Source organism: Orbicella faveolata, unplaced genomic scaffold (assembly GCF_042242905.1).
Source record: "Orbicella faveolata isolate gen_17 unplaced genomic scaffold, um_ofav_v1 contig_12, whole genome shotgun sequence".
NCBI classification, from domain to species: Eukaryota; Metazoa; Cnidaria; class Anthozoa; order Scleractinia; family Merulinidae; genus Orbicella; species Orbicella faveolata.
Window position 1 is genome coordinate 4,826,993 of NW_028301539.1, and position 55,508 is coordinate 4,882,500.

The 55,508-nt window shown below is 40.0% G+C and overlaps 4 protein-coding genes and 2 pseudogenes across 5 annotated transcripts; 5 read left to right on the plus strand and 1 right to left on the minus strand.

Annotated features, from left to right (window-relative positions):
• The first annotated feature begins 7,753 nt into the window (after positions 1–7,753).
• On the plus strand, positions 7,754–9,161 carry LOC149116241 (melanocyte-stimulating hormone receptor-like). Its single transcript, XM_089278649.1, has one exon. The coding sequence runs from the start codon at positions 7,827–7,829 to the stop codon at positions 8,754–8,756; it is 930 nt and encodes a 309-aa protein (XP_089134775.1). The 5' UTR covers positions 7,754–7,826; the 3' UTR covers positions 8,757–9,161.
• A 13,526-nt stretch (positions 9,162–22,687) lies between these two features.
• LOC149116242 (melanocyte-stimulating hormone receptor-like) lies at positions 22,688–24,080 on the plus strand. The gene has a single exon (XM_089278655.1). The coding sequence runs from the start codon at positions 22,692–22,694 to the stop codon at positions 23,628–23,630; it is 939 nt and encodes a 312-aa protein (XP_089134781.1). The 5' UTR covers positions 22,688–22,691; the 3' UTR covers positions 23,631–24,080.
• A 2,667-nt stretch (positions 24,081–26,747) lies between these two features.
• On the minus strand, positions 26,748–30,958 carry LOC149116243 (uncharacterized; annotated as a pseudogene). Its single transcript, XR_016205355.1, has 3 exons — positions 29,839–30,958; positions 28,205–29,198; positions 26,748–27,936 (listed from the first exon to the last, which is right to left on the minus strand). The product of XR_016205355.1 is annotated as an uncharacterized LOC149116243 (transcript).
• Positions 30,959–39,321: 8,363 nt separating this feature from the next.
• Positions 39,322–40,893, plus strand: LOC149116244 (melanocyte-stimulating hormone receptor-like; annotated as a pseudogene).
• Positions 40,894–45,947: 5,054 nt separating this feature from the next.
• On the plus strand, positions 45,948–48,212 carry LOC149116245 (melanocyte-stimulating hormone receptor-like). Its single transcript, XM_089282175.1, has one exon. The coding sequence runs from the start codon at positions 46,377–46,379 to the stop codon at positions 47,418–47,420; it is 1,044 nt and encodes a 347-aa protein (XP_089138301.1). The 5' UTR covers positions 45,948–46,376; the 3' UTR covers positions 47,421–48,212.
• A 4,864-nt stretch (positions 48,213–53,076) lies between these two features.
• LOC149116246 (melanocyte-stimulating hormone receptor-like) lies at positions 53,077–54,880 on the plus strand. The gene has a single exon (XM_089278663.1). It carries the CDS (start codon positions 53,230–53,232, stop codon positions 54,157–54,159), a length of 930 nt encoding a protein of 309 aa, XP_089134789.1. The 5' UTR covers positions 53,077–53,229; the 3' UTR covers positions 54,160–54,880.
• The last annotated feature ends 628 nt before the right edge of the window (positions 54,881–55,508 follow it).

The following is a 55,508-nucleotide window of genomic DNA, read 5'->3' on the forward strand; positions in this document are numbered from 1 at the left end:
TTATTGACTACGATACAGAATAATAAAAGCTTGAAATCTTCACTTGTGACTGCGGATAGTAGTTAAACATGTTTAGAATATATGCGATCGAGAACTTAATTTGAGTTAGACATCACATGCATACTTGGTTAAACTTCTAAAGTCGAGCTATCAAAGGCAAAGGTACCTGGTGCAAACATCGTTTGTTTTTCAAGAACCGGCTCGCCGGCTTTCCACTGAAATGTACTGAAAGTAAAACAAAGAAAAGTTGTTAAATACCCGGGACAGACAACTAATAACTAATACAGTTGACGCCGGAAGATGGCGAGTCAGATGCCTTTTCCAGTTTTTTAATTTAATTTTAAAAAAAAAAAATCAGCCAAGTGAGCAGCACGTAGCAACAGATCTTGTCAACTTGCTCTATTTTCTTTGACCGTTTTCGTCTGATCACACAGACTTCGTCAGGGATTTTGAACAAGACGGCTAAAAGGAACTTATGTTACACCTTATCTATAGAATATTCTTTCGACCTACAGGGTGTGAACAGTAAAAACTCCTAGAGAGCACTACGTGCAGGATATGACTAAATCCTTCGTAAAAGTGCAATGCTTCATTTTGGAGCTCACGGATTTAACCCAAAATTAAACACATTTACCTCATATTACCTCATTTAGCTTCTGACCAGAATACCCCCACCACCCCCCACCCCCCCCCCCCCAAAACAAAGGGGTGAAAAACGAGAAGTAGGAGTAGCGATAAAATCAATTTTGCATCAAGAAATAATTTACCTTTTGTAGACATCGTTAGCTTGCGCGAAATAAAAGGGGGAGAATCGCAGCGCTTCTTGCTCCTCGCACCAAGCCTCTCTCTCCTCTTTTTTGCTCGGCCGTCTTTTAACGCGGCACCCCAACTAACTGAGCGCCTAGCAATAAAAACTTCTTAAGCTTAGAAACCTGTTTGGAAGACTCCAACATGATAAGCAGCCATTTGTTCGCAGAAAGGAAACAAATTTGGAAGTTGCAGTCCGAATTCGCGAGTCAGCCGTGTTAAATTGGTCTGTACACGTGAGTCAGGGGCGTAAGGACGTGCAAGGTTACAGGTGTGATGATCTAGATCAGCCAATCAGCATTAAGTTCGACCACGTGCTCGAGTTGTTGTTCGTTTTACAACATGGCAGTGTAGCATTGCTTCGTTCTCAGAATAAAGTTCTGTTGAGTATACTATTTATCGAGTTTATCGAGCCTGATTTATACAACAGGTATGCCACCCTCTTCCCACCCCCCTCCAACTGTAGGTGTCAAAGTTTTTAACAGCTGTGTACAGACATTTAGTGATCCTCAAAGAAAAGACTCAACTATATATTATGAAATATGAGCAGAATTTCAAATTTTCCAAGAAATTAAGGATAACCAACTATGCACAAACTAAAACAACAGCAACATCAAAATTGAGCACCATTCCTTACCAAAATAGACAAACTTTTAGTTAGAAAAAAAGATAATTTAAACAGAAAATTAGGTGAATTCGCCCAGAATAACTTAAAAGCCAATGGAGCTGTTGCTAATCGTCGCAATTATTAAAATTTTCATAAGATGTTTAAATTAAGGCAGATGTTCACTCATGTGTTTCCTTTCTCTAATTTTTAGTGTATAGACAGCAAATACTGAATTGCAGAGTAAATAAAGTTAAGATCTGTTTGTCAACTTCCATAAAAGCGAAGTGAATTAAAGTGTCATTCTTTTCCAAACAAAGAAACAGAAATGTTGAAAAAGGATTTTTTTTTTCATTCCAATAAAAACAGACAGCATTTTGTACTCAGTGCTTTGGCAGAGGCGGGAAAGGAATTTAAACCCCGGGCGAGCAGGCTACTCCAAGAAAAATTGGGTGGGGTTGCGCGGCCCGCATTCCAAAACTCTTACCCTATTTATGACCAAAATCTACGACTTAAGAACTGAGTTTCTTTTTGAAATTTTAGGGCGCCAAACAAAAGTGGCACAAAGGTTAAAACACGCCATTCCTTGTCACGCATTTAGAAGTGAAAAATCAACAATGTGCTTGTGGAAAAGACAATGGGCCGGTTTTTTGCAACTAATTGAAGAAGAAGCCCTTTTAATTTTTCGCTGGATTAACTTGATGTAACCCCATGCCATGTACCAAAGTGCTATTTTGAACAGAAACCTTGAACGTGTTTTTCACAAAAACAACTACAACGCTGACTTTATTAGACGAAACATTTACCGACCTACTGAAGCTGACGCTACGAACAGGAACCCTACGCCTGTTACTACAGTGACTATACCTTACATTAAGGGCACCTCTGAGACCATCTCGCGGATCCTACAGCCCTACAACATTCGTGTAGCCCACAAACCTACAACTATGTTACGACACTTACTGACCAACGTGAAAGACAGAGACGAACCTAACGACAGACAGGGAGCAGTTTACAAGATCAAATGCTCCGACTGCCAGGCTTCCTACATTGGTGAGACTGGCAGAAGCCTTAACACGAGACTGACTGAACACAAACGAGCCACGAGAAATGGTGATGCCAACAATCACATTGCTGTACATCATCAACTGACAAACCACAACATTGACTGGGACTCTGCTCAGTGCTTAACCTACAGTACAAACTATTTTCAACGACTGACTCTGGAAAGCTGGTACACTAACCTAGAACAAACGCCTCTTAACAGATGTCAACAACTACCGGCGCCTTACAAACGACTTATCCACGACAGAAACGAAACCGACAAACGGACTTCTAACAGACCGACTCAACAATACACGGACCAAAACCGACCTACTTGACTAACAATAGACGGATCGAAACCCACCAATGACTGATGACAAACTTTACACGAGTCTTTCAGCCAATACCATCATGGCTATACTGACCAATCACGTTCAACGGACCAGACTTATAAGATCATCGACTGACAAACACTATTCACTTGACTCTGAAGATGACTTCCGCTCAGGTTGTCGAAACGTCAGCCACCAACAACAGTTCTTTTCAGAACTACACTCACCCGGACGATCACACTATACGAACTACACATAGCTACCATTGCAAAATCCGATACTATTGCGTGCCGAAGAGGACTGCTCTCAAAGGCGAAGGTTTTGCGGAAGTCATTATGTAACTGATGTTAGATTAGGGGCCTGTTTTCTTGAAGAAAACGTAAGGTCAAAGTGAAGGGACCGAATTTACTCTCGGGCGCCCCGTCCACACTACGCCGGAGGGAAGTTGGAAACGGAGGTATCACTGTGAAAACGCGTCAAATGTTTTCCGTCCACACTTCGCCGGAGGAATTTGAAAACGCAACAATCACCGGTCATTTTGGATTTGTGTTTGAGGAAAACTCGTTGAGCGAAATCACAAGATTATCGTGCTGCCATCGTGTTTTCAAAATGTTTTTCGTCCACACGAAAACGAAAAGCCAGCGTTTTCACTGAATTCCCCCGGTTTGAAGAGCTTTTCCGAAAAGTTCCGTTTTCGTTCAGTATGGACGGTGGGTCTAACCGTAGAAATAAGTTCCTCCGGCGTAGTGCGGACGCAGCTTAAATTGTATTTCTTCTTTATTTTGAATATTATACGCAGTATAAATAAATTACGTTATAACGAACCACAAACAAAACGTTTCATCTATAAGTTAAAAATAAACTCAGTCAATTTGATGGCATATGGGTTAAAATTGAGGAATGCTCAACATGCTGGTCCAAAATACGTCACATTGTATTAATGTTTAATTTCAATGGATCGATATATAGCTTCCTTCTTTTCTGGTATAAACGCTTTTCGGAGAATTTTTACTTTGGACAATACATCAATTATTTTGGAGATAGTTAAAAAAGATCTCATTTGAATGTGTTCTAATAATTTTCGTATTCGTGATAATTCTTCTCGAGTTCTACGCAACAAATTATCAATTAATAAATTTTGCAGCTTTACAATGAGAGTGCTTTTAAGCCAATCAGATAATTTCATGTATTTCACCGCAGATTGCAAATGAAAACAACAAATTTGTGAGAAATAGGCTCCGAGTTTCCTATCTCCTTTTTCGACTGCACATAACTTGCTAGCACTAAGGCATGATCTTTGAATAAGAAGTGCATTTCTTTACGTCTTCAAGTATTTTCGACGTAATTAACGAGTTCGAAGATTTACGTAAAAGCTTAAAACTTGAATATATAAATGTGTTTGTGTTCAAATTTGCGGTCACAGGATATTTGCTCTCACAGCTCATAAAACTTGTTTTGTCTGGCCGTCTAAAGGAATAATTCACCTCCACTTAAACAAGCTCAGCAACGACTTCTTTGAAGGATAAGCTGGAACCAGCCGTCGACTCGTGCGGCCTTCGCGCGACTCCTTTTACTTGAACCTGCTGTTCTAACAACCCAGCGTTTCTGTAGAAACCATTATAACGAATATGAATTAAACACTTGCGAATAAATCTTTTTCGACTTGAGTGCAAGGGACTGCCAATGCTTTATATACTGGTCAGTAGATGTAGAAAAAGTTAACAGGAATCGAAGCAAGCGAGCAAGCAAGCAAGCAAGCAAGCAAGGAAGGAAGGAAGGAAGGAAGGAAGGAAGGAAGGAAGGAAGGAAGGAAGGAAGGAAGGAAGGAAGGCAGGAAGGGAGGGAGAGAGGGAAGGAGGGAGGGAGGGAGGGAGTGAGGGAGAGAAGAGTGCCGTGTTTCATCCACACCTACATCAAGGATTAATGACTACGTCATTATTCGCGTTAAACAAGGTGAACTGTGGGTTAAATGGTTGGAACGTCACAAATAGAGTGAATATTTCTTATCAAAAAGAGGATGCATATTTCTTCAGCTGCCACAGTAATATGTCCTTGACAGGCGGAATTTGCCTTTTAGAGCAGAGTTTCAAATACTTTCAATTTCTACCGCTGCCTTTTTCAGTTATTACTCGGGTTCATGTTTTATTGACTACGATACAGAATAATAAAAACTTGAAATCTTCATTTGCGACTGCGGATAGTAGTTAAACATGTTTAGAATATATGCGATCGAGAAGTTAATTTGAGTTAGGCATCACATGCATACTTGGTTAAACTTCTAAAGTCGAGCTTTCAAAGGCAAAGGTACCTGGTGCAAACATCGTTTGTTTTTCAAGAACCGGCTCACCGGCTTTCCACTGAAATGTACTGAAATTAAAAGCAAAGAAGAGTTGTTAAATACCCGGGACAGACAACTAATAACTAATACCGTTGACGCTGGAAGATGGCGAGTCAGATGCCTTTTCCAGTTTTTTATTTAATTTTATAAAAAAAAAACATCAGCCAAGTGAGCAGCACATAGCAACAGATCTTGTCAACTTGCTCTATTTTCTTTGACCGTTTTCGTCTGATCACACAGACTTCGTCAGGGATTTTGAACAAGACGGCTAAAAGGAATTTATGTTACACCTAATCTATAGAATATACTTTCGACCTACAGGGTGTGAACAGTAAAAACTCCTAGCTAGAGAGCACTACGTGCAGACTATGACTAAAATCCTTCGTAAAAGTGCAATGCTTAATTTTGGAGCTCACGGATTTAACCCAAAATTAAACACATTTGCCTCATATTACCTCATCTAGCTTATGACCAGAATACCCCCCACCACCCCCCCCCCCAAAAAAAAAGGGGTGAAAAACGAGAAGTATGAGTAGCGATAAAATCAATTTTGCATCAAGAAAGAATTTACCTCTTGTAGATATTGTTAGCTTGCGCGAAATAAAAGGGGGAGAATCGCAGCGCTTCTTGCTCCTCGCACCAAGCCTCTCTCCCCTCTTTTTTGTTCCGCCGTCTTTTTATGCGGCGCCCTAACTAACTGAGCGCCTATCAATAAAGACTTCCTAAGCTTAGAAACCTGTTTGGAAGACTCCAACATGACAAGCGGCCATTTTTTTGCAGAATGAAAACAAATTTGCCTGTTGCAGTCCGAATTCGCGAGTCAGCCGTGTTGAATTGGTCTGTACGCGTGAGGAGGCGTAAGGACGCGAAAGATTACAGGTGTGACGATATGCACATTGTCTAGATCAGCCAATCAGCATTAAGTTCAACCATGTGCTCGAGTTGTTGTTCGTTTTACAACATGGCAGTGTAGCATTGCTTCGTTCTCAGAATAAGGTTCTGTTGAGTTTACTATTTATCGAGTTTTTCGAGCCTGATTTATACAACAGGTATACTACCCTCTTCCCACCCCCCTCCAACTGGATGTGTCGAAGTTGTTAACAGCTGTGCGCAAACATTTAGTGATCCTCAAAGAAAAAGATTCAACAATATATTATGCAATATGAGTAGAATTTCAAATTTTCCAAGAAATTAAGGATAACCAACTATGCACAAACTAAAACAACTAAAGCGACATCAAAATTGAACACCATTCCTTACCAAAATAGACAAACTTTTAGTTAGAAAAAAAGATAACTGAAACAGAAAATGAGGTAAATTCACCCAGAATAACTTAAAAGCCAATGGAGCTGTTGCTAATCGTCGCAATTATTAAAATTTTCATAAGATGTTTAAATTAAGGCAGATGTTCACTCATGTGTTTCCTTTCTCTAATTTTTAGTGTATAGACAGCAAATACTGAATTGCAGATAAATAAAGCGAAGACCTGTTTGTCAACTTGCATAAAAACGAAGTGAATTAAAGTGTCAATCTTTTCCAAACAAAGAAACAGAAATGTTGAAAAAGTTTTTTTTAACTCCGATAAAAACAAACAGCAGTTTGTACTCAGTGCTTTGGAAGAGGCGGGAAAGGAATTTAAACCCCTGGGCGAGCAGGCTACTCCAAGAAAAATTGGGTGGGGTTGCGCGGCCCGCATTCCAAAACTCTTACCCTATTTATGACAAAAATCTGCGAGTTAAGAACCGGGTTTCTTTTTGAAATTTTAGGGCGCCAAACAAAAGTGGCACAAAGGTTAAAACACGCCATTCCTTGTCACGCATTTAGAAGTGAAAAATCAACAATGCGCTCGTGGAAAAGACAATGGGCCGTTTTTTGCAATTAATTGAAGAAGAAGCCCTTTTAATTTTTCGCTGGATTAACTTGATGTAACCCCATACCATGTACCAAAGTGCAATTTTACCCTCTCAATTCTGCCATTTTTTTATCCGCCGACATAAGTGAAATATTGAAGAAAACCAAAAATCGCCCAAAAATTCAGTTTGCGATGGAATCGGAGAAATAACATTTCACACTGCTTGTAAATATGTGTTCTTTTCAGTAAGATATTCAATTATCAGATTTACCTCTGTTTATCTTTAAGCAAAGTTCAAATAATGCGTTGTGTGGAGCTCGTGAAACTGTTCGCGCAAAATAAGAATCTACTCGAACTTAAAGTATTTTTTTCTAAAAATAGTTAATCCAGAGCTATAATCTGGCAAAGTTTAGGGATTTTAATTTTTTTCATTTTGCACATCTCGATTGCTCTGAAGTGTTTGAAAGCCTGACAGGTTTACCTTGGGATGAAGAATAAATTTCTTATCATGGGCCAGAACGTTTCCAGAATGTAAGAATTTCTGAAATTGAAAATACAAGCTTCAAGCCCAGTAGTTGGATTATAAATTTACATTTTGGTTCTTATATCGACATTTTTATTATCAAAGAAATAGGTGCTTCTACTCCTCTCTTGTAGAAAAAAAGTTATGCAGACTTTGGTAGAAAAACCATCTGCTCGGCTGGTTAAATTGTTAATTTTCTAAATTGGTAACTCATGGATGACAAGTTTGGCAAATTTAAAAGCTTGGATAATTTTGAACAATGCATTCCCCAGCCAGCTTTCAAAAACACCAACAACGCAATCGCACCCTATTGCAGCGCTGCCGTAATGGCTGCAGAAAACGTTTCTGGAGACGAAAAGCAGAACACTTTTATGATTTTACTATACTGCTCGTCAGATATAACTGCTGGAATACACGGCCAGTTGACATTTATCTCAGCTTTAAACGCTTTTCTGTCCATTACGGCATTTCTTGGAAATGCTTTGATACTAGTTGCTCTTCGCAAGGAGTCTTCACTTCATCCGCCTTCCAAACTTTTGCTTCGTTGCCTTGCATCAACAGATCTCTGTGTTGGTCTTATTTTGGAGTCTCTGTACGTGACTTTTTTGGTGATTGTAGTGAATGAACATTGGGATATTTGTTGCCGCGTAGCAGTCGCACTTTCTATTATAGGCCGTAGCTTGTGTGCAGTGTCTCTATTGACACTGACTGCGATAAGCGTGGACAGACTTCTCGCCCTGTTGATGGGACTGAGATACAGACAAGTTGTAACTTTGAAGCGCGTCTACGTGATCACTATCACCTTTTACGTGGTGTCCGCTGCCTTTTCAACAATGGGGAGCTTTTGGAATTCCCTCTTAGGGTCAGGGTATGCCACGATAGTTATCGTACTGTGTCTGGTAACCTCGCTCTTCTGTTACACGAGGATTTTCTTAGCTCTCCGTCATCATCAACATCAACTGCAAGACCATGTTCAACAACTGAACCAAATAAATCAACTGAACATAGCGCGATACAGAAAGGCAGTCTCCAGTGCACTGTGGCTGCAGTTCATGTTAGTCGTCTGCTATCTACCATTATTTTTGGTAATTCTGGTCCTTCATTCAAGGCCATCTTCATCTGTTTCTCTCATCTGGAGTTATACATTAACTTTAGTTTCCTTAAACTCGTCATTAAACCCGATTCTTTACTGTTGGAAGATCGACGAAGTGAGACAAACAGTGAAGGACACAATCAGACAAGTACTTTGCTGTTGATCGAGTAAGCTATTGTTTCTTGTTTTATTTTTACCATTTATAAACATAAAAAAAACACATCACTGTATTTTATAGGTATGTAAGGAAGCCCGGAGAAGCCAATAAGGCTTATGCAAAGGATTACATTGAGTAATTAAGTCTTTACGAGAGAATAAAAATGCTGTCATCGGCACGCACTAAATGACCATCTTTTAGGATGAAAGGTTAAGAACTAAACGCGCGGATGTGCGAAAGCAAAGGATGGGGGACAAAAGCGAGACGGAGAAGCAGACACAAGCACACTAAGAGAAGTAAAATATACTAATACCAAGAAAAATGACGAACTTTTAGAGGTGAACACAGCAAAACTAAGAGGCATTTTGAATTTCAGTGCTGAGAGAATAAAATAATTTGGGGCCTCGAAAACGGAGAGCGAATGTTTTTACATTTTTCCTACAGTAGGGCAAACGGAAAGAATTCTTAGCTCTAGTATTGTATTTATGTTCGTCGCAGTTAAGTAAAAACATCTGAGTGAAACTTTCCGGAAGAAGGCGATTTTGTAAAGGTACTTAACTTTATCTATTTGAAGTTTAATAATGTTTTCAAATTTTAGGATTATTAACCCCCGGAGGTACAACCTAACTCATACTCCCACCGAGGTACAAGAGGGACAAGGGGGCAGGGGGTTGGTGGAATCCCCCTCTAGATTTTCGATCTGTTAGGCACAGCAAAATAAATTTACACTCATTAGATAGCCCTGAGCTTGCTCTACAAGATGATACCATTTTTGTTGGTTATGACGTCATTTGATCCGCTATCTTGTATTTCACTCTTTTCTTAAAAGTCAAGAAATAACAGAATTAATGCATAATCAAGCCAAATGCTTAGGAAATGCAAAACTTCGCACAAATTTTCCTTTCCCGACTTAATAAATAAACATAGCTTTCTTTTTTTGTCTTTCTTTGTCTCTCGACCGCGATTTTACTAATCGCGATCGCGACTTATAACTTTCGATCGCAACTAATAGCTCTCGATCGCGACTTATAACTCGCGATCGCAACTTTGTAACTCTCGATCGCGAGTTATAACTGGCGATCGCGACTTATACCTCTCGATTGCAACTTATAACTCTCGATCCCCACTTATAACTCTCAATCGCAACTTATAGCTCTCGATCGCAACTTATAACTCGCGATCGCGACTCCTAACTCCCCATCGCGACTTATAACTCGCAATCGCGACTTATAACTCTCGATCGCAACTTATAACTCGCGATCGCAACTTATAACTCTCGATCGCAACTTATAGGTCTCGATCGCAACTTATAACTCGCGATCGCAACTTATCACTCGCAATCTTAACTTATAACTCTCAATCGCGACGTATAACCCGCGATCGCGACTTATAACTCTCGATTGCAACTTATAATTCTCGATCGCAACTTATAACTCTCAATCGCAACTTATAGCTCTCGATTGTAACTTATAACTCGCGATGGCAACTTATAACTCGAGATCGCAACTTATAACTCGCGATCGCGACTTATAACTCGCAATCGCGACTTATAACTCTCGATCACAACTTAACTCTCGATCGCAACTTATAGCTCTCGATCGCAACTTATAGCTCTCGATCGCAACTTATAGCTCGCGATCGCAACTTATAACTCGCAATCGCAACTTATAACTCTCAATCGCGACTTATAACTCGTGATCGCGACTTATAACTCTCTATCGCAACTTATAACTCTAGATCGCAACTTATAGCTCTCGATTGCAACTTATAACTCACGATCGAGACTTATAACTTTCGATCGCAACTTATAACTCGCAATCGCAACTTATAACTCGCAATCGCAACTTATAACTCTCAATCGCGACTTATAACTCGCGATCGCGACTTATAACTCTCTATCGCAACTTATAACTCTCGATCGCAACTTATAGCTCTCGATAGCAACTTATAACTCGCGATCGCAACTTATAACTCGCGATCGCAACTTATAACTCGCGATCGCAACTTATAACTCGCGATTGCAACTTATAACTCGCGATCGCGACTTATAACTCGCAATCCCGACCTATAACTCTCGATCGCAACTTAAAACTCTCGATCGCAACTTATAACTCGCGATCGCAACTTATAACTCGCGATCGACACTTATAACTCGCGATCGCGACTTATAACTCACAATCGGGACTTATAACTCTCGATCTCAACTTATAACTCTCAATCGCAACTTATAGCTCTCGATTGCAACTTATAACTCGCGATCGCAACTTATAACTCACAATCGCAACTTATAACTCGCGATCGCGACTCCTAACTCCCCATCGCGAGTTATAACTCGCAATCGCGACTTATAACTCTCGATCGCAACTTATAACTCTTGATCGCAACTACTAACTCTCGATCGCGAGTTATAACTCTCGATCGCAACTTATAACTCGCGATCGCGACTTATAACTCTCGATCGCAACTTGTAACTCTCAATCGCAACTTATAGCTCTCGATCGCGACTTATAACCCGTGATCGCAACTTATAACTCGCAATCGCAACTTATAACTCTCAGTCGCAACTTATAGCTCCCGATTGCAACTTATAACTCGCGATCGCAACTTATAACTAGCGATCGCAACTTACAACTCGCATAGCGACTCATAACTTCCCATCGCGACTTAAAACTCGCAATCGCGACATATAACTCTCGACCGCAACTTATAACTCGCGATCGCAACTACTAACTCTCGATCGCGAGTTGTAACTCTTGATCGCAACTTATAACTCGCGATCGCGACTTATAACTCTCGATCGCAACTTATAACTTTCGATCGCAACTAATACCTCTCGACCGCGACTTATAACTCGCGATCGCAACTTATAACTCTCGATCCCAACTTATAACTCTCAATCGCAACTTATAGCTTTCGATCGCAACTTATAACTCGCGATCGCAAATTATAACTCTTGATCGTGACTTATAACTCTCGATCGCGACTTATAACTCGCGATCGCAACTTATAACTCTCGATCGTGACTTATAACTCGCGATCGCAACTTATAACTCTCGATCGTGACTTATAACTCTCGATCGCGACTTATAACTCGCGATCGCAACTTATAACTCGCGATCGCAACTTATAACTCTCGATCGCAACCTTTAACTCGCGATTGCGACTTATAGCTTGCGATCGCAACTATAACTCTCGATTGCAACTTATAGCTCTCGATCGAAACATATAACTCGTGATCGCAACTTATAACTCTCGATCGCGAGTTGTAACTCTCGATCGCGACTTATAACTCTCGATCGCGACTTATAACTCTCGATCGCAACTTATAACTTTCGATCGCAACTAATACCTCTCGACCGCGACTTATAACTCGCGATCGCAACTTATAACTCTCGATCCCAACTTATAACTCTCAATCGCAACTTATAGCTTTCGATCGCAACTTATAACTCGCGATCGCAAATTATAACTCTCGATCGTGACTTATAACTCTCGATCGCGACTTATAACTCGCGATCGCAACTTATAACTCTCGATCGTGACTTATAACTCGCGATCGCAACTTATAACTCTCGATCGTGACTTATAACTCTCGATCGCGACTTATAACTCGCGATCGCAACTTATAACTCGCGATCGCAACTTATAACTCTCGATCGCAACCTTTAACTCGCGATTGCGACTTATAGCTTGCGATCGCAACTATAACTCTCGATTGCAACTTATAGCTCTCGATCGAAACATATAACTCGTGATCGCAACTTATAACTCTCGATCGCGAGTTGTAACTCTCGATCGCGATTTATAACTCGCGATCGCGACTTATAACTAGCGATCGCAAGTTATAACTCGATGGCGACTTACAACTCTCGATCGCGACTTATAACTCTCGATGGCAACTTATAGCTCGCGATTTCAACTTATAACTCGCGATCGATATAGTCGATTGCGACTTATAGCTCTCGATCGCGACTTAAAACTTTTCATCGCAACTTAATATATAGATTTAGGCCACCAGCCTAAAAGCGTAGCCCCCGGGCCGGGTTTTTCAGCCAGCTTGAGTTATAAGTCGCGATCGAGAGTTATAGGTCACGATCGCGAGTTATAACATGCGATCGAAAGTTTTAAGTCGCGATTGCGAGTTTTAAGTCGCGATCGAGAGTTATAAGTTGCGATCGAGAGATATGAGTCACAATCGCGAATTATGAGTTGCGATCAAGAGTTATAAGTCGCGATCGAGAGTTGTAAGTCACGATCGAAAGTTTCAAGTTGCGATCGAGAGTTATAAGTTGCGATCGAGATTTATCAGTTGCGATCGAGGGTTATAAGTTGCGATCGAGAGTTATAAGTTGCGATCGCGGGTTATAAGTCGCGATCGCGAGTTCAAAGTTGCGATCAGGACTTATAACTCTCGATCGCAACTTATAAGTCGACTGATTATCTGAACTGATCAAGTAAGCATTTAACAAGCACTTTTCCTAATACTTAAACTTCTAAAAAAAAAGCTAAAAATCACGAGGTGAGTATATATTTTTCGACAAACGCGTTCATAAAATAATTATGTAATAGAAGGTTTTGCACGAGGAAGTCCCATTTTGAAACAGAGGCACAACTTAACTCGGAAATTTCCTATTGATTCATATGGGAGGTTTGGAGTGGACAAAATAAGGGTGATAGTTTTTGAGCCATTTCTGCAACTTTTCTAACGTTTTGTAAAACTCATGAAATCCAAGTTGGCGGTTATTTGGAAATAACGACGTCATTCAGTTTCTATACTATGTGATGTCAACATACCACGTTGAGGACTTGAGTGGAAATATTTTCTAAATTTTCTAAGCTTCATTGTAAGGGCCTCGGTAATGTTCGAAAATCGTCGGAACGTCTACGAAAATGTTTGTCATTGCTCGGAAATAATGAGTTGACAGGTATGATGCTGAAAATTTATTTTCAAGCAAATTATATTACGGCCATTGGTTAAAGATTTTCTCTTCTTTCGTGTGAAAAGAATGTAACTAGTATTTAACAAATAAAAAACATGTACCGTGCTTCTATCGAGTTATAGAAACCCGAGTGGAAGTTTGGGAGAACGAGAGATGCTGTGGGTACACAAGCCGCGATCGAGTGTTTCCACAAATTTTTCGAGTTCTCCCAAACTTTCACAAGTGTTTCTATGACTCGATAGAAACACGGAGAACGTGTTTTCTATTTCTTTTAGAAAACACCGCGCGACGAAAAAAAGAAAACAACTTGTTAACTTTGATCATCAAAATGTAAATTCTCTTTGCTCGCGCCATCATTACGTCAACAGCTCGTGTTAGTTCTATGTTTCTATAGAGTTATAGAAACACGATTTTTAACCAATCAGCGCGCGTATTTTCTTAGGACTGTTTTCTAAATAACTTTTAGACTTTGCAACACATAGAGCTACCATTCCGAAATCCGATACTATTGCGTGCGGAAGAGGACTGCTCTCAAAGGCGAAAGTTTTTTGCCGAAGTCATTATGTAACTGATGTTCGATTAGGGGGCTGTTTTCTTGGAGAAAAGTTAAGGTGAAAGTGAAGGGACCGAATTTACTCTCAGGCGCCCCGTGCACACTACGCCGGAGGAAGTTGAAAACGGAGGTATCACTCTGAAAACCCATCAAATGTTTTCCGTCCACACTTCGCCGGAGGAATTTAAAAACGCAACAATCACCGGTAATTTTGGACTTGTGATTGAGGAAAACTCGTTCAGGGAAATCACATGATTGTCGTGCTGCCATCGCGTTTTCAAAATGTTTTTCGTCCACACGAAAATTAAAAGCCAGCGTTTTCACTTAATTCCCCCGGTTTGAAGAGCTTTTCCGAAAAGTTCCGTTTTCGTTCAGTATGGACGTTGGGTCTAACCGTAGAAATAAGTTCCTCCGGCGCAGTGCGGACGCCGCTTAAATTGTATTTCTTCTTTATTTTGAATATTATACGCAGTATAAATAAATTACGTTATAACGAACCACAAGCAAAATGTTTCATCTATAAGTTAAAAACAAACTCAGTAAATTTGATGGCATATGTGTTAAAATTGTGGAATGCTCAACATCCTGGTCCAAAATACGTCACATTGTATTAATGTTTAATTTCAATGGATCAATATATAGCTTCCTTCTTTTCGGTATAAACGCTTTTCGGAGAATTTTTACTATGGACAATACATCAATTATTTTGGAGATAGTTAATAAAGATCTCATTTGAATGTGTTCTAATAGTTTTCGTATTCGTATTAATTCTTCTTTCTTATCAATTAATAAAATTTTCCAGCTTTACAATGAGAGTGCTTTTAAGCCAATCAGATACTTTCATGTATTTCACCGCAGATTGCAAATGAAAACAACAAATTTTTGAGAAATAGACCGGCTCAATTTTGAACCGAGTTTCCTATCTCCTTTTTCGACTGCGCATAACTTGCTAGCACTGAGGCATGATCTTTGAGTAAGAAGTGCATTTCTTTACGTCTTCAAGTATTTTCGACGTAATTAACGAGTTCGAAGATTTACGTAAAAGCTTAAAACTTGAATATATAAATGTATTTGTGTTCAAATTTGCGGTCACAGGATATTTGCTCTCACAGCTCATAAAACTTGTTTTGTCTGGCCGTCTAAAGGAATAATTCACCTCCACTTAAACAAGCTCAGCAACGACTTCTTTGAAGGATAAGCTGGATCCAGCCGTCGACTCGTGCGGCCTTCGCGCGACTCCTTTTACTTGAGCCTGCTGTTCTAACAACCCAGCGTTTCTGTAGAAACCAATAATATATAGATTTAAGCCAGCCTAAAAGCGTAGCTCCTGGGCCGGGTTCTTCAGAGCCAAATTAAGCAAACTCAGGAAAGGGTAGAATTTTGATTTGAGCAGTTTTGTAACTTTGCTTTGAGGTTTTCTGTATATTGTTTGGCCTTCTGTTTTGAGTTTTAATATCACTATATACACAAAACAAAGCGGCAAAAAACATTTGTATGGAAGAAAAAGTTACAATTCGGTTAACTTTTAATCCTGGGTTAGCGTTAACCGGCTTCCGAACAATACTGCCCTGTTTTCAACAAGTTAACCTGAGATGAGCCCGCGATCCAATCGAAAAACCAGCACCTGGTCAGCGGTCAACTTCAAAAAAACACGTGACCTCGATGAGCTGTAAACTTGAGCCCGCGATATCGTCACGTGATACTGGTCAACGGATACCTTGTTTTGACAGGTGTCAATTGATCATAACATGGATGTCCAATATCAAAGAAGGACATGGTAAACCAAGGCTGCATGTCTCTGTCAACCTATTATTTGGAGTATGGCCGCCATGTTGCGCGACTCCGTCGTCGTCGTCGCCGTCGTGCGTACGCGCCCACGAGCAATACCGCTAGCCATGATAACCATGAGAAAATCAACTCATGGGTTTCCTTTTGTTTGCTATATGAGTATGGGGCTCCGCTTGGCGGCCCTTGGGGCCGCCGGAGCTCCGCTATAACGAATATGAATTAAATCACTCTCGAATAAATCTTTTTCGACTTGAGCGCAAGGGACTGCCAAGGCTTTATATACTGGTCAGTAGATGTAGAAAAAGTTAACAGGAAACGAAGGAAGGAAGCAGGCAAGCAAGCAAGCGAGCAAGGAAGGAAGGAAGGAAGGAAGGAAGAAACAAAGGAAGGAAGGAAGAAAGGAAGGAAGGAAGGAAGGAAGAAAGGAAGGAAGGAAGGAAGGAAGGAAGGAAGAAAGGAAGGAAGGAAGGAAGGAAGAAAGGAAGGAAGGAAGAAACGAAGGAAGGGAGGAAGGAAGGAAGAAACGAAGGAAGGAAGGAAGGAAGGAAGAAATGAATGGAGGGAGGGAGGAAGGAAGGAAGAAAGAAAGGAAGGATGGAAGGAACGAAGGGAGGGAGGGAGGGAGGAAGGAAGGAAGGAAGAAAGGAAGGAAGGAAGGAATTAAGGAAGGAAGGAAAAAGGAAGGAAGGGAGGGAGGGAGGGAGGGAGGAAGGAAGGAAGAAAGGGAGGGAGGAAGGAAGGAAGGAGGGAAGAAAGGAAGGAAGGAAGGAATTAAGGAAGGAAGGAAGGAAGAAAGGAAGAAAGGAAGGAAGAAAGGAAGGAAGGAAGGGAGGGAGGAAGAAAGGGAGGAAGGAAGGAAGGAAGGAAGGAAGGAATTAAGGAAGGAAGGACGGAAGGAAGGAAGGAAGGAAGGAAGGAAGGAAGGAAGGAAGGAAGAAAGGAAGGAAGGACGGGAGGCAGTAAGGAAGGAAGGGAGGGAGGGAGGGAGGAGTGCCGTGTTTCATCCACACCTACATCAAGGATTAATGACTACGTCTTTATTCGAGTTAAACAAGGAGAACTGTGGGTTAAATGGTTGGAACGTCACAAATAGCGTGAATATTTCTTGTCAAAAAGAGGATGCATATTTCTTCAGCTGCCACAGTAATATGCCCTTGACAGGCGGAATTTGCCTTTTAGAGCAGAGTTTCAAATACTTTCAATTTCTACCGCTGCCTTTTTCAGTTATTACTCGGGTTCATGTTTTATTGACTACGATACAGAATAATAAAAGCTTGAAATCTTCACTTGTGACTGCGAATAGTAGTTAAACATGTTTAGAATATATGCGATCGAGAAGTTAATTTGAGTTAGGCATCACATGCATACTTGGTTAAACTTCTAAAGTCGGGAGCTTTCAAAGGCAAAGGTACCTGGTGCAAACATCGTTTGTTTTTCAAGAACCGGCTCGCCGGCTTTCCACTGAAATGTACTGAAATTAAAACAAAGAAGAGTCGTTATATACCCGGGACAGACAACTAGTAACTACTACCGTTGACGCTGGAAGATGGCGAGTCAGATGCCTTTTCCAGTTTTTTTATTTACTTTTTCAAAAAAAAAAATCAGCCAAGTGAGCAGCACATAGCAACAGATCTTGTCAACTTGCTCTATTTTTTTTTTTTTTTTTTTTTTGACCGTTTTCGTCTGATCACTCAGACTTCGTCAGGGATTTTGAACAAGACGGGTAAAAGGAACTTATGTTACACCTAATCTATAGAATATACTTTCGACCTACAGGGTGTGAACAGTAAAAACTCCTAGCTAGAGCGCACCACGTGCAGGTTATGACTAAAATCCTTCGTAAAAGTGCAATGCTTAATTTTGAGGCTCACGGATTTAACCCAAAATTAAACACATTTACCTCATATTACCTCATTTAGCTTCTGACCAGAATACCCCCCCCCCCACCCCCACCCCAAAATAAAAGGGTGAAAAACGAGCAGTATGAGTAGCGATAAAATCAATTTTGCATCAAGAAAGAATTTACCTCTTGTAGACATTGTTAGCTTGCGCGAAATAAACAGGGGAGAATCGCCGCGCTTCTTGCTCCTCGCACCAAGCCTCACTCTCCTCTTTTTTGCTCCGCCGTCTTTTTAAGCGGCGCCCCAACTAACTGGGCGTCTAGCAATAAAAACTTCTTAAGCTTAGAAACCTGTTTGGAAGACTCCAACATGACAAGCAGCCATTTGTTCGCGGAATGGAAACAAATTTGCCTGTTGCAGTCCGAATTCGCGAGTCAGCCGTGTTGAATTGGTCTGTACGCGTGAGTAGGTGTAAGGACGCGAAAGGTTACAGGTGTGACGATATGCCAGTTGTCTAGATCAGCCAATCAGCATTAAGTTCGACCAAATGCTCGAGCTGTTGTTCGTTTTACAACATGGCAGTGTAGCATTACTTCGTTCTCAGAATAAAGCTCTGTTGAGTTTACTATTTATCGAGTTTATCGAGGCTGATTTATACAACAGGTATACTACCCTCTAAAGTAAATTGTGTAGCTGAACATCTTTGCCATGTTGCGATCTTAATCCCTTTTCAAGAGTCATATCTCCTTTGGAGAGCGAATAATCCCTTTCGAAAAAGCCAAAACGAATCATGATAAACTCCTTCGCGAAAACAACGGTCCTGTGACTAGACTCAAATTGCATTCCACACAATTTGCATAAACTTTCAAGATGTGTATTTTGCGGATAACTTCCAAGAATTTGCGACCCTTCACGCAGTTTATGAAGAATTATTAAATTCTCAGCCTCGGATAATGCAATTCTAGCTTTCTGATTGGTTCACTGGATCTCGGTTACCAGCCATTATACCTGCGTTTGACCTTATATGGAAATGAAAGCGGCAAATGTCGCTCGGCATGAGCTTTTTCGCGTGAAGCAAAGTTTCGTCGACAAAAAAAATGGATGAAAAAAAGCACATTCGGTGAGCTATCTACACAGCAAATACAGGAAATTATGGACAATGCCGACCCAGTAACAACAAAAAAGCCACAAAGCTCGAGATAAGATTATTTAACGGTACGTATACGTTAAGTTTCCCTTAAAGTTGCAAAATTAAAATATGACCGGCGAGATTTTACGCATTCATGAAGATTATGTAACAAAAACAAATTTTACCTGAACAGAATGGCTTGCTAGTCCTGGTGGCACCAAATTTTCGAAACCGATATAAGAAATGTCAAAAGAAGAACTGAATGTTCAGTTGAAGTGTTTTTACTCGTCTGCGAGGAAGAAAGATGACACCTATTGCAAAAGTTCATTGATTAAATCCATTAAAGTCGCCAGTTGATCATTTCCTTCGCACGCCGCCGCACAACAAACCGTTTTCCATTATCTCTGACCAGGCAAATAAATTATTAGAGCATATGCATTTGTAAAAGGCCGCAGGAAAACAGGCATTATTGCCGGCGTAGTCCATAAGAAACCAGTTTCCAATGAGTAGATGAGGAAACTGTTCGACTAAGCAAGCTCGGATCGGCCGAGAGCAAGAATCCTGCACAGCTACAGAGGACAACCTAGTTTTATCTCAGTCTCTTGTTTGGCCGACGACGACGAGAGAATCAACGACAGCTAGCGCCAACAATTCTGTCCTTGCGAAAAACACCTCAAGGAGTTGAGTGTTTTGAGCTGAACCGAAGTAAGCCCGGTTCTTTACCAGCCACGAAAAACCACCAGGGTGGCCTCGGAGATTCTGAAGATGAATCTGACGCTAAGATAGTTTCTGTCCTTGACTCTAAAACTGACCAACAATGAGCTCCACACGTACAGCTCGAAATGCCAAGGCTTTCAAAGCAAGGGAATCCTGAGAGAGATCTTGTCGAAAATAATTTTGGCACAACGTCTGTGTCACATGGCGATCAAAGTTTTCCGCAGCATTGTTACGATGGCAATGTGCAAGTGCACAATTATTTGGCTCTTCTCCATGACTCGAACTCGAACGCTTTTCAAACTTTCTGGCCAAGGTTATATCTCCTTCATTTGATAGACGTTTCTTGAATTCTACTTGATTGCAATTTCATTCAGCAAATTCGTTTGCTTCGCTCTCAAATTTTTCATTCAACTAATTTTACAAACGGCGCGCATGTCATGTGATTTCCCACTTGTTGTTGTTTTTGTCACATCGACTTCCGGTCGTTTTGTAAAATTAAAACCCAATAAAATTAAGCTATATTTCCAAGAATACAAACGCACCGAATTTAATAAAACAATTATTCCATTCGCGCTTGTTGGATATGAGATTGGTTATAGCCAACTCGGCCCTACGGGCCTCGTTGGCTATTTACCATCTCATATCCAACGCGCGCTCATGGAATAATTGTTAAATATTCAAGCTACATATTTTTATTGAATCAAGGCAGGGGTATATTTAGAATGGACTCTCATTTATAAGGGAAGATGCGGCATTCTCTTTTACTATTTATTTTGGTTTTATGCTCGTCTAGTTCATGTCATGCAACATGATTTTCTTTTGCAGTCAGACACAGTTTTCTAAAAGAAATGGCGATTGCTAAGACTGCTGAATATATTTAAACTACTAGTGAAATAACTGGCTAAACTATCATCAATGCAGATTTTAATTAAGACTTGGCAAGAACATTGGTTCGTCAATAATCCCGTACAATTCCCCGCACAATCGAAGGTTTAATTCTCCCGCACAATGTGCCTCCAAATTCACACGTTATTTTCTTTTTTCCTGCACCTTACTGGAAAGCCAACTAACTTGGAGCTAAGATATTTAATTCAGGTTACCGAAAGTCCTATCTTTACAGCTTTGGAGATTGACATATTTTGCGCGGTGCAAGAAACAAGTCGCATGTTTTTAATGAGCTACAAGTCCAAAAACGCTTTCGTATTTAGCTCGTTTTATTGCAATATGATTTGTTTTACTGCAATGTTCTAAATAATAACAGCAGTAGCCACATACTGTCATTGACTGCCTATTTTTTGCCAGTGTTTTCGTAGATTGAATTCATACCGCAATCGGCCAGTTGTTATCTCACGAGAACGTTTCGAGCGTGGACTTTGCTTACCTCGCTGGCTTTCAGGCAATATAATTCGCGGACGGACCCTTTCTGAAAACGATCGACATCTTAAAGGCGCGATTCTTGCCAAAACTTTCTCCGCAAAACACCGCATTTTGTCAGGAAGAGCGAGCAATGTCGCGTTTCTCGTCCCCAGTTTCCATGGTCTACGCATGGAAGGCCTGGGACCATGACCCCCCTTTTGGTGACCAAAACGCTTGCATTTTATGACTCGGGCTTTCCTACGGAGTAAATAGACAAACTCTTAGTTAGAAGAAAAGATAATTTAAACAGAAAATTAGGTGAATTCGCCCAGAATAACTTAAAAGCCAATGGAGCTGTTGCTAATCGTCGCAATTATTAAAGTTTTCATAAGATGTTGAAATTAAGGCAGATGTTCACTCATGTGTTTCCTTTCTCTAATTTTTAGTGTATAGACAGCAAGTACTGAGTTGCAGAGTAAATTAAACGAAGACCTGTTTGTCAACTTGCATAAAAGCAAATTGAGTTAAAGTGTCATTCTTTTACAAACAAAGAAACAGAAATGGTGAAAAAGTTTTTTTAACTCCGATAAAAACAAACAGCAGCTTGTACTCAGTGCTTTGGAAGAGGCGGGAAAGGAATTTAAACCCCTGGGCGAGCGAGCTACCCCAAGAAAAATTGGGTGGGGTTGCGCGGCTCGCATTCCAAAACTCTTACCCTATTTATGACAAAAATCTGCGAGTTAGGAACTGGGTTTCTTCCTGAAATTTTAGGGCGCCAAACAAAAGTGGCACAAAGGTTAAAACACGCCATTCCTTGTCACGCTTTTAAATGTGAAAAATCAACAATACGCTCATGGAAAAGACAATAGGCCGGTTTTTTGCGTTAATTGAAGACTAAGCCCTGTTTTTTCGCTGGATTTTTGATGTAACCCCATGCCATGTACCAAAGTACTATTTTACCCCCTCAATTCTGCCATTTTTTTGTCCGCCGACAGAAGTGAAATATTGAAGAAAACCAAAAATCGCCCAAAAATTCAGTTTGCGATGGAATCGGAGAAATAACATTTAACACTGTTTGTAAATATGTGTTCTTTTCAGTAAGATATTCAATTGTCAGATTTACCGCTTTGTTTAATCCAGAGCTATAATCTGGCAAAGTTTAGGGATTTTCAGTTTTTTCATTTTACACATCTCCAGGCGAAATTTTGGGACGATTGCTCTGAAGTGCTTGAAAGACTGACAGGTTTACCTCGGGATGAAGAATAAATTTCTTATCATGGGTCCGAACGTTTCCAGAATGTAAGAATTTCTGAAATTGAAAATACAAGCTTTAAACCCAGTAGTTGGATTATAAATTTATATTTTGGTTCTTATATCGACATTTTTATTATCAAAGAAATAGGTGCTTCTACTCCTCTCTTGTAGAAAAAAAGTTATGCAGACTTTGGTAGAAAAACCATCTGCTCGGCTGGTTAAATTGTTAATTTTCCACATTGGTAACTCAGGGATGACAAGTTTGGCAAATTAAAAAGCTTGAATAATTTTGAACAGTGCATTCCCCAGCCAGCTTTCAAAAACACCAGCAACGCAATCGCACCCTATTGCAGCGCTGCCGTAATGGCTACAGAAAACGTTTCTGGAGACGAAAGGCAGACCACTTTTATGATTGAACGACTATACTGCTCGTCAGATATGACTGCTGGTATACACGGCCAGCTGACATTTATCTCAGCTTTAAACGCTTTTCTGTCCATTACGGCATTTCTTGGAAATGCTTTGATCCTAGTTGCTCTTCGCAAGGAGTCTTCACTTCATCCGCCTTCCAAACTTTTGCTTCGTTGCCTTGCATCAACAGATCTCTGTGTTGGTCTTATTGTGGAGCCTCTGTACGTGACTTTGTTGGTGATTGTAGTGAATGAACATTGGGATATTTGTCGTCGCGTAGCAGTCGCAGTTTCTATTACAGGTCGTAGCTTGTGTGCAGTGTCTCTGTTGACACTGACTGCAATAAGCGTGGACAGACTTCTCGCCCTGTTGTTGGGGCTGAGATACAGACAAGTTGTAACTTTGAAGCGAGTCTACGTGATCACTACTACCTTTTACGTGGCGTCCGCTGCCTTTTCGACAATGGAGATCTTTTGGAATTCCCTTATAGGGTCAGCGTATTCTTATGTTATGATAGTTATTGTACTGTGTCTGGTAACCTCGGTCTTCTGTTACACGAAGATTTTCTTCACTCTCCGTCATCATCAACATCAACTGCAAGACCATGTTCAACAACCGAACCAAACAAATCAACTGAACATAGCGCAATACAGAAAGGCAGTTTTTACCGCACTGTGGCTGCAATTCATGTTAGTCGTCTGCTATCTACCAGTATTTTTGGTGGGTTTGGTCTTTCATTCGAAGCCATCTTCATCTGGTTATCTCATCTGGAGTTATACATTAACTTTGGTTTCCTTAAACTCGTCATTAAACCCGATTCTTTACTGTTGGAAGATCGACGAAGTGAGGCAAACACTGAAGGACACAATCAGACAAGTACTTTGCTGTTGATCGAGTAAGCTGCTGTTTCTTGTTTTATTTTTGCCAGTTATAAATATAAAAAAACACATCAATGTATTTTACAGGCACGCAAGGAAGCCCGGAGAAGCCAATAAGGCTTATGCAAAGGATTACCTTGAGTAATTAATTCTTAACAAGAGAATAAAAATGCTGCCATCGGCACGCAAAATAATCAAGAAAAGCACACTCAAGCACACTAAGAGAAGTAAAATTTACTAATACCTAGAAAGGTGACGAACGTTTAGAGGTGAATACAGCAAAACTAAGAGGCATTTTGAATTTCAGTGCTGAGAGAATAAAATAATTTGGGGCCTTGAAAACGGAAAGAGAATGTTTGTACATTTTTCTTACAGTAGGGCAAACGGAAAGAATTCTTAGCCCTAGAATTGTATTTATGTTCGTCGCAGTTAAGTAAAACCATCTCAGTAAAACTTTCCGGAAGAAGGCGATTTTTGTTAAGGTACATAAATTTACCTATTTGAAGTTTAATAATGTTTTCAAATTTATGGATTATTAACCCTTGGACGTACAAGCTAACTCATGCCCCCACCGAGGTACAAGGGGAGCGGGGAGGGGGTTGATGGAACCCCCCTCTGGATTTTCGATCTGTTAGGCACACCAAAATAAATTTACACTCATTAGATAGCCCTGCGTTCGCTCTACGAGATGATACCATTTTTGTTGCTTATGACGTCATTTGATCCGCCATCTTGTATTTCACTCTTTCTTAAAAGTCAAGAAATAACAGAATTAATGCATAATCAAGCCAAATGCTTATGAAATGCACAAATTCGCGAATTTCGAGTTTGATGAAGAAAACTGGATAAAGGTACAGAATGATGTCAAAAAAGTTGATTTTTGGCCAAACCTACATAAAATTCGTGGTTGCCATGGCAGCGTCAAAAATGATGGACACACAACTGACGTATCAAAATTTTGGCAGAGGATGAATGAACAGCTACTGAATGTTTCAGCCCCTTAGAGTAAATCGTCTTTTCAAAAGTTTGAAAACACCCTATGGGTGGGTGGCATTTATCCCCACGCCCCCCCCCCCCCCCCCTTGTACGTCCGGCCGGGGCTAACCTCACAAAAATAGGATCAGTATCTCTCGAAATTATCCTAATGATTCGTCGCTGAAGTTTATTTAAACGTTTGAGATTTGATTCATAAGTCGAACGTGAGGCACTTGCACAGTAGTGTAAATAGGGATAAACTAAACACTAAACATACGGCTGGAACACGAAATTGGAATTGCTAATTGGTATGAGCGAAATGGCATGATTGTAAATCCAGACAAGCACCAGGCAATGGTGCTTGGCGCGAACAGTAATTACGAATTCGCTTTTCCCGTTAAGAATTCAATTGATTTATTGGGTGTAACTATTGACAAGGATTTTGAGCTTTAATCGTCACATCTCACAGATATGTGAGAAGGTTAACAAACAACTCAGTGTTCTCAAGAGATTTAAAAATATCATTACCAGAAATGTCATGCTACGTTTATACAAGGCTTTTATCCTACCACACCTTCAATATTGCTCTCTTAGGCCCGGCTCGCACTAGAGCCAATTTTGTTTGTATAAGTAATAAATCTGTCAACAAGTAGCGTAAAATAAGTTCGACCCCCAGTTTCAAAAACTTGCCAAATTTTTGCGGATTGCCAAAATTTCGCCAATCTCCAAAGAGGCCGAACTGCTGCCTCGGAAGCTTCCAAATTTTGGCAAAGCAAACAATTTTGTTATTTTAACCATTTAACTGTCATATTTTTTTAAAACATACCTGGATAAAATTACGGCGAGAAAATAACTTTGACGGCTAGTCCAGTTTGACGCTTGCGATGGCGGGACAAAATCATTTTTTGCCCGGTCCATCTGACGCTTTTTTCAGTTATTTCAATGCAAACGAGGAATATGAGCGGCGTTTTCATTCAAATTCTTATGACTCGTACCCTGGATCTGGTTACTGGCAGCAATTTGAAGAGATGGCTTCAGCGAGACAATCTTCTTCGATCGCAAGTGGCGCAAGCAACAACACAAACGCAAGCCGAGCAAAACTGCTCGTCCAATTACAGGCCGGAATTCACGAGTTGCTGTATAGCGGAGAGTCAAGAACACACAGCGTGGATAAAAATCTGCGAAGAGTTAAACTCTCGCATGATTACTTGTTACGTATATTTTAATCAGTAACGTTTTGGTTCCAGCATGTTGGCCTAATGCGACCACTGCCAAAATTTGGAACTTGCGAAATGTTTGCGAATTTTTTTCCTCGCCAAAAATTGGAAATGTTTTAAATAAACAAAATTGGCTTTAGTGCGACGCGGGCCTTTGGGATTTTTCTGGAACTAGAAATTGTGACAAACTGGAGTCTTTGAACAAAGGTATTTTACGATTTATTTTTAATGATTCATTGTTTAGTTATGATGAACTCTTAAGAGCAATCGTCCCAAAATTTCGCCTAGAGGTGTGCAAAATGAAAAAATCGAAAATCCCCAAACTTTGCCAGGATATAGGTCTGGATGAACTATTTCTAGAAAAAATACTGTAAGTTCGATTAGATTTTTATTTTACGCGAACGGCGACAAAATCGGTTTGGCGGCTCTCACATCAGTTTCACGAGCTCCAAACAACGCATTATTTGAGCTTCGCTTAAAAATAAACAAAACGGTAAATCTGGCCATTGAATATCTTAATGGAAAGAACACATGTTTACGAACAGTCTGAAATATTATTTTTCCGATTCCATCGCAAACTGAATTTTTGGGCGATTTTTGCTTTTCTTCAATATTTCACTCATTTTGGCGAACAAAAAAAAGGCGAAATTGACAGGGTAAAATAGCACCTTGGTACATGGCATGGAGTTACATCAAGTTAATCCAGCGAAAGAACAGGGTTTCTTCTTCAAATAACCGCAATAAAATTTTTGGGCTACTAGAAATGCGAGATTTTAGGGCGCCAGACAAAAGTGGCACAAAGGACAAAACACGCCATTCCTTGTCACGCAATTAGGGGTGAAAAATCAACAATGCACTCGTGGAAAAGACAATAGGCCAGTTTTTTGGCGTAAAATCGTTACTATTCCTTTATTTTTAGTACAATTTTGTTGCGAACCTCAATATTGGAATAGTTTTTTCCTATTTTTGTTTAATAATTATTTCACAAGATACGTCTACACCTACTCCACCGTGCTGGGCCTGTTAATCATGAACATCCTGACAGATTTGGTGGCTATAGGCTATTAGCATGAAACTCGAAGTTATTTTGTGGCCAAACTAGTGTGAAAAACTAAAACTAAACGACGGAGGCATGGGTGATGGGTCTGTCGACCCTAATTGATGTATGTAACATCTGAATGTACACAAAAATTTAAGACAGTTATGCACACGAGCACGATCTCACGAGCTCTTCAATTAATTGAACATACGGCTTTTTTAGCCGTAGTGGAAGATTGTCAATTTCCATTTCAAAGTGGCTGCATATTATGCGCAAAATAGGGACGCTGAGCTTGGTTAGCTTATTTCTTGCATACAGTTCACAGAGATTGTATGTATCGTAAGTGATCGGGTGGGTCAGCCGACACTCTTCAAGAATGTGCGCACGGGCGGAGGAATACGCGTCTTGCTCTGCAACAGCTTGACCGTCCCACTCGTCTGCAACATCGTGACTTCCTTGCCTGAATTTTGCCGCCATTCTTGAAAAATAAGATTTTATTTGCTGTGGCGCTAGGAATTCATCTACAGTGAATCTGCGGCTCCCGTCTTCATGTTTTGCATGTCTCATATCTTGAGCCACCTGTGCGGGGTCTGCTTTGAATCCTGTCTGTTCTCCTATTTTAAATTTCTCGTCTAGGTAGGCCTTCTGCTTAGCATTGAAACGGGCAGCCTTCTTCGTAGATCGCAATGCCCAGCCCCGCGGTAACGCTTGGACACTTTGCTCCGAAAGCTCAGAACCGGCAATAAATGGCTGTGCGCTTGATCCTTCCTGTTGTTTTTCAGCGTAAAGAATCTTTGCTTTGTCGAGAAGGGAGTGTCTTTCCTCTACAAATTTGCACTTGCCATAATGCATATGCCGCTCCAGGTTACAATGGCGCTGAAAAGTACTCACGCATCCTTCAACTGGACAGGAAAAAAGACCAGCGTGCTCGTTGTCAGCGGGTGCAGTGTTTTGCTCTCCTTGAACGGTGTTTTCTGGATTGTCTTCAACAGGTTACCGCGTGTTGTCAGACAAAGAGACGTTTTGGAAGTCTCCAGGAGAAAAGGAACTCTCGGGGAATACTGGATCCTTCACTGAACCCATTTGGACTAATGAAAAGAGAACATAAAAAATACCTAAACAAGACAAGACACGAGATTTTGTTGCATTTTGTGGCAATGGCATTTGAAACAAAAGCGCCTTCAGTAATAAGGGTATAAACCGAACCTAAGATTCTTCAAGTAATTACATTAGCGGTAACCCTGATATATTACGAGCAGCCCTTACTTAGTCCTTCGAGCGTGACGCGAAAAAAAAGCGCGCGAGAAAATAAAAATTTGGTAAAAGTGAGCAAGAAATATATATATATATTTTTACCTTGCAACTGAGACCATGGTATGGTCTTTCCTTCTCCCACATCAAATGCCTTCCACACAGTCAGACATTCCTCTCCATAATGGAAATTATTTAAGTTGCTCACTCCTTCCAGTTTCCCCTGCAACGAGATTGGATGGTGCTTTGTGGAATCAATCAAGGTAACTCGGACGCCTCTGACACCACCATGAGATAGAATAGCTCGTTTCAGATCATCCGCAGAGATTACATCATGGCCTTCATTGATGTAGCGAAGAACATGTGCTTTGATCGTTGCTGCTCTTCTGTCGCATGGACCCTTACCGCCTTGTGGGTCGCTGAAGTCCACTCTCTCAACTTTGATATCAGTCGCTTCTTTCATAAGTCGGCAAGCAGCTATCATGGTGAAGCTGTGATAGCATCCGGCGTTGTCTTGTCGGAGAAAGGCAGTCTTAATCTCCGGATGTTCTTTCTTGAGTTGTTGGAGTGTGTGTCGTATGATGCTGACCACCACGTTGCTGTCTTGACTGCAATTCTCGACTATGTGAACAAACGCTTGGTGCTGCAGCTTGTCGGCAATCTTACGGACAACAACACTAATGTGCCAAGAAATCCCTCTTTTGCCAAACCAATCAGCTTGCGTTTCCCTGTACTTTTGTGGCAGGAACTTCATGGCCCAGTCCTGTGTGATGAGAACTGAAGACGTTTCCAGGTTTTCTAGAAGACTCGTTCTTGCCTTGTCCTGCTGAATTGATCTCAACTGATGAGCTTTCCATGATTCAATTGCCTGATAGGCTTGTTGAAGTGTGTACATCAAGTCATCCCGGTCTTCGTCTCTCAACTCGGAGGATCTTAATGAAGACTCAATTTCCATCATAATGGATTTCAGCTGGTCACAAGAAGGACAGCACTTGTCGTGGGAATGGTCACACGCCACATGGAGACAGTCCTCTTTAGGGTCACTTAGAGCGTACGTGCTGCAATGATCTGGAACGTGTGAGGCTGCTGTAATATGGACCTTAACCATTTAAGAAAAATGTGACAGAAGATCAGTATAAAAAATGATATGTTGTACAGTGTATATACAAACCATGAAAACGGAACAACAGAATACTTTACACGCGTTTCCCCTTTTTTGAGTTCCCCTTCATGAAGAGCGAAGGAGTGCTCCGCCGTAAGCTATGAGCTATATTAGAATTTTCCATCCAAAGATTGAGGATTTTTAGCTGCTTTACTATGTACTAGAGTCAAAATATTAGCCATTTTGTTTGAAATGTCTTGAAGGGGTAAAAGCTTCTAAAAGAGCCACGAGAACGTCTGTATTGATCTCGTTTTGACTTATTTAAAAAATAACAATGTCCGGTATTATGATTGATTTACTTTATAATAATAGACCCATCTTCCAGTGCTGCCCGCTGTCCCGACTTCAGTTTAGGGTTGTAACTGATTTGTTTTGGTCGCTTGGAGTAAATCTAAATCTATTTAGAGCTGATTCCATACGTTCACGGATGTATAGTTCGCGCGTTTCGGAGGCAAGGTAACACCTTATAAGAAGTATCTCGTTCCGAGCGAGTACCCTGTCTCCAATAAATAAGTAAACTCATTTCCCTACTGGAGTGACTTACAAAGAAAAATGAAGCATCCATGGCAATACTTACTTTGTAGTCTGTTTTGAAGTACTGTTTTCCCTCCTTCAGTGCCTGCTGGCATCTAAGGACCCACTGTCTCTCACCCAGTTTTTCAACAATTGCCACCAGGTCGTCGAAAGCTTTCGCTCCCTCAGCCGCAAAGTAGTCCAGTCCATGAAGTGACTTTCTCACTGTGGCGGCACATGATGACAATATACGCAACATTGTCGAGGTGCTGAAAGGTGTGAAGTTGGTCTCCAAGCAAAACTGACGATACTGGTCAGTTATTCGCTGAGGAATCATAGATCTAATGGTATTCGGTGTTTCGAGGATCTTGCCGTTTGTTAGGTACAAGTAGCGTTGGCCAAATGGTAAATCTTGTACAACGTGTGCACTAGTTATGAAACACAGGAAGTGATCTAATTGTGATTCGTCCACACGCATTCTTGGGCTTTTAGAGGCAGGTAAAGGAACACCGCGCCCGTGGTGGATTGTGTGCTGCGTGCAGTTTTGATTCGATACTCAGTGATGCCTGGTATGAACTGCTGGATTACTGAATATGGAATCAGATCAGCTATTACTGACAATATCTGTCGGCGTGTGTCCCAACTATTGGCGTTCTGATATGTCTCTGCTAAGGCTTCCAGATACTTCTGATCGGCTGAAGTTTGGGGTGTTATGCACAGGGATGCTTCCACTGACTGTGAACTCTTCAGTGCTTGCCACAACGACGCAGGGTTTCCAGGAGAGATGACCTCCAATGACGCCACGACAGCATCTTTTGCTTTCGAGATGCGAGCATTCTTGGTGCGTAGGCTTAACTGATCCCAGCTCTTTTTGGGTTGATTTATAGTTCCTTTACCGCTGACCCTAAGGAACTCGTTTAACTTCAAGCGACAAAGGGTCTGGTTTTCATAGTTGCTGGAGGAATCACTGGCGCTGCTAGTACCAGTACTTTCTGTTGTGTATGGGCCGTCATCTGATGTCACAATTGATAGGTTTTTCATAGCCTGAGACAGTCCAGTGGCGCTTTCGTTTTCCTAAAACAAAATGAAGTTGAAGTTGAAAATGTATACCTAGGATAAAAAACACACACACACAAGAAAACGCAATATCCCAAACCAAACTTGTGGCCTGCACATGCGAGCAAGGTCTCTCGGCAGCTTGCCGGGCAGAGTGTTAGAAGTGTGGCCTTGTCAGCACAAGGCGCAGTCGCGAGGAGAATGGGAACGAGATCCGCCTTCCCGCGCCAAAAACATTTCCTTCCCGCGAGCAATAAAGCCACTTACGCAGACCAGGAGCAGGTAGTAACATAAATGATCTGCTTGTAGGCTCGGCCATTACACTTACTGGGTCACTTTCTGCTGACTCCAAGGGCGATGAAATACCCTCTGTTTCTTGCTCACCCGCTTGTGGGATCGCGGCGATCTCCTTAGTTGAGACAGTTGACATGGATGGCGCTTCAAACTGAGTGGATTTTGACTCTTTAGTTAGAAACAGCCGACAGCGCTTACAAATTGCTGGAAACAACAAAATTAGAGCAATAAATAGACAAAAACATGCTAGGTATAAAACAAAAATTCAGGTCAATGCACTGAAAAAAAATTGACTTACGCGAAGCAACTGGAACAAGCACAGAAGTGAGTCTATAAAGTAGCTGAGATTGTTGGATTGTGACTCCTCGGTCTCCTTTTAATTCTTTCTTCTTATGGACACTCCAGTCTGGCGGGACTGAACATAACTTTTTTTGACAACGCCATCTAATTCCATATGCATCTCGGTGCCGTGGACAAATCGACATTTTCAAATGATGCTCTTTTATCTCGAAAATCCCTGAAAATTTATAGATAATTTACATGCGTTTATCATTCAACAAGATGTCATTCGCGACTCAATTCATCATCAGTGATGTTTACCCAAATGTCTGGAAGTCATTTCGTTTTAAAGTTTCACCCACCTGTATACCTTATATCTGCGCTGAGGGTTTCATAACTGATACGCGAAAATCTGTACATCTGACTGGTAATACTTTCACGAAAAAACAGTTCCTTTTCGCTTTTACTAACGAGGTAAATATAATGCACTTGTCACTGGAAACCCCCAACCCCCAACCCGGGAAAACATGGGGCATGGGTGGGGCTTTGTGGGGGCTTTGACTCTCTGCCCCTCTCAAGGGAGTGGAGGATAATGCATTTTTTTTTCCCTTTGCATTCCCAGGGAGGCGGGGAATTAGTACATTTTGGCCTTTGCTTTGCCTGATGGGGTTGGGGATTAGAATATTTTAGTCTGTTGCCGTGTCCAAGCTGGGAGGAGTAACAGAAAGGTCACTTAACAACCCGGTACGAAAGAGGTCTGAGACGACGGCCTAGTAACGTGGTTCAGTCATCTTCACCTTGTGATGGTGAGTTTATTTGCATGCAATTAAACAATGATCCTCATGTTGCGACCTCTTATTTTGCTAGCTAGTATTAGTAGTGTCCAGTGACAGGTGCGTGCATAACTCGGGGAAAAGCCGAAGCAAAACTACAAGGCATTGCCTTACTTCAATAACCATCTCGACTTATTTCATTGTTTATACCTTGCATAACTTCTACACAATTTATGAGAAATATTGACATGTTACCTGCTCTTGCCAGAAGAAGATCTGCCTCCGTTTGTAAAGTTGAATTAAAGCAGTCGAAAAACTTCAAATGACTCTTGATGTTTCTTCCGCATCTTTCTATCGTTTCACACACAGCATTTGCCGGGTTGGAACTACTGCATCCACACGGCCCTCCAACAAGTTCAGAGTAGCCACAGGTTGCCATTTCTTAACGTGTATCATGCAACTGTACAAACGCGGCACAGATTATCGACTCTGAAGTAATCTGATTATGTGTTGGTGGGCGGTTTCGACGTTTTTTCGTGGATATCGAAAACGAAATTAAAGTGTTCGTATCAGTCATTGCGTGCTAAGTACTTGATGATTCCCAGACGCACACGATTATACCAACGTGTAATTTTTCTTCCTATCTATTAAAATGTGGGCAGCTTACAGCTTTAAAAGCAGAATTACTTTACATGTACGAGTAAAAGCACAAAATTTACAACAACAACAAAAAAAGACATTAAATGTTCTGCACTAATCAAGATGTCAAGAAGTTGCAGACAACTGATCAGATAAGCTTTGAAAGCTTATCTGATGAAGCGTCAAAACATGTCTCAACAGATTAGTCATGATTAGTAAATGAAATAGAGGAGGAAGAGAATAAAGGGAAAAAAAACCTCTTAAAAGAGAATTCAAGGATAATTTGAGGTCCCCGAACAAAATTGCCATGAATTTAAAGGACGAGTATATGTGTTACCTGCCCCTGCAAACTTTAGTGTTTCAACATTTTGCGAGCAGCGGGGGGCAGTTAACGGCAACAACTTGTGAAGCCAATACACATGCAGTCCGTGCTTGACGCTGATAGATGGTATGTACAGATTAACTACAATAGTGTAAGTATAAACACGCAAACATATTAATTTTACGGTTTGTTACAATTTATAAATTGTATCCATCCTCGGCCATTCAAAACATAAGGATTTTGTATTTTGATTCGAAAAATAATCGCTAAAAGTTTAAATTTCAGGCAACCTGAGCAGTAGACAGGACAAATATTGATAGAAAGTAGCTTTTTATTCGGAATAGTAACGATTTTACGCCAAAAAACTGGCCTATTGTCTTTTCCACGAGTGCATTGTTGATTTTTCACCCCTAATTGCGTGACAAGGAATGGCGTGTTTTGTCCTTTGTGCCACTTTTGTCTGGCGCCCTAAAATCTCGCATTTCTAGTAGCCCAAAAATTTTATTGCGGTTATTTGAAGAAGAAACCCTGTTCTTTCGCTGGATTAACTTGATGTAACTCCATGCCATGTACCAAGGTGCTATTTTACCCTGTCAATTTCGCCTTTTTTTTGTTCGCCAAAATGAGTGAAATATTGAAGAAAAGCAAAAATCGCCCAAAAATTCAGTTTGCGATGGAATCGGAAAAATAATATTTCAGACTGTTCGTAAACATGTGTTCTTTCCATTAAGATATTCAATGGCCAGATTTACCGTTTTGTTTATTTTTAAGCGAAGCTCAAATAATGCGTTGTTTGGAGCTCGTGAAACTGATGTGAGAGCCGCCAAACCGATTTTGTCGCCGTTCGCGTAAAATAAAAATCTAATCGAACTTACAGTATTTTTTCTAGAAATAGTTCATCCAGACCTATATCCTGGCAAAGTTTGGGGATTTTCGATTTTTTCATTTTGCACACCTCTAGGCGAAATTTTGGGACGATTGCTCTTAAAGAAAGCAAAGATAGCATCCTTATACACTGGAAGACTTCACAAAATTCTTACGGTAGTTTTCAAGAGATTATTTGTTGCTACGTATCCTGGATATCTAAAATAACTATTCGTTTTTCGTAACTCCAGTTATTTATTAAGAGGAAAGAATATTCTGACCTTACGTATACCAAGAACAACAAGTTATGGACTTGAGTGCATCCGATATCAAGCTGCAAAAATTTGGAATTCGCTCCCAGACAGTATGAGAACAATAACATCATTTAAAGATTTTAAGACAGTCATAAAGAAAATGAACTTTTACTAGTAGTTATACTTATTGTATTAATAGTAGTTTTAATTATTGTATTTTAATAATTTAATTGATTTATGTATTCTTATTTTATTTTATTTTTTCTCGAAGATATTAGCTCAATAGAGCTACTCTGGTAATTCGAGTTGAAACAAAGTGTATGTATATATGTATGTATGTAGGCTATCTGCTCCTACGACTAATGTTGTATCGATACCCAAACGAACAACACACTTATCAAAGATCAATCACAGTGAGCTGGAGGAGTTAGAGACATGGCGAAAAGACGATGCTGCGCGAGTAAGTTCTTCAATATGGTGGAATTTGTGACGTTATCGAATGTAGTTACAGTGTAACCTGGAGTGTAACAAGGATATCAAAAGCCACTTAAAGTCCTTCAGATTTTTTTCGAGAAACCAAGAAAATTCTTGGAAATGACAATCTGATTAGTTAGTTATGTAGGTAGGTAGGTAGGTAGGTAGGTAGGTAGGTAGGTAGGTAGGTAGGTAGGTAGGTAGGTAGGTAGGTAGGTAGGTAGGTAGGTAGGTGTTCTTTATTTATCAGCGGTATCAATTTTTGTCATCCATCAAATATTTTCGCTCGCGCGCGATTGGTCTAAACGCGTCACGTGACCGAATATTCCCCAGCTGAAACTGGGGAATATCCGAGAATATTGCCCAATTTTCAAAACTGCGCGCGAAGCTCGCAGTTTTCCTCGAGCTACGCTCTCGGAAAACTCTTCGCTTCTCGGAACAGATAATGTCCGCGGACAAATATCCGAGCATATTTTCGCGCCAAATGGGGGCTATTGTTTATATATAACACGCTCTTCCATCGAGCCTTGCTTACGTAACTAATTAAATTATCTAATGTAACTAAATTAATTTTCCGCACAGAATTATACTAAAAACTATTCAAAACTATCCTATATAATTATTAGCTATCGTGATATAATCTTGATTATAGAAAAGAGTGGGCTGTATCTTAGCACATAAAGACAAGCTGTTCCAGAGAACAGAACCGCGATATTGAAAACTTCTTTTGCCTGCTTCAGTATTCGGTCTAGGAACGAAAAGGTTGTATTTTGAATTTCTTAGATTATGTGAGCGAACACTGGATGTGGACTTAAACTCCATTCAAACTAGTCGGAGAAGGATTATGGAGAGCATTAAACAGGATAATTCCTAGTTGCTTAGAACGCCCTCGCTCCAAAGAATCCCAGCCGAGGTCACCGAGTAAAGTGAAAGTTCTTATATTGAAGTCAGAAAAAGTAATTAAACGCGCAGCCCTATTGTGTAGTTTTTGAAGTCTCTCAGAATGACACAAACCTATGTTGCCCCATATAGGGCTACAATTAGTTGGAAGAGAGCTTCATAGATCATAATAAGAGTCTCACGGGGAACCAAGTCCCTGACGCGTTTGATAGCCCCGAGACCGGCAGATGCTTTTTTGACAATATTGCCAATGTGGGAGTCCCACGATAAGCTCTCATTCAAATCAATGCCAAGATACATGTAGGTTTTAGCTCTCTCTAGGGCTGGGGAATGTTCAGCGATTTAATTTTTACATCAAACTGGTGGTTTAAGTTAACCAATTTGTTATGGCTACCAGTACTTGATTGGGTCAGGAGCCCATGACCCGCTCCTGATTAGGTACAGGTCTGGAAGTTGTTTCATGCCACTTAAGGATCTGTGGAGATTATCCACGCGGCAAATGGGAATAAATTCATTCAAGTCCATGAATTTACTAGAAGATTCAGAACAGTTCTTCCCTGTCAGTGCTCAAGCCAGTGACGAAGTTCTTGATGAACAGAGAGCCGGAAACTCTCCCCAATGACAACAGGCCGTATTCTATGACTTATATGTACACTTGTAGGCTTCAGTGTTCTTTGAAATCAGTCTGACCAGATATAAAGCAACACACCAGTCCTTGTGTTAAGAGTTTTCATCAATGAAAAATGTCGAGGTGAGCAAACACTTTAGGAATAATAAATAAATAATTTTCGTAGTGTTAACGGGCACACCCTCGATGACTAGCCAGAAGCAAGGAAGTCCAGTTCTGGCTGCGAATCGTGCGTTTTAACCGTCCCGGATATCCTCAGGCTCAGTTCGCTAGGAAAACACAAGAAAAGAACTTTGAAAATAATTACTCTATCTTGATTAGAGAAGAATCAATGTACATATTTCAAGTTGAGAACGTTTCACAGCGATGTAAACGTCTGTGTAGCAAGAAGCTGAAAAGTGTAAAATTTCGGATTATCGCGAAGTGAAATCTGAGCTTTCGTTAAAATGACCGTTTTTTGTGAATTTCTGCCGTTATATTGGATATTTCAAAAAAAAAAAAACTTGATTTCCCTCAGTTGCTTACCTGGGCTTTCAAACTGGCAAAATAAAATCGATTTTTCAACCGTGTCCTCGATTTCGTTGATTTATTTCTTTTGAAACAAGAGATGGAAAATACTTCACTTTGAAATGATATGAAGCGACATATTTCCCTATACATTCCACATATAGAAGTGGTTTCAAGAAGTAATAACAATCGCGAGAATTAGCACGTTTCTTCAGACTCTATACACTAGATCCATTCATTACAGACGAACCATCAAGGGCCCTTTCATGACAACATGACATTCGATATTTCACTCTCTGCCAACGTGTAAGAAAGTGTTGTGATCAGCCGGCGTTTTCCTCAGAAATTAAAGGAATTCGGCAATATCCTTTAAGATACGTGAAAACAGAAAAACATCAGCACTTTAACTCGTTTTCCCTGACGCATTCCTTCAATAAAAGACTTCACGGTTACAAATAAAAATTCAAACAATGGGTTTCCACTTTTAGCTGTTGACGAGTAATTTGAGAATTCAAAGAATATCTGAATTCATGGAGTCAAAAAGGAGAACATCGAAGAGAAATTTTTAATTTGGCACTCAAGAAGTATTTTACTAAGCAAGAATTTCTGACTGCTCGCAGATGTTCGCTCGTGATTTTCGTTTTCATTAATTTTGAGTATACAGACAGCAAATACTGAATTACTGAGTAAATTAAACGGAGGCCTGTTTGTCAGCTTAGAAATAAAAGAATGGAAAGTTTTCAGTCATTGTGAACAAGACTTTGGATATGAAAAGCAGCATCGTGTACTCAGTGTTTTGAAAGACGCGGAAAATGAAATAAAAACCAGCTCTGGCAAAGGAGTTGTTATTTTTACAGAAAAAGCAAGAAGTTGTTCATTTGAATTAGTTGTTGTGTATTTATGTCGACTTAACAGAAACTCTCCCTTACGTAAAAGGGCCCGTGAAACAAATTAATAGAGAGGATTGATCTTCAGTTTCCCTGAAGAGGAGCTTTATTCCAAACGAGGAAGTTATTTCCCCATATGCCTTTTTCTCGAAGACATCAGGGTATTGAAAACGATGTTTTGTACACGCGATATCATGACATGATATCAGTCGTTATTCGGTACTATTTGTTCACTTAAACGTCGTCTTTCAAAAAATGACGGTTTTTCTTTGAGTTGAGTGATAAGAGTGATAGTAAGTTTAGTTTCTTGGTTTTTGTATTATAGTTTTAGTCTTCTAAACATTGAAGCAGCGCATTCTTTCACATTTTCTATTATGTGCATGGTTTTGTGGTTGGAATGAAAAATGATCGTCTAGCCGCCAAGAAAAACAACGACAAAACTTAAAATAAAATAAGAATGATAATTACTAACAGATGAGATTCTTTTAAAGCTGATGCTGAGTTTAGTTTATTGTATATTGACGGTGGTGCACGTGTTTGCCGGTAGGAGTAACAACGAAAAAAAAATCATTGTTGTAGATTCAATTTTCTAGCGGAAATTTGCAGTGAAGATTTGTTTGTAATTGTGGATAAAGAGATCAAAAAAGACAGGATAATTTTCATGTTTTCTTGTCGGAGTGCATTATTCAAACGCAATTGGAATACGATAGGCTAATACTAAGTACAATAAGAGGGCTGCGTTACGGTTTTTGGATGGCGATCGTATTATAAATTGCTGATACAGACGGAGGAACTTTATAATTCCAAATAATGAAGTTTTTTCCTGAGATTCCTTTTTTGCGAAGATCATCGGGGCTATGGATGACGTTGTGAACATTGGCCCTCAAGGGTTTTGAACGTCTCCTTTTTCCTACGTGCAAGAAAAAGAGCTCGGAGCGATCAAATTAAAATCGTAAAATACAAACTTTCTTCAAACTGTTCTGGTTTTGTAATGTTTATGATATCAGTCGCCATAACTATTTGTTCACATCATTGTCGTCTTACAAAATATGCACAGTTTTAAGCCACGGCCAAACAAGCGCAACATATCAACACAACATGTCGCAACATTATTGGCCCAGCATTTGCAAGCTCCAGCCAAACGATCCCAACATTTCAGCACAACATATCGCAACATTGTTAGGCGCAACATGTTGCACGCGTTTGGCCACTCTGTTGCGACGTGTTGCGACATGTTGGGTATTGAAAATCGAACTAGTGCGCATGCCCGGGTGCAACATTGTTGCACGAACCTGGCCGAACGACTACAACATCATGCAACATCCACAAACGTTGCATGAAAAATTTGACCAGTTTCAAATTTAAGCCAACAACACCCAACATGTCGCAACATGTCGCAACACATCGCAACAGGGTGGCCAAACGCACGCAACATGTTGCGCCCAACAATGTTGCGATATGTTGGGTTGAAATGTTGCGATCGTTTGGCCGGGGCTTTACTCTCTAAATTTGGTAAAACCATCTGCCTGGCTAGTTAGGCTTAATTTAACCTAATTAAGAATTCATGGATGGCATGTTTGGCAAAATTCAAAAAGCATGAATTTTGATCAAGGCATTCCAGGCAGCAGTTAAATTCACGCCAGTACATATAGTCATATTGCTGCAGAAAAATGGTGCCAGCAAACGTTTCTGACGACGAAAAGCATAGCACTTTCACTATGGTCAAACAATTATACTGCTCACAAGATACATCTGGTGAAACACACGGCCAGTTGACATTTATCTCAGCTTTAAACGTTTTTCTGTCGGTTACTGCATTTCTTGAAAATGCGCTGATCCTAGCCCCTCTCCGTAAGGAGTCTTCGCTTCATCCGCCATCCAAACTCTTGCTAAGCAACCTTGCAACAACAGATCTCTGTCTTGGTCTTATTGTAGAGCCTCTGTACATTACCCTGTTGGTGACTGTAGTAAATGAACATTGGAATATTTGTCGCCACGTAGCTGTCGCATTTTCTGCAACAGGCTATATTTTGTCTGGAGTGTCTCTGTGGACACTGACTGCAAAAAGCATGGACAGACTTCTCGCCTTGTTATTGGGACTGAGATACAAACAAGTTGTAACTTTCAAGCGAGCCTATTTGATCATTATCACCTTTTGGGTTGTTACCACTGTTGCTTCAACAGTCAGCCTCTTTTGGAATTCGCCCATAATTTCATGGTATGACATTTTACTTGTTTCACTGTGTCTGGTAATCTCGACCTTCTCATATACAAAGATTTTCTTCACCCTCCGTCATCATCAACATCAAGTAGAAAACCTTGTTCAACAACCGAACCAAACAAATCAACTGAACATAGCGCGATAAAGAAAGGCAGTGTCCACTGCAATGTGGTTGCAATTCGTGTTAGTCGCTTGCTATCTACCATTGGTAATATCGCTAAATGTCCTCTTTCATGCCGGGCCATCTTCATCAGTTTCTATCGCTTTCAGTTATGCAGTTACCTTAGTTTTCTTAAACTCGTCATTAAACCCGATTCTTTACTGTTGGAAGATAGAGGAAGTGAGACAGGTAGTGAAAGACGAAATCAGACAAGTTCTTTGCTGTTGATCGAGTAACCTCTTGAGGAATAATATTATCTCTTAGCTTACCAAGAAATAAAAACAGAACCTAACATCGACCGCTAACGGTTGAGATTTTCTAAAACCTAAGAGTGATAGTCAGTTTAGTTTATCGGGGGTACATATGTGATATATTTATTGTCTTCTAAACATCGCAGAAGCGTGTTGTTTTGTACAACAATGACACAAAACGCAGATGCTCACTCCTTTTTTTTTTTTTTTTTTTTTTTGCATTAATTTTGGTGTATACAGAACAAATACTGAATTGCGGATTGAATTAAGCGAAGACCTGTTTGCCAACTCAGAAAAAAAAAGATGGAAAGTTGTCAGTCATCATGAACAAGGCCCTTCTGAAGCTCTCGTGGATTTAATAAACAGCAGCTTGTACTCCGTGCTCTGGAAGGGCCCAAGAGGAATTTAAAACCAGCTCTTGCTAAGTAGTTGTCATGTTCAGATAAAAAAGCAGCAATTAAATCCAAGGAATTTTTCACGTGAATTTTAGTTCTTGTGACTTAGCGTCGATTTAAAACGAAGGCTCCCTTCAGTAAAAAGCTAAAACATATTGATCGAGAGGGTTGATCTTCAATTTCCTTGCTTAGGAACTTTATTCCAAAAAAGGAAATTATTTCTCCATATGCCTTTTTCTCGAAGACATCGGGGGTTAATAACGATGGCCCTAAGAACACTCGACTTCAAGGGTTCTGCAACTCACCCTTCTTTCATCTAGGAAAAAGAGCTCGGAAATATCAAGTTAAGATATCCTAACGTAAAATACTGCTCTTTTTTAAAATGTTCATGATATCAGTCGCCATTACTAGATGTTCACTTAAACTTCATCTTTGAAAACAGCTTAATTTGGTGTTGAGAAAGAAATTACTTGTAATGGTAACCGGAAATTTCTAGCACTTCTAGAATTTAAGAAGTATTTCCTGGAATTGAAATAAAAGTTTTGAGCCCAGTTGTTGGATTATAAATTTCTATTTTTGTCGTTGTATCGATGTTTATTATAAAGGAAAAGCTAATGCTCCTAAATGTAAAAAACAAAAAAATTAAGTACTTGGCAAATTCTGAATAAAGAGATGAAAACAGAAATAGATTCCAATTCCACGCCGATGGAATGCGTTATCAGACACGATGTTACTAGAAGCAGTATACAAGCAAAAATCCGTTTGAGGAAAGTTTTACAATGTTACGTTAATATTAACGTTTTGAGTTCGGTTTAGTTTGGCCGTTCGTCTACGATTTGTCCTAAGCACAATTTCAAACTTGACCCCTTCCTTTACTTACGATATCATTAAAAAACATTGAAAGAATTAAATTTAAATCAGTTGGATATGAACTCGGTTCACACTCAGGAAGCAGTTTCAATAGAATTTGAAATGTTGATTTTCGCAGTGGTTCGTTATTGTGTCTATGATCAGTGCTTAGAGCATAATAAGAAAAGGGATGCTCGTCATTTTACAATTCCTTAGTTGAAATCAAAGTGGCTGTGAGCCACTGAACTCGGGTAATGATTTATGAAAGGCTGAGAATGGAGTTTTTGTATTAATTAAATAACGCGCTATTTCCTGGAATTGAAATAAAAGTTTTGAGCCCAGATAGCGCCCTACCGCTATCTGGATTTGTTCTCGGTAGCCCCGGGTTCAACTCCTTGGCCACGTTGTGTAAATAGCCAACTGGTCAGCCTCCCACCAGTTGGGATTCTTAAAAGTTTATGTTATATTTGAAATATTTGTTTATTTATTTACAGTGTCTCCAATTAGCACATTAGTGCTAAATACATCGACACTTAAATAAAGTGATTATTATTATTATTATTATTATTATTATTATTATTATTGTTATTCATAGCTTATTTTCAAACGTCGTTCGACATCTGTACCTGTACATCGAGCTGTATGTCTCCCACTACTCCAGCTCCATTGATTTCGTGACAAATGACGCCATTGTCAAACATCTAAACAAATCCACGAATGCACGGAAGAGAAACCTTTCCAGAAAAACAATAATTCACCTCCACTTAAACAAGCTCAGCAACGACTTCTTTGAAGGATAAGCTGGAACCAGCCATCGACTCGTGCGGCCTTCGGGCGACTCCTTTTACTTGAGCCTGCTGTTCTAACAGCCCAGCGTTTCTGTAGAAACCAATATAACGAATATGAATTAAATCGTGTACTTGCGAATAAATCTTTTCCGACTTGAGCACAAGGGACTGCCAAGGCTTTATATACTGGTCAGTAGATGTAGAAAAAGTTAAGAGGAAACGAAGGAAGGAAGCAGGCAAGCAAGCAAGCAGGGAAGGAAGGAAGGAAGGAAGGAAGAAAGGAAGAAAGGAAGGAAGGATGGAAGAAAGGAAGGAAGGAAGGATGGAAGGATGGAAGGAACGAAGAAAGGAAGAAAAAAAGAAAGCAAGGAAGGAAGCAAGGAAGGAAGGAAGGAAGAAAGGAAGGAAGGAAGGAAGAAAGAAAGGAGGGAAGGAAAAAAAGAAGAAAGGAAGGAAGGAAGGAAGGAAGAAAGAAAGGAAGAAAGGAAGGAAGGGAAAAAGGAAGGAAGAAAGAAAGAAGGAAAGGGAGGAAGGAAGAAAGGAAGGAAGGAAGGAAGAAAGGAAGAAAAAAAGAAAGGAAGCAAGGAAGCAAGGAAGCAAGGAAGCAAGGAAGGAAGGAAGAAAGGAAGGAAGAAAGAAAGGAGGGAAGGAAGAAAGGAAGGAAGGAAGGAAGGAAGAAAGAAAGGAAGATAGGAAGGAAGAAAGGAAGGAAAAAAGGAAGGAAGAAAGAAAGAAGGAAAGAAAGGAAGGAAGGAAGGAAGAAAGGAAGGAAGGAAGGAAGGAAGGAAGGAAAAAAGGAAGAAAGGAAGGAAGAAAGGAAGGAAAGAAGAAAGGAAGAAAGGAAGGAAGGAAGGGAGAAAGGGAGAAAGAAAGGAAGGAAGGATGGAAGGAAGGACGAAAGGAAGGAAGGAAGGATGGATGGATGAAGGAAGGAAGAAGGGAAGAAAGGAAGGAAGAAAGGAAGAAAGGAAGGAAGAAAGGAAGAAAGGAAGGAAGGAAGGAAGAAAGGAAGAAAGGAAGAAAGGAAGGAAGGAAGGAAGAAAGGAAGGAAGGAAGGAAGGAAGGGAGGGAGGGAGAGAGGGAGGAAGGAAGGAAGGAAGGGAGGGAGGGAGGGAGGAAGGAAGGAGTGCCGTGTTTCATCCACACCTACATCAACGATTAATGAATACGTCATTATTCGAGTTAAACGAGGTGAACTCTGGATTAAATGTTTGGAACGTCACAAATAGAGTGAATATTTCTCATCAAAAAGAGGATGCATATTTCTTCAGCTGCCACAGTAATATGTCCTTGACAGGCGGAATTTGCCTTTTAGAGCAGAGTTTAGAATACTTTCAATTTCTACCGCTGCCTTTTTCAGTAATTACTCGGGCTCATGTTTTATTGACTACGATACAGAATAATAAAGCTTGAAATCTTTACTTTTGACTACGGATAGTAGTTAAACATATTTAGATTACATGCGATCGAGAAGTTAATTTGAGTTAGACATTACATGCATACTTGGTTAAACTTCCAAAGTTAAAACAAAGAAGAGTCGTTATATATCCAGGACAGACAACTAATAACTAATACCGTTGACGCTGGAAGATGGCGAGTCAGATGCCTTTTCCAGTTTTTTTTTTTTTTTTTTTTTTTTTTTAACTTACTTTTTTTTTTTAATAAATCAGCCAAGTGAGCAGCACATAGCAACAGATCTTGTCAACTTGCTCTATTTTCTTTGACCGTTTTTGTCGGATTACACAGACTTCGACAGGGATTTTCAACAAGACGGCTAAAAGCAACTTATGTTACACCTAATCTATAGAATATACTTTCGACCTACAGGGTGTGAACAGTAAAAACTCCTAGAGAGCACTACGTGCAGGCTATGACTAAATCCTTCGTAAAAGTGCAATGCTTAATTTTGGAGCTCACGGATTAAACCCAAAATTAAACACATTTACCTCATATTACCTCATTTAGCTTCTGACCAGATTACCCCCACCAACCCTCCCCCCCCCCCCTCCCAAAAAAAAGGGGTGAAAAACGAGAAATATGAGTAGCGATAAAATCAATTTTGCATCAAGAAAGAATTTACCTCTTGTAGATATTGTTAGCGTGCGCGAAATAAACAGGGGAGAATCGCAGCCCTTCTTGCTCCTCGCACCAAGCCTCTCTCTCCTCTCTCTCTCTCCTGAGCGCCTAGCAATAAAAGCTTCTTAAGCTTAGAAACCTGTTTGGAAGACTCCAACATGACAAGCAGCCATTTGTTCGCGGAATGGAAACAAATTTGCCTGTTTCAGTCCGAATTCGCGAGTCAACCGTGTTGAATTGGTCTGTACGCGTGAGTAGATGTAAGGACGCCAAAGGTTACAGGTGTGACGATATGCCAGTTGTCTAGATCAGCCAATCAGCATTAAGTTCGACCATGTGCTTGTTCGTTTTACGACATGGCAGTGTAGAATTACTTCGTTCTCAGAATAAAGTTCTGTTGAGTTTACTATTTATCGAGTTTATCGAACCTGATTTGTACAACAGGTATACCACCCTCTTCCCACTCCCCACCCCCACCCCCGTCCAACTGTACGTGTCAAAGTTGTTAACAGCTGTGTACAGACATTTAGTGATCCTCAAAGAAAAGATTCAACTATATATTATGAAATATGAGCAGAATTTCAGATTTTCTAAGAAATTAAGGATAACCAACTATGCACAAACTAAAACAACAACAGCAACATCAAAATTGAACACCATTCCTTACCAAAATAGACAAACTCTTATAGTTAGAAAAAAAGATAATTGAAACAGAAAATGAGGTAAATTCGCCCAGAATAACTTAAAAGCCAATGGAGCTGTTGCTAATCGTCGCAATTATTAAAATTTTCATAAGATGTTTAAATTAAGGCAGATGTTCACTCGCGTGTTTCCTTTCTCTAATTTTTTGTGTATAGACAGCAAGTACTGAGTTGCAGAGTAAATAAAGTTAAGACCTGTTTGTCAACTTGCATAAAAGCGAAGTGAATTAAAGTGTCATTCTTTTCCAAACAAAGAAACAGAAATGTTGAAAAAGGATTTTTTTTTTCACTCCAATAAAAACAAACAGCAGTTTGTACTCAGTGCTTTGGCAGAGGCGGGAAAGGAATTTAAACCCCTGGGCGAGCAGACTACTCCAAGAAAAATTGGGTGGGGTTGCGCGGCTCGCATTCCAAAACTCTTACCCTATTTATGACAAAAATCTGCGACTTAAGAACTGAGTTTCTTTTTGAAATTTTAGGGCGCCAAACAAAAGTGGCACAAAGGTTAAAACACGCCATTCCTTGTCACGCATTTAGAAGTGAAAAATCAACAATGCGCTCGTGAAAAAGACAATGGCCCGGTTTTTTGCAATTAATTGAAGAGGAAGCCCTTTTTACGCTGGATTAACTTGATGCAGCCCCAACCTCTCAATTCTGCCATTTTTTTTTCCGCCGACATAAGTGAAATATTGAAGAAAACCAGAAATCGCCCAAAAATTCAGTTTGCGATGGAATCGGAGAAATAACATTTCACTCTGTTTGAAAATATGTGTTCTTTTCATTAAGATATTCAATTGTCAGATTTTTTGTTTATTTTTAAGCAAAGTTCAAATAATGCGCTATGTGGAGCTCGTGAAACTGTTCGGGCAAAATAAGAATCTACTCGAACTTAAAGTATTTTTTCTAAAAATAGTTAATCCAGAGCTATGATCTGGCAAAGTTTAGGGATTTTCAGTTTTTTCATTTTGCACATCTCCAGGCGAAATTTTCGGACGATTGCTCTGAAGTGTTTGAAAGCCTGACAGGTTTACCATGGGATGAATAATAAATTTCTTATCATCGGCCCGAACGTCTCCAGAATGTAAGAATTTCTGAAATTGAAAATACAAGCTTCAAGCCCAGTAGTTGGATTATAAATTTACATTTTGGTTCTTATATCGATATTTTTATTATCAAAGAAATAGGTGCTTCTACTCCTCTCTTGTAGAAAAAAGTTATGCAGACTTTGGTAGAAAAACCATCTGCTCGGCTGGTTAAATTGTTAATTTGCCACATTGGTAACTCATGGATGACAAGTTTGGCAAATTAAAAAGCTTAGATAATTTTGAACAATGCATTCCCCAGCCAGCTTTCAAAAACACCAACAACTCAATCGCACCCTATTGCAGCGCTGCCGTAATGGCTACAGAAAACGTTTCTGGAGACGAAAAGCAGAACACTGTTATGATTTTACTATACTGCTCGTCAGATAAAACTGCTGGAATACACGGCCAGTTGATATTTATCTCAGCTTTAAACGCTTTTCTGTCCATTGCAGCATTTCTTGGAAATGCTTTGATCCTAGTTGCTCTTCGCAAGGAGTCTTCACTTCATCCGCCTTCCAAACTTTTGCTTCGTTGCCTTGCATCAACAGATCTCTGTGTTGGTCTTATTTTGGAGCCTCTGTACGTGACTTTGTTGGTGATTGTAGTGAATGAACATTGGGATAGTTGTTGCCGCGTAGCAGTCGCAGTTTCTATTATAGGCTGTAGCTTGTGTGTAGTGTCTCTGTTGACACTGACTGCAATAAGCGTGGACAGACTTCTCGCCCTGTTGATGGGACTGAGATACAGACAAGTTGTAACTTTGAAGCGAGTCTACGTGATCACTATCACCTTTTACGTGGTGTCCACTGCCTTTTCAACAATGGGGAGCTTTTGGAATTCCCTCATAGGGTCAGGGTACGCCATGATAGTTATTGTACTGTGTCTGGTAACCTCGGTCTTTTGTTACACGAAGATTTTCTTAACCCTCCGTCATCATCAGCATCAACTGCAAGACCATGTTCAACAACCGAACCAAATAAATCAACTGAACATAGCGCGATACAGAAAGGCAGTGTCCAGTGCACTGTGGCTGCAGTTCATGTTAGTCGTCTGCTATCTACCATTATTTTTGGTAATTCTGGTCCTTCATTCGAGGCCATCTTCATCTGTTTCTCTCATTTGGAGTTATACATTAACTTTAGTTTCCTTAAACTCGTCATTAAACCCGATTCTTTACTGTTGGAAGATCGACGAAGTGAGACAAACAGTGAAGGACACAATCAGACAAGTACTTTGCTGTTGATCGAGTAAGCTATTGTTTCTTGTTTTATTTTTGTCATTTATAAACATAAAAAACACATCAATGTATTTTATAGGCATGCAAGGAAGCCCGGAGAAGCCAATAATTAAGAGGCCCTGCGCCTATGATTTCCGGTTAAAAAATAAAATCGGCCGATTTTTATCTCCCAAGTAGAGGTTACCGAATACTATTTAAAAATGAATTTCTTTTGTTTCAGTTTCGCTTTAAACCAAAAATATCGAGCCGCAAACTTTTTCCGTCTGATAGCAGCAAAATCCGGCCGAAAATAAGGCCCCGCTAAAAACTGTTCGGAAATTACTATCGCAACGCAGAACAATGAGAAAACTACACAGTGTTGAAGAAAAAGGCCTTTTAATGTAATATCATTCGATAAACATCAAAAAACTGCCGAAGCGATTAAAAAATAAAGTTTCAAATATTGCATACTAAATTAGATGGAACGTTGGAGCTGATTTTAAAATAATTATTTCTCAAAAGTTCAACGCTTTTGAAAGCAATCACAGTGATGAATCAGACATTGGAGGGATACACATCACGTTTCTGGAAAAACATTTTTCGGCCAAAGTATATTGACCTTATACAAAACGTTCAAAGTTACCGTGTTTACCGTTATCCTGCTACTTGGGCGAAACACTTCTCTTTTGCCAATACGGCCGTGGATAGCGTGGTAAACGCCACTTTAAACCTTGCTAGGCATTCGAAGACCATCCTGAGTAGAAGGACGTAGAATTAAAAGAGAAAGGAAGATCAAAAATACGTAGAAAAAGAAAATAACTCGAAATTACCATCTGCTAGCGAAAGTTGAATCTGGAAAATGTCGTTGCGTCAACAGCTCGTGCTAGTTCTGTGTTTCTATAGTCACAGAAACACGATTTTTAACCAATCAGCGCGCGTATTTTCTTAGGACTGTTTTCTAAATACCTTTCAGACTTTGCAACACACATAGCTACCATTGCAAAATCCGATACTATTGCGTGCCGAAGAGGACTGCTCTCAAAGGCGAAGGTTTTGCGGAAGTCATTATGTAACTGATGTTAGATTAGGGGCCTGTTTTCTTGAAAAAAACTTAAGGTGAAAGTGAAGGGACCGAATTTACTCTCAGGCGCCCCGTCCACACTACGCCGGAGGGAAGTTGGAAACGGAGGTATCACTGTGAAAACGCGTCACATGTTTTCCGTCCACACTTCGCCGGAAGAATTTGAAAACGCAACAATCACCGGTAATTTTGGATTTGTGTTTGAGGAAAACTCGTTCAGGGAAATCACATGATTATCGTGCTGCCATCGTGTTTTCAAAATGTTTTTCGTCCAGACAAAAACGTAAAGCCAGCGTTTTCACTGAATTCCCCCCGTTTGAAGAGCTTTTCCGAAAAGTTCCGTTTTCGTTCAGTGTGGACGGTGGGTCTAACCGTAGAAAAAAGTTCCTCCGGCGTAGTGCGGAAGCAGCTTAAATTGTATTTCTTCTTTATTTTGAATATTATACGCAGTATAAATAAATTACGTTATAACGAACCACAAACAAAATGTTTCATCTATAAGTTAATAATAAACTCAGTAAATTTGATGGCATATGTGTTAAAATTGAGGAATGCCCAACATGCTGGTCCAAAATACGTCACATTGTATTAATGTTTAATTTCAATGGATCATTATATAGCTTCCTTCTTTTCTGGTATAAACGCTTTTCGGAGAATTTTTACTATGGACAATACATCAATTATTTTGGAGATAGTTAAAAAAGATCTCATTTGAATGTGTTCTAATAATTTTCGTATTCGTGTTAATTCTTCTCGAGTTCTACGCAACAAATTATCAATTAATAAAATTTTCCAGCTTTACAATGAGAGTGCTTTTAAGTCAATCAGATACTTCCATGTATTTCACCGCAGATTGCAAATGAAAACAACAAATTTGTGAGAAATAGGCTCAATTTTGAACCGAGTTTCCTATCTCCTTTTTCGACTGCACATAACTTGCTAGCACTGAGGCATGATCTTTGAGTAAGAAGTACATTTCTTTACGTCTTCAAGTATTTTCGACGTGATTAACGAGTTCGAAGATTTACGTAAAAGCTTAAAAATTGAATATATAAATGTGTTTGTGTTCAAATTTGCGGTCACAGGATATTTGCTCTCACAGCTCATAAAACTCGTTTTGTCTGGCCGTCTAAAGGAATAATTCACCTCCACTTAAACAAGCTCAGCAACGACTTCTTTGAAGGATAAGCTGGAACCAGCCGTCGACTCGTGCTTGAACCTGCTGTTCTAAAAAACCAGCGTTTCTGTAGAAACCAATATAACGAATATGAATTAAATCACTTGCGAATAAGTCTTTTTCGACTTGAGCGCAAGGGACTGCCAAGGCTTTATATACTGGTCAGTAGATGTAGAAAAAGTTAACAGGAATCGAAGCAAGCAAGCAAGCAAGCAAACAAGCAAGCAAGCAAACAAGCAAGCAAGCAAACAAGCAAGCAAGCAAACAAGCAAGCAAGCAAACAAGCAAGCAAGCAAGCAAGCAAGGAAGGAAGGAAGGAAGGGAGGAAGGAAGGGAGGGAGGGAGGGAGGGAGGGAGGGAGGAAGGAAGGAAGGAAGGAAGGAAGGGAGGGAGGGAGGGAGGGAGGGAGGGAGAGATGGAGGGAGGGAGGAGTGCCGTGTTTCATCCACACCTACATCAAGGATTAATGACTACGTCATTATTCGAGTTAAACAAGGAGAACTGTGGGTTAAATGGTTGGAACGTCACAAATAGAGTGAATATTTCTTATCAAAAAGAGGATGCATATTTCTTCAGCTGCCACAGTAATATGCCCTTGACAGGCGGAATTTGCCTTTTAGAGCAGAGTTTCAAATACTTTCAATTTCTACCGCTGCCTTTTTCAGTTATTACTCGGGTTCATGTTTTATTGACTACGATACAGAATAATAAAAGCTTGAAATCTTCACTTGTGACTGCGGATAGTAGTTAAACATGTTTAGAATATATGCGATCGAGAACTTAATTTGAGTTAGACATCAAATGCATACTTGGTTAAACTTCTAAAGTCGAGCTTTCAAAGAAAAAGGTACCTGGTGCAAACATCGTTTGTTTTTCAAGAACCGGCTCGCCGGCTTTCCACTGAGATGTACTGAAAGTAAAACAAAGAAGAGTTGTTAAATACCCGGGACAGACAACTAATAACTAATACAGTTGACGCCGGAAGATGGCGAGTCAGATGCCTTTTCCAGTTTTTTAATTTAATTTAAAAAAAAAAAAAATCAGCCAAGTGAGCAGCACGTAGCAACAGATCTTATCAACTTGCTCTATTTTCTTTCACCGTTTTCGTCTGATCACACAGACTTCGTCAGGGATTTTGGACAAGACGGCTAAAAGTAATTTATGTTACACCTAATCTATAGAATATACTTTCGACCTACAGGGTGTGAACAGTAAAAACTCCTAGAGAGCACTACGTGCAGGCTATGACTAAAATCCTTCGTAAAAGTGCAATGCTTAATTTTGGAGCTCACGGATTTAACCCAAAATTAAACACATTTACCTCATATTACCTCATTTAGCTTCTGACCAGATTACCCCCACCAACCCTCCCCCCCCCCCCTCCCAAAAAAAAGGGGTGAAAAACGAGAAATATGAGTAGCGATAAAATCAATTTTGCATCAAGAAATAATTTACCTCTTGTGGATATTGTTAGCTTGCGCGAAATAAACAGGGGAGAATCGCAGCGCTTCTTGCTCCTCGCACCAAGCCTCACTCTCCTCTTTTTTGCTCGGTCGTCTTTTAACGCGGCGCCCCAACTAACTGAGCGCCTAGCAATAAAAACTTCTTAAGCTTAGAAACCTGTTAAGAAGACTCCAACATGACAAGCAGCCATTTGTTCGCGCAATGGAAACAAATTTGCCTGTTTCAGTCCGAATTCGCGAATCAATCGTGTTGAATTGGTCTGTACGCGTGAGTAGGTGTAAGGACGCGAGAGATTACAGGTCTGACGATATGCCAGTTGTCTAGATCAGCCAATCAGCATTAAGTTCGGCCAAATGCTCGTTCGTTTTACGACATGGCAGTGTAGCATTGCTTCGTTCTCAGAATAAAGTTCTGTTGACTTTACTATTTATCGAGTTTATCGAGCCTGATTTGTACAACAGGTACACCACCCTCTTCCCACCCCACACCCCCACCCCCGTCCAACTGTACGTGTCAAAGTTGTTAACAGCTGTGAACAGACATTTAGTGGTCCTCAAAGAAAAGATTCAACTATATCTAATGAAATATGAGCAAAATTTCAGATTTTCTAAGAAATTAAGGATAACCAACTATGCACAAACTAAAACAACAACAGCAACATCAAAATTGAGCACCATTCCTTACCAAAATAGACAAACTCTTAGTTAGAAAAAAAGATAATTGAAACAGAAAATGAGGTAAATTCGCCCAGAATAACTTAAAAGCCAATGGAGCTGTTGCTAATCGTCGCAATTATTAAAATTTTCATAAGATGTTTAAATTAAGGCAGATGTTCACTCACGTGTTTCCTTTCTCTAATTTTTAGTGTATAGACAGCAAATACTGAATTGCAGAGTAAATAAAGTTAAGACCTGTTTGTCAACTTGCATAAAAGCGAAGTGAATTAAAGTGTCATTCTTTTCCAAACAAAGAAACAGAAATGTTGAAAAAGCTTTTTTTAACTCCGATAAAAACAAACAGCAGTTTGTACTCAGTGCTTTGGCAGAGGCGGGAAAGGAATTTAAACCCCTGGGCGAGCAGGCTACTCCAAGAAAAATTCGGTGGGGTTGTGCGGCCCGCATTCCAAAACTCTTACCCTATTTATGACCAAAATCTGCGACTTAAAAACCGAGTTTTCTTTTTGAAATTTTAGGGCGCTAAACGAAAGTGGCACAAAGGTTAAAACACGCCATTCCTTGTCACGCATTTAGAAGTAAAAAATCAACAATGCGCTCGTGGAAAAGGCAATGGGCCGGTTTTTTGCAATTAATTGAAGAGGAAGCCCTTTTCTCGCTGGATTAACTTAATGTAACCCCAACCTCTCAATTCTGCCACTTTTTTTTCCGCCGACATAAGTGAAATATTGAAGAAAACCAGAAATCGCCCAAAAATTCAATTTGCGATGGAATGGGAGAAATAACATTTCACTCTGTTTGAAAATATGTGTTCTTTTCATTAAGATATTCAATTGTCAGATTTTTTGTTTATTTTTAAGCAAAGTTCAAATAATGCGTTGTGTGGAGCTCGTGAAACTGTTCGCGCAAAATAAGAATCTACTCGAACTTAAAGTATTTTTTTCTAAAAATAGTTAATCCAGAGCTATATAATGTGAAAAAGTTTAGGGATTTTCAGTTTTTTCATTTTGCACATCTCCAGGCGAAATTTTCGGACGATTGCTCTGAAGTGTTTGAAAGCCTGACAGGTTTACCATGGGATGAATAATAAATTTCTTATCATCGGCCCGAACGTTTCCAGAATGTAAGAATTTCTGAAATTGAAAATACAAGCTTCAAGCCCAGTAGTTGGATTATAAATTTACATTTTGGTTCTTCTATCGACATTTTTATTATCAGAGAAATAGGTGCTTCTACTCCTCTCTTGTAGAAAAAAGTTATGCAGACTTTGGTAGAAAAACCATCTGCTCGGCTGGTTAAATTGTTAATTTTCCAAATGGTAACTCATGGATGACAAGTTTGGCAAATTAAAAAGCTTGGATAATTTTGAACAATGCACTCCCCCAGCCAGCTTTCAAAAACACCAACAACTCAATCGCACCCTATTGCAGCGCTGCCGTAATGGCTACAGAAAACGTTTCTGGAGACGAAAAGCAGAACACTGTTATGATTGTACTATACTGCTCGTCGGATATAACTGCTCGAATACACGGCCAGTTGATATTTATCTCAGCCTTAAACGCTTTTCTGTCCATTACGGCATTTCTTGGAAATGCTTTGATCCTAGTTGCTCTTCGCAAGGAGTCTTCACTTCATCCGCCTTCCAAACTTTTGCTTCGTTGCCTTGCATCAACAGATCTCTGTGTTGGTCTTATTGTGGAGCCTCTGTACGTGACTTTGTTGGTGATTGTAGTGAATGAACATTGGGATATTTGTTGCCGCGTAGCAGTCGCAGTTTCTATTATAGGCCGTACTTTATGTGTAGTGTCTCTGTTGACACTGACTGCAATAAGCGTGGACAGACTTCTCGCCCTGTTGTTGGGACTGAGATACAGACAAGTTGTAACTTTGAAGCGAGTCTACGTGATCACTATCACCTTTTACGTGGTGTCCACTGCCTTTTCAACAATGGGGAGCTTTTGGAATTCCCTCATAGTGTCTGGGTATGCCATGATAATTATTGTACTGTGTCTGGTAACCTCGGTCTTCTGTTACACGAGGATTTTCTTAACCCTCCGTCATCATCAACATCAAGTGCAAGACCATGTTCAACAACCGAACCAAATAAATCAACTGAACATAGCGCGATACAGAAAGGCAGTGTCCAGTGCACTGTGGCTGCAGTTCATGTTAGTCGTCTGCTATCTACCATTATTTTTGGTAATTCTGGTCATTCATTCGAGGCCATCTTCATCTGTTTCTCTCATCTGGAGTTATACATTAACTTTAGTTTCCTTAAACTCGTCATTAAACCCGATTCTTTACTGTTGGAAGATCGACGAAGTGAGACAAACAGTGAAGGACACAATCAGACAAGTACTTTGCTGTTGATCGAGTAAGCTATTGTTTCTTGTTGTATTTTTGCCATTTATAAACATAAAAAACACATCAATGTATTTTATAGGCATGCAAGGAAGCCCGGAGAAGCCAATAAGGCTTATACAAAGGATTACCTTGAGTAATTAAGTCTTAACAAGAGAATAAAAATGCTGTCATCGACACGCACTAAATGATAATCTGTTAGGATGAAAGGTTAGTTAAGCAAAACTAAACGCGCGAATGCGCGAAAGCAAAGGATGGGGGACAAAAGCGAGACGGAGAAGCAGACACAAGCACACTAAGAGAAGTAAAACATACTAATACCAAGAAAACTGACGAACTTTTAGAGGTGAACACAGCAAAACTAAGAGGCATTTTGAATTTCAGTGCTGAGAGAATAAAATAATTTGGGGCCTTGAAAACGGAGAGCGAATGTTTTTACATTTTTCCTACAGTAGGGCAAACGGAAAGAATTCTTTGCTCTAGTATTGTATTTATGTTCGTAGCACTTAAGTGAAAACATCTCAGTAAAACCTTCCGGAAGAAGGCGATTTTATAAAGGTACTTAACTTTACCTATTTGAAGTTTAATAATGTTTTCAAATTTTAGGATTATTAACCCTCGGAGGTACAAGCTAACTCATACTCCCACCGAGGTACAAGAGGGGCAAGGGGGCAGGGGGTTGATGGAACCTCCCTCTGGATTTTCGATCTGTTAGGCACAGCAAAATAAATTTACACTCATTAGATAGCCCTGAGTTTGCTCTATAAAATGATACCATTTTTGTTGGTTATGACGTCATTTGATCCGCTATCTTGTATTTCACTCTTTTCTTAAAAGTCAAGAAATAAAAGAATTAATGCATAATCAAGCCAAATGCTTATGAAATGCAAAAATTCGCACAAATTTTCGTTTACCGACTTAATAAATAAGCATAGCTTTCTTTTTTTGTCTTTCTTTGTCTCTCGACCGCGATCTTACTAATCGCGATCGTGACTTATAACTTTCGATCGCAACTAATAGCTCTCGATCGCGACTTATAACTCGCGATCGCAACTTGTAACTCTCAGGAAAATTAAGGTATGGGTCAGCAATTATTTTCCTCAAAACAGTTAGGGGGTGGTCTACGTTCTGAGGCTTGGTTCATAACAACATAAACTTTTGGGAGACAAATACATCTTCTAAAGTGATTATTTTTGACTTGTTAAACTTATGCAAATTAGGTCACGTGACTTGATACGGCCAAAAAAACGTGGAAAATCTTTAAGCAAAAATGGGAACAGTTTGCAAAAAGAAGGCTTCAACAGAACTGGTACGGGATAAGTCCTAATGACAACAGCAAAGGAACTGTGCTTGGCAAT

Bases quoted from the DNA above. Each gene is read 5' to 3' on its own strand.
- LOC149116241 (XM_089278649.1), top strand. From the start codon at position 7,827: ATGGCTGCAGAAAACGTTTCTGGAGACGAAAAGCAGAACACTTTTATG.
- LOC149116242 (XM_089278655.1), top strand. From the start codon at position 22,692: ATGGCTACAGAAAACGTTTCTGGAGACGAAAGGCAGACCACTTTTATG.
- LOC149116245 (XM_089282175.1), top strand. From the start codon at position 46,377: ATGGATGACAAGTTTGGCAAATTAAAAAGCTTAGATAATTTTGAACAA.
- LOC149116246 (XM_089278663.1), top strand. From the start codon at position 53,230: ATGGCTACAGAAAACGTTTCTGGAGACGAAAAGCAGAACACTGTTATG.